This window comes from Eriocheir sinensis, chromosome 23, assembly GCF_024679095.1.
Source record: "Eriocheir sinensis breed Jianghai 21 chromosome 23, ASM2467909v1, whole genome shotgun sequence".
Classification (NCBI taxonomy): domain Eukaryota; kingdom Metazoa; phylum Arthropoda; class Malacostraca; order Decapoda; family Varunidae; genus Eriocheir; species Eriocheir sinensis.
This window is the reverse complement of record NC_066531.1, coordinates 17,458,250-17,530,338: the sequence shown is the minus strand read 5'-3', so window position 1 is coordinate 17,530,338 and position 72,089 is coordinate 17,458,250. Positions and strand designations below refer to the sequence as shown.

The 72,089-nt window shown below is 43.8% G+C and overlaps 1 long non-coding RNA gene across 1 annotated transcript; it reads left to right on the top strand.

Annotated features, from left to right (window-relative positions):
* Positions 1-34,286: 34,286 nt before the first annotated feature.
* Positions 34,287-36,659, top strand: LOC127002521 (uncharacterized). The gene is made up of 3 exons (XR_007756311.1): positions 34,287-34,396; positions 35,987-36,177; positions 36,550-36,659. It is a non-coding gene; the product is annotated as an uncharacterized LOC127002521 (long non-coding RNA).
* Positions 36,660-72,089: the final 35,430 nt, after the last annotated feature.

Genomic DNA, 72,089 nt, shown 5'->3' with positions numbered 1-72,089 from the left:
CTCTTTCAAGAGGAGGGTATCAGGACACCTCTCCTCCCGTAATTGATCTTCCTTTCGGCCACCTCTTTTGTTTCTTTTTTAGGAGCAGCGAGTAGCGGGCTTTTTTTTATTATTGTTTTCTTTTTTTGTGTGCCCTTGAGCTGCCTCCTTTGTTGTAAAAAAAAAAAAAAAAGTATACACACACAAGTATACACACACACACACACACACACACACACACACACACACACACACACACACACACGCACACACACACAAGTATGCCGGGGCACACAGAGAGAGAGAGAGAGAGAGGTATACACACACATGTAGCAAGGCAATACACCATTATTAGGTGCGAGCGAAGAGCAAGGTCAGGCCAGGTCCCTTCACTTGTTGCGGTGTGAATGTGACTGGAGGGGTTGCCTGCTCGGTCAACTTTTTTTTATACCCTGTGCTACGGCACTTGGTCAGAGGGAGGAGCCTCGGGAGGATGCGCGGAATGGGACGAGTTTTGAGCCGACCGTGAGTTGACCTCCCTTTCTTTAGATCTTGACACCAGGTACCTATTTATCGACTATCCGGAAAGGAAGGATGAACAGCTGGGTGGGCTGCACGCCGACTGCCCAGGCCAGAATTCGAACCCAGGCCCGCAGATTCGTAATCAGGGACGCTAACCACTGAATCGTGGAGGCGAATAAAAAGAATGCAAAACAAAAATAAAATGATAGCGGAATAAAGTTCCTTCAGTGGTTTCTGTTAACTGAGGATTGTGAGGGTAGGTAGTTAGCGTACTTTACAGTTATTAAACACATCAGTAGCGAATACTATTGTCTTGAAACAGTGGAATGGAGCTGAGGGTGCTTGTATCGTCTGCGGGGATCAGCTGTTATGCAAAGGCACTTAAGTCAACGTCCTGCCTCCTTTCCGCTGGCTGCCTTTAACGAGACCCCTTTGTCACAGTTCTGAACCTGTGCCCAAATATACACCTGCCAACATGTAGCTACCTAAAAGTAGCTATCAGTTTACACTGTATAACGAATCCTGTTCTTATTATCACTCATTACGAATTGCTACTAAGCGTTTCAGAGGTCGCGATGCATCGTTTTTCGCAAATATCTTCTGAACAAATTATTGGAACAATATGGTATTTTGGCACAGCATTTTTGACACCCTGCCCTAATGTTAATTAAGGCGCTGACTCTTGACTCTAATGGCGAAGCCAGGCATGGCCATCTAGACATACGAGCAAGGGAAGCATGACGTTGCAGTGACGGGTATACGCACCCGCTACCTCCTCCAGGCACCCCTCCCTCATCCGTCTCCCCTGATCTCCCCTTCGCCTCTCTCTCTCTCTCTCTCTCTCTCTCTCTCTCTCTCTCTCTCTCTCTCTCTCTCTCTCTCTCCCAAACTGTGCTCAGACACACTTGCTCTAAGCAGTGTCGCCCTTCAGGCTAGGTACTCAAAGTTAGGTTCCCTGTGTCCCTTGGTTCTTTAGCTCGCCTTTTGTCACTTCCTGTCCCCGATAGGGTCACGGTAGTTATCCGTGACCATGTTATAGTAGGATATCAATGTATTATTTTTATTTAATATCACCACGAATTAGGCATACAATTGTCAATGGAAAAAACCCACGACAGATAGATCACGCCACCTTATAGGAATGTCGTCCGTCAGTGTTTACCGTCTCAGTTTTGTATACTTCGCACTCCGATGGTGCGTGGAGGTCACCTTGACGTACGTGACCAATTGTAACAATTATTTTCCAACCTGTAACTCGCCACTCCTTCACGAGAGTCCGACTGACACACAACGACAGTCGCTCTCGCTCCATCGCTTCTTGTACATAAAGGCTACGAATATAATTCGCCTTAAGGAAGCTGAAGTCTTAATCAACACCCTTTAAACGCCCCCCGACAAGCCCGTTCCATTTGGTGGCAGCGGTGGGATATCAATGTATTATTATTATTTAATATCCTACTATAACAACCACTAGTCGGTCCGCCCTCTCTCGTCACCCTCGGGGAGCCCGCACGGGGATCTCGAGCACCAACCGGTCCCCCTGGAGTGGCGTTAAAGGGTAGACCGAATCTTAGCTCACCCTCCATAATTCATCCCACTTGTGTCCCGCTCCCCTCCTAGGAGGAGTGTGTACCCCCATGGCCGAGGCCCCCTCCCCCCCCCGCCAGAGTGGGGGGGAACCCCACCTGACCGAACTACTGGACGACCGACGACGCGACGCCCCCTGGACCCTACTTATGCCTCATTTGTGACGCTGCACTCCCTCGACCCTGACCGGAAACATTCCTGCTCCAACCTTGGTTGAGTACGGACCTCCGCTCGCTCCTCCTGCATTCTACCTGTGGTTCAAGTCTTCGAGACTTCACACACAGCTGTTGTCTGCTGGAGTCTGAACTGTGCCAGCAAGCCCTTATTGCTTCACCCACCTTCTATCGAGGCATTGCCTGCCTCGATGGATAACTCCGAGTCAGGGGCTTCTACACTCGAGAATGACCTCGCCATGTCTGACGAGGACGACTCACCCGCAGTGAACCACTGGCCCGAGCTGCCGAACCTTGTCTCCCACCTGTCGTCGTCCACTCCCAGCCATGGTAAACCGATCACCACCAAACGGCCCGCAGACGACTCAGACGACTCACACGACGCAGCCACTGAGGACTGCCTCCGCCCTCTGGCCAAGACTGCAAAAAGTGCCCCCACGGGTGTTGACACGACTCCTCCTCTGCCTCCTCTGCCTCTTCCTGTTGCCTCGACCCCTGCCGCCTCCCGGACATCCGCCAACCTCCCAGCTTTCGCCCCACGAGACACGTATGTCAAGCTATCCTTCCCTGGCAACCCGTCCACCGACACGAAGCTCCGATGGTTGTCGGAGGTTACTAAAGCCTTCCACCTCCAGCGCGATATGGCCGAGGTCAAGATGGCTGCCGTCACCTCCAGGTTTGTTTATATCTCCCGGCAGCGAACTGACATCATCTCCCGCGTTCAGGCTGGGGAGTTCCTGTCGCTGCCTCTCACCCCAATGGACTCACCTGACAGGCCTCGCAAGTTCCCCAGCTACATCCTTACCCGTTACCCTGTTGACGTGGACCCGCGTCTTGCTGAGGGTCACCAAGGCGTTTACTCGGCAAGACGCTTCATCCAAAACGGCTCCCCCATTAACAGGATTGTTGTGGTGTGGAGCCTTCCTGACCCGCCTCCACCCACTATGGCCTTCGACTTCCTTCCGTGTCTGCCCCCCTGTGAGGTGCGTAAGCTCCAAAATGATCAGCCTTGGTGTTTTAGGTGCTGGGGCGTTGGCCATATCTCCAGGTACTGCTCTGCCTCACCGAAGTGTGCCTGGTGTGCTGCTGCTCACGACACGAGGACATGCCCGGTCAAGAACGAGTTCCCGTCCAGCGGCGTCCACCGCCGCCGCCCTGCAACCACCAAAGGATGTGTCCCTCTGGAAGTGCCCACGGTGCCTTCAGCCGGGGGTTAACGTGTGGCACGGCTGTGCTCGGCGCCAGGCCCAGCTTCGTACCTCCTCGACAGCGTCACCACCGCCACCTCTGCCACCGCTGTCTAATAAGACTGCTAACCCCACTGACTCTGCCTCTCCACAGGATGTGGCACTTCGCAAGGCCATTTCTTCCCTCCAGGCTCGTGTCACTACTATGGAGGACCGTTTCTCCGCCCTCGACGCCAGGATCAACGAGCTGGTTGCCGCCCAGGCAGCTACTGCCTCCAAGCTCAACACCATGGTCGAAGCTCAGGAGGCCGTCGTCACCGCAGTCTCCTCCCTCACAGAAAAAATGGATACCATCTGTGCTCGACTTGAGAAGCTCTACCAGACACCTCCTGCCTCTGCCATGTCTCCCTCAGGTTGCTCGTCTACCTCCACTCCTCACCGGTCTCACTTCTCAAAGGGTAAGATTCGACGCTAATTTCCAACTTGATATCATATCTTGGAATGTTTGTGGCATCACCAACCACGCCAAGCTTGCCCAGCTCAAGGCCTATGTGTATCAACACCATCCAAACGTCATTTTGCTACAGGAGGCATTTCCAGGTCGGCCGCTCCCCGCTGGGCAAGCTCCTCCTCTCACAGGGTACGTTCTGTACGTCCACATGGTAAGGAATGGCCTCCTGACGTACATTCATTGTTCCTTGCCTTACCGCCCTCTCCGCACATCTACAGATCCTGACACGACCTTTCAGCTCTTTGAAATCACGCTTGGGGGTGGCCTCCTTCAGATATGCAATGTGTACTCTGTCCCTGCTCACCTCAACCTTGCAGCTCTTCCACCTCCTACGGTGCGCGGTATGATATATCTCGGGGACTTCAACGCGAGGCATCCCGACTTAGGTGATCGATCTGATTGCACAAACTACCCTGGACTACGACTCCTATCTTACATCCGAAGGCATCATCTGACGCGCTGGGACACCGGGGGCGCCACTCACTCCCGGGGTGGTACGCTGGATCACGTCCTCACCTCTGGCCTGGTAACATCTCAGGTCCAATGTTCCTCTGTGCCGGCTTTATTTTCTGACCACGTTGCCCTTCGGTTTTGCTATTCTCTACCTTCTCTGTCAACCAATTCTGCCTCTCGACTACGAATCAATGTGCCCCCTAAGTATTGCCCGACATTTATCGCCTATATAACCCACGTGTTGCCTACCTTTAACGTTACTTCACCTGATCAGTTATATTCCGCTCTTGTCTCTGCCACCCATGACTTTCACAGGTTGTATATCTCACGGCCACACCTCCAGCGTCGCCCTGCTGCTCACCCCTGGACATTAGACTTGCGCATTCAAGAGGCAAGGGAAGAAGCTGAGCGTGCTGGTCTTCTGTTTCAAGCAAACCCTACTCCTGAGCTGCTCCGTCGATACCAAGAGTCAAGGGACGCTCTTGTGGCATTACACGAGTGCGTCATTACAGAGTCCTGGCGGAAGTTCACAGACAGCATTAACCAGCAGACGAGTGTGGCCTCCATGTGGCGCCTCATCCGTGGGGTGGTTAAGAAGACTCCCTCAACTGCCCTTCACCACACTCCCGCCGCCTACGCGCAGCAACTAGTAGACACATGGTCGGAACAGTCTAACCCTGCCAGCCTTCACGCCCACATACAAGACGCCCTCTCCTCCCGTGCTACTGTCCGACGGCTCCGTCTCATGTCAGTCTTATTGCACCCGGATGACGACGAGTCCGTGCCGATCACCGCCAGTTAGCTGCGCCGTGCTATCTCTAGAGGTAAAGCTTCGTCTCCTGGTGATGATGGTATAACTTACACAGTACTACGCCTGCTGCAACAGGTTCCCGGGAACCCTCTGCTTCTACTCTACAATTTTTGCCTTCGCGACGGTTGTGTACCACAAGCCTGGACCAGCAGCACCATCATACCCATCCCCAAGCCAAGTACAGCAAAGTTCAGACCTATTTCCCTTACTTCTTGTTTCTGCAAAGTTATGGAACGAATCTTACTTAACCGTCTTATGTACCGCCTCCAGGACCGCCTTTCGCCCCGACTGTTTGGCTTCCTTCCTCAGCGCAGCACACACCACTGTCTCGTCGACCTGTACTCTCGTTTCTCCCGGGACAGCGTGGTGGCTTTCGTTGACCTGAAGAATGCCTTTGATGTCGCTAACAGGGACATCATTTTGGACCAGCTCGTTGACTTTGGTATTAAGGGTAATCTCTTACGGTGGATCAGGGGCTACCTCAGTAACAGGACCTCCCGAGTGTTCTTCAGCGGTGCATACAATCACTCGATAAGTTTTCTCCTTGGTACGCCTCAAGGGGGTGTTCTAAGTCCGTTTTTGTTTAATATTTTAATGCATCGGCTACTCACTTCTCTACCTGACATTACGATTTCATGTTACGCTGACGACATATGTGTTCATTCTACCTCACCAAGGGACCTTCAACTTTTTCTTGCCTCCTTCTCCGTGTCGTGCTCTAACTGTGGTATTATTGTCTCTCCTGATAAGAGTAGAATAATCTCCTGCCGCCCTCCTGCCACTCTGCCAGACTTCTCCGTCGGTGGGACTGCCATTCCCTTGTGCTCCCAGTACTGCTACCTCGGCGCACCTGTCAAGATCTCGCCAGTCGTCCCCGCCGGGCGTCAAACCCATCCTCTCATTCGTGACTTGCTGGATCGCCTTCAGAGACGGCTTCAACCACTCCAGTGGCTCACAAACAACTCTTCGGGCATCTCCATTCCTGTGGCCAGGACCATATATATTACTTTTATTCGCTCTGTCGTTGATTACCTCTCCCCTGCCTTGGTACAACTTCCCCGAACGACTTTAGAGCCCTTGGAGAAATTTCAGAACAGAGCGCTGAGAGTTATTCTTGGGTGTCCCATGTCTACAAGGATTGTAAACATGCAATGCGAGTTAAGTCTTCCACCCTTGGTCGAGATAATTTATTCCAATGTTACTCGCCTCACTGTTAAGTGCCTCCATCTCCCACATCTCTCGCCCCACTACTCGCAGCTGATCAGGATGTCGCTTGGACCCGCTCGACCTGTTCCTCCTATCTTGCCCGCAGGTCGTACCCTTATTCGAGCTGTCTCTTCCTTGATTCGCAGTCTTGATTTGGATGTCCGTGCTGCTGACGTGCCCCCTGGCCCGCCCCCGTGGATGTTGCCAACGCCAGAGGTCAGCTTAACTCCTACATCCAAGTCGGACCCGCCTCCCCTACAGCTGCAGTTGACCCTGGAACACGTAGCGACAGTGACGTCCTCCATCGCAGCTCCACGCCGTCTCTACACTGACGGGTCACTGCAATCGGACGGTGCAGCTGGTTGTGCGGTTTTCTCACCTGACTTGGAGCCGCCTCCTGGGGGTTGGGTTGGCCGTCGCCTCCATGACCACTCCAGCTCCACATTATGTGAGCTGTATGCCATACTAGATGCTGTCAGTCTCGTTTGTAAAAGGGGAGTAAATGCTGCTATTATTTGTGATTCAAAGCCTGCCCTTCAGTCCCTGTCTGCTGTCCATCCCACCCACCCTCAAGTCGTTCAACACGTCAAATTTTTATGGGTGCCATCTCATGTGGGTTTATGCCATAATGCCACAGCTGACCGCCTTGCCAAGGAAGCCTGCTGCCTACCTCCACGTGGTGATGCCCGTCCTCTCTCCCTGCCCTGCAACCTCTCCAGAGTCCGCTCCGCCGCCTTTCTTCCTGCACGGCGTCGTAGAGATACAGAGAAGCCTCACAGCATCCTCATCAACCACTATGAGGCCGTCTGCCGCCACAAGTACTCGTACCGTCGCCGGGGCCTCATGGTTCGGAGACACAATGTTGTTTCCGCACGTCTGCGGTTAGGCTACCGTCCACCGTGGCAGGTCGCCGGAGTGGAGGGGGAGCCTGTGTTCACCGAATGTCGCCTGTGCCGCTCACCGCTGTCAAACACCATCGAACACTACTGCCTGGCCTGCCCCACTGTTCGTGGATTGCTACCCCAGGGACAGCCGCTGGATGCTGTCTGCCGCCACCTCCTGAACCACGACTCTCTTGATGTAATCCTGGTGCGCCACCCTCGATTTGGGGGGTTTTCATAGGTGTGTGTGTGTGTGTGTGTGTGTGTGTGTGTGTGTGTGTGTGTGTGTCCATTGGTTTAGTTAAAATCCGCCCTTGATCACAATTGTATTCAGCTGATCTTGTACATAATGTCTGAGGCTATTGCCTAATAAATTTATCAAACAACAACCTGCATTCAAGTCAAATCACTGTTGAAACTTAAAACTTTCCACGACATCCCAATCGAGGCTTCGATACCTGTATCGTTGAACTCGTGCAAGGGTGTGCTGTACGATCCTTGTGTCCTCTTCGACCCTGATGAGGAAATCCTGGATGGTTTAGCCAGGTTCCATGTTTTCGACATTAGTCATTTCACTAAAGTGGTCAATGGCGAGAAAACGAAAACTGGAGCTTTAGTTGCAACATTCGGCGTTTCAGTTTTTCCAGCTGATGTCAAATATGGATATGAACATGTCAAGGTCAGACCCTACGTTCCGAACCCTCTGCGCTGTTTCAAATGACACCATTTTGGGCACCATGGCAACACTTGTCGGGCTTTTAGCAGGTATTGCAGTAAGTGTGCGGCGGAGGGCCACGATACTGAGTCATGCATGTCACTGGTTCAGAAGTGCCGAAACTGTGAGGATGCTCACCCCTCCCTCTCACGGGACTGCCCCGTGTGGAAACAGGAGAAAGAGGTCTGCACCGTCACGGCAAATAAGGGAATCACTTACTTTGAGGCGAAGAAGCTGGTGAAGGAGCAACAGGCTGAACTTGTTACTCCCGCCCTAAGCACTTCCTGCGCCGCAATGGTGAACCCGAAGCCGGAGACAGCTACGATTGCAGTACAGACTGACCCCTTGCCTGTCACGCCTAGTGCTCAACTTGCCTCACCTGCTTCTCAAAGCTCTGCTTCTACCACTACATCCTCTACATCTACTACTTCTACTACTTTTTTTTTCTTTTTTACGTCGTTGCCTGTTGCGCCGGTAGGCATCTTCCTGGTTGGGCCTGATGGTCGGCCCAAGGCTTCTTCCAGGTGGGGCCTGCTGGTCGGCCCAGCCCGTTCTGGCGCAGGCGAGTGTTTATAGTGGCGCCATCTTGCATTGGCTCATGCTGCCCCCCGGAACTCGTTCTTGATTCGCTTGGACGGCTTCCTCTAGAGTCCGGGTTGATGGGTGGTCTTCAGGACAGCATGTGGGTAGTTTTAAGCCACTTGGCGGTGACTGAAAAATCCGAGTGGTAGCGTGGGGATTCGAACCCGCGTCGTCCATCATGCGGTGAATGTGGGCCCAGTACGCTACCAGTTCGGCCACCGCCTACCCTTATGTTGCTACTGCTGCTAATAACACTACTCTCGCTACTCCTACTCCACCCAGCTTTTCTACTGCTGTTATTAACCCGCCTCGTGAAGAAACCTGACAAGGATGCATTGAACCTAACGGCCGTACCATTAGGCAGCCTCTAAACCTTCCTCTTCCTCTTCCCTTAAACAGTGCCCCCTTTCTGCCGGACACTATAACGTGATATCGGCCCCTCCCTTCGCTAGAGCTTCTTCCGAGTTGGGTTGGTAGTTTCTGTAAGCATCTCTACACGGAAATATTGATATTTGAAGCATTTTACATATATTAGTGTAATCATATATGTTTTTCAATGTATAATTACGAACAAAATGGTTGAATGAAAGGCAAATATAGGTATAATTGGGAAAATAGCGTGAGTGATAGGGTTGGCATCCCTGCTCGGCCTGTGTTTCCACCTCTCCACGCACTCGGCCAGGGAGTCCACACGTGCCTGCCGCTATCACTCCTCTGCCCCTCGCTACCATCCCGTCAAGCAAGGAGCCGTTAGAAAAGTGATCGAGCCCCATCGGAGCTGTAGCAAAAGACTACCTGCTTGAGTTAATCAAGGAGGCTGTTGACCCGGCAAGGGTTAAATATCATGATACAACCCTAAAGTCTTAAACAACATTTTAAATAATTTATTTAAAAAACTTTTGCCGACTCATATTAGATCAAATACATTTTATTATAATTCCTGGATCCTTAACTACTATATTAATGAACGAAATGCAGAACTGACGCAAAAAATATGCGAAGGGGCTGACGAAGATGTGCCTATCTCGAAATAATTTCGCCCTTCAACACCTTCCATTCCGCTCCGGAGGAAACCCTTTGAGTTTTATGGAAGGAGAAAATGGCCGAAAAGGTTCCACAGTCGAAGAGGTTGCCTTATGGTACGGCCGTAACCTCCCTCCCTAAGTGTTCTCTCGGCAACGCCACCCTCGCCTCGTCGCGGGAGGGCGGCCGTGCACCCTCTCCCTCGACGGATTCGAGGGAGTCATTGGAGATCTCCTCTGCCAAGCACCGGGAGAGGTCCCCCGGTAACTCTTCTGCCGATGACTCGTCGGCCAAGAAGAAGAATATATATAAGACCAACGGCCGCCCCCGTAACTCTTAAACCATCATGTTCAATACTATTCAGTGGAATTGTATAAGTCTTGGTAATAAAGAACACTTTTTATCGTTGTTGATAAACTCACACAGGCCGTTAGTCGTTTGTCTATAGGAGACGAGGCTTGAGGATCAGCCAGATTATCCTGCCCTAAAACTCTACCACTTGTAAATTTCCTCCCTCTACTTTCCGTCTCGCGTTCCCCTTGGTGATGACACAATGCTATCACCTTATTCTCAGCTCCCTGGGAATAAAGTGGTGCTGGGTGATGACTTCAACGCCCATCATCATCAGTGGGGTAGCATGAGGTGCGATGCTCGTGGAGAGCAAATAACAAACCTTTTGATGCAGACAAACCTCTGTCTTCTGAACGACGGTAGTGCGACTCGCGTAGACGATCGAACCGGTAGCGCATCAGCTATTGTCCTGTCTATCTCATCCGCAAATATCTCACCAGACTTCTCTTAGGAAGCCATCGATGATTCGTATGGCAGCGACCATTTACCTATCTGCATTTCTTATGCACGCGACCTCATGCACACGGGCCCCTGCTTGCCCTAGATTTAGTTTCAAAAAAGCAGACTGGAATTCCTTCAGAAGGATCATCGACTTGGACATCTCTGGGAAAGATATAGACACTAAGGTTGATAACATGCAACGCTCCATATTACACGCCGCCGAGGTCACCATTCCCAAGACTTCTTCAGTTGCCACAAAGCATAGAGTTCCATGGTGGACAACAGATTGCCGACAGGCAAAATAGACGATAGAGGCATTTTAGCAAGCAGCCCAGTCCGATAAAGTACATCGCATATAAAAAGGCAAGGGTTCAGGCAAGGAAAGTCATCAAAACCGCCAAGCGCAATAATTGCCGAGAATTTACCTCTCTAGTCAACCGCACCACACCCCTCATTCAGGTGTGGAACACAATAAACATATTAAACAATAAGGGGACCTACAACCCATTCACAATACTTAACGTAGGCAATACCACAATATATGTCATCAATAAATTTCGATATCGTGGATTTCAGTCCTGATTCTAGGTCAATAATATATATGATAAGGATAATGGGTTCAAGCACTGACCCTTAAGGCACTCCACTAATGACTGGAAGCCAATCGGAAGGCTGTCCGTTGATTAGCACTCGTTGTTTTCTGTCGGTGAGACAATCTCTTATCCACGTGATCGGATTGGCTCCAATGCCCGCCGTGTGCAGTCTCTTAAGGAGTCACGCGTGCGGTACCATTTCGAAGGCTTTCTAAAAGTCCAGGTATAAAACATCACTTGGGGTGTGGGCATCCCAGTTCTTATATATACCTTGGAAGAACTCTAATAAATTCGTTATGCAGGAGCGCTTGTTTCTGAAGCCATGCTGGGTGTCGGAGATTATATTATTGTCTTATAGAAACTTGACAAGTTTGTCTCTAATAATCTTTTCGAGTATTTTCCTCCCACTGATGTCAAACTGTAGTTTAATGCAACGCTTCTATCTCCAATTGGCCATGTGGCCCACTTGTTTTACCATCGAGTTTTTCAAAAAGGTGACGTAGTGACAGCTCATTGCCATGGACCTGACAGATGAACCAATGAACTGGGTGGGCAAGGCTTTTCTCCATTTAACAAATCACCCCAGATTTATTCCCGGTATTTACAGTAGTCCATCACATCCAATCGCCAGTACGTTTTCCATGGAAATTCCTTTCTCTATTAGCAAACTGTTTTAGCCCTGTGGCAATACTTTTTGCAGAACCAGTGGCAGGTGAATACTGGCCTAGATATTCTGAACCTGGTTCAGCCACTATAGCAATATGCTCTTCAATTACCTTTCTCCTATAGTCTCTATTTCCAATCTTCTCCGTAGTAAGAGTTTCTTTCCTTCCATCAAAGTAGATGCTTGCAACTTGTACTTTCCCATGTGCTTCCTTTGTCAAATTTTGTCCGTTTGATTGCCTCGATCTCCCTACTTTGTTCCTATCTATGACTTTGGAAGGATCATCTTTTGTAATAACCCCTAAATCTTCAAGGATTGCACTAGGTAGTAATGCACCACCACGATCAGACAGTCCAACCCAGTCACAAACCTCATGGAAAGAAGAGAACAGACGTTTTTGTTTTCTACTTTTTTTTCTTTTTTCATTTCTACATTGTTGTCCCACAGCTCCTTCCTTCCTTCCTTTAAGATTAACCCCCATAAAAGGGGGACAGGGCCTTGGCCGAATGGCGGCCCTGTAAGGGGTGGGCGAGCAATGCAAGCTCGTTGCGGGTCTAGGGACACCTCCGCCGCCGCCACAGCCACGGGTAACAGCCGGCGAGCAGCGACGGAGGCACGGGCCCTCCGGACAGGCGCCCAGGGAGCAGCCCGTAGCGGTGCACGAGCGAGCAGCCCAGCAGTCGACTATAACCGCAGAGGGGTCACCCTCACCTCTGCAGAAGGGCCACCCGGCTGCTCGCCCGAGGAGTGCTGGCGATCCACTGCCCACAGCTCCATCTTCTTTTGGTTTTCTATGATGGAGCTGGTACTTGGAAGGGGTGTATTCATCTTCCGAGCCAGTCAAATTTGAGGACGAGGTATCATTTTGAACAAGACATCCTGATGCTTGTAACTGGCTGATGGTCTTGCAGCATATTGATTTCTTCTTTCTTCTCTTTTCCTAATGGCTTCAGTTGTTCGTTTGTCCACTCCTCCAATGAACATTTTACGTTCATTTATTTGGTCCTCTACAAATTCTTGTTCTATTTTGGGGACTTTTTTTCTGTCGAGGACAGGCACAGTACTGGAATTCAGGGCACCTGCAAGCTGTTGCTTCAAATAATCTAGCAGCATATCTGATGAACTCTTTAACTTTGTTATCATAACTTGGGCATTTATTTTTTTTACGGTCTTTGAAAGGTTTCAGCGAGTTCTTGTATTTGTTGTGATTGGCTTCTAATTTGTCAACAATGCATTTCTGACTGATTATGGGGATGTTTTCCTGGCTGTAAATGTGAACTATCTATTCTGCAACACACTTAGATATCATGTGAACTGAAGGACTCTTTTTTTTGATGATTCAAGCAGTTTATATTTATGCCACAGAAGTTGGTTTTCCGGGAGATCATCCACTTGCTTAAATATAGGACACATGTCTGCCTTGTCTAAACGAACACAGTGTCGTTTTTGTGTTTGACTTTGGCTGTTATGGGACATCATGTGGTACGTCAGTAGAGGCCGAGGAGCAATACATCCATCCTATACGTCTGCCAAAGAGAAGATGAGCTATCACCATACTTCAGGTGCCCCAGCAGCTTCTAAAAAGTGTTATATGCTCTTTTGAACTTGCTAACTGCATAGCTCTCCCCCTCCCGCGGTCCCGCTGCACACGAGTTTTTAATCAAGCTTATCCCTATACTGTCCAAATCCCTTATGCACGAGTTAACCAGCATCTCTACTCCTCCGTTCCTTACACTGGCAAATTCTGCAACAATCTTTCTTCATCTGTATTTCATCTGTATTGACTTCTTTTTTGGCCACTCTTCTAACTCTTTTTTTAGTTTTTAACTCATTGAATGCGGCGCCATATGACCCTGGCTGTTGCGGCGCCTAATTTAAATCAATCAATCAATCGATCCACTGCATGAATATTGCACACATGTGTCTTGTATTAACTGAAAATCACACAGTATGCGCTAACCACTCTTGCAGGAAGGCTGTTACAGTTGCGGATGACTCATTTCGAGGAATGAAGGAAGGAGGGAGGGAGGGAGGGGGCGGGAGAGCAATTAATTATCTTCTTTATTCTTTGTTCCATATCACATAATAGAAGGGTGTCGATCCAGTGCAGATGTAGCTAACAGATGTGGAGTAGAGGACCTGCATGGAAACAGTGCTCAGAAGGGACAGACTCCGATGGTTTGGACATGTAAAGAGAGCAGGGGAGGACACAGTGCTGGGAGTTGTGGAGAGAATGGTAAGATAGGGTGTCCGGTGCAGATGTAGCTTACAGATGTGGAGTAGAGGACCTGGAAACAGTTTCTTTTTTCCTTTTTTACATGTAACCCAAAGCGGCGGTAGGCTTTTTTTTATTAGGGGCCTGATGGTGGGCCCGAGCCCGTTATGGCGCAGACAATTGTTTATAGTGGCGCAATTATTATTGGCTCATGCTGCCCCCCGGAGATCATTCTTGATTTCACTTACATAGCATCTTCTTGAGTCTGTGTTGGTGGATAGTCTTCAGGACAGCATGTGGGTAGTCTTAGGCCCCTCGGCGGTGACTGAAAAATCCCAGGTGGTTAGCGGCGGATTCGAACCCTCATCATCATCAACGCTGCGAATGCGGGGCCGGCACGCTAACCACTCCGCCACCACCTCAGAAACATGGAAACATGAAAATGCAGGAAACAGAAAGCCTATTGGGTCATTACGAGGTTGCCCGCTTTGGTGATTTAATATGCTCGACAGCCACTTGGGGCTTGAGGAGCAGATGAAAGGACCTCGATATTGAGGAGCAGATGAAAGCACCTCGATATTGAGGAGCAGATGAAAGCACCTCGATATTGAGGAGCAGATGAAAGCACCTCAATATTCAGTTTACTCCCGACGCAGCGAAGTGACGGTCGATTCTATATTTGAAGTAGTTGATAGTTTTCGCATTTACTACTTCTGAAGAAAGATTGTTCCAGTGACGGATGACTCGGTTTGAAAAGAAACTCCTTCCGATGGGAAAGACTCCGATGGTTTGGACATGAGGAGAGCAGGGGAGGATACAGTGCTGGGAGGTTTGGAGAGATTGGCAAGACAGGGTGCGCAGTGCAGATGTAACTAACAGGTGTGGAGTAGAGGACCTGGAAACAGTGCTCACAAGGGAAATACTCCGATGGTTTGGACATGTGAAGGGAGCAGGGGAGGATACAGTGCTGGGAGGTTTGGAGAGATTGGTAAGACAGGGTGTCCAGTGCAGCTAGATGTGGCTAACAGATGTGGAGTAGAGACCCTGGAAACAGGGCTCAGAAGGGAGACTCCTATAGTTTAGACATGTGAAAAGCAGGGGAGGATACAGTGCTGGGAGTTTTGGAGAGATTGAAAGTAAAAGGAAGGAGACCAGTTGGTAGACCTAGGAAAACGTGGAGAAGGTGTATACAGGAAGACTTGGCAGTGATGGGATTGGATGAGCATCAAGCAGAAGGCAGAGCAGAATAGAGGAGACCCATAAAGCGTCCAACCGCTCAGGAAGAGTGAAAACGGACGTTAAACGAAATTATGATGATGATGATGATATCTAATAATAGAAGAAGAGAAGAAAAGAACAAAGAACATTAAGTGACCTGTGGAAAGGATTAAAGCACTTCTGCTACTCTCGTATCCGAGAGTAGCAGAAGTGCTTTCACTCCCGACGCAGTAAAGTTATTGTCAGTGGAAATGGAGTTGTTCGTTTCCGCACTGACTACTTCTGCGGGGAGGCTGTTCCAGTGGCGGACGACTCTGTTCGAGGAAGGAAGTATGGAGGAGGGAGGGATGGGAGCGAGAGTTTTTATTATTTTCGTTAATCTTTGTTCTCTCGTTCCATCTCATCCTTCCACATGCTCACTGCCACATATACTTCACTACTCAGTTACTTAACTTAAATTTAAATTTAAATTAATCAATCAATCGATCCACTGCATGAATATTGCACACATGTGTCTTGTATTAACTGAAAATCACACAGTATGCGCTAACCACTCTTGCAGGAAGGCTGTTACAGTTGCGGATGACTCATTTCGAGGAATGAAGGAAGGAGGGAGGGAGGGAGGGGGCGGGAGAGCAATTAATTATCTTCTTTATTCTTTGTTCCATATCACATAATAGAAGGGTGTCGATCCAGTGCAGATGTAGCTAACAGATGTGGAGTAGAGGACCTGCATGGAAACAGTGCTCAGAAGGGACAGACTCCGATGGTTTGGACATGTAAAGAGAGCAGGGGAGGACACAGTGCTGGGAGTTGTGGAGAGAATGGTAAGATAGGGTGTCCGGTGCAGATGTAGCTTACAGATGTGGAGAAGAGGACCTGGAAACAGTTTTTTTTTCCTTTTTTACATGTGACCTAAAGCGCCGGTAGGCTTTTTTTTAATAGGGTCCTGATGGTGGGCCCGAGCCCGTTATGACGCAGACTAATGTTTATTGTGGGGCAATTATTATTGGCTCATGCTGCATCCCGGAGATCATTCTTGATTTCACTTGCATAGCTTCTTCTAGAGTCCGGGTTGGTGGATAGTCTTCAGGACAGCATGTGGGTAGTCTTAGGTCCCTCGGCGGTGTCTGAAAAATCCCAGGTGGTTAGCGGCGGATTCGAACCCTCATCATCATCAACGCTGCGAAGGCGGGGCCGGCACGCTAACCACTCCACCACCACCTCAGAAGGGAAAGACTCCGATGATTTGGACATGTGAAGAGAGCAGGGGAGGATACAGTGCAGGGAAGTTTGGAGAGATTGGCAAGACAGGGTACCCAGTTCAGATGTAACTAACAGATGTGGAGTAGAGGACCTGGAAACAGTGATGAAAAGGGAAATACTCCGATGGTTTGGACATGTGAAGGGAGCAGGGGAGGATACAGTGCTGGGAGTTTTGGAGAGATTGAAAGTAAAAGGAAGGAGACCAGTTGGTAGACCTAGGAAAACGTGGGGAAGGTGTATACAGGAAGACCTGGCAGTGATGGGATTGGAAGAGCATCAGGCAGAAGACAGAGCAGAATAGAGGAGACCCATAAAGCGTCCAACCGCTCAGGAAGAGTGAAAACGGACGTTAAACGAAATTATGATGATGATGATGATATCTAATAATAGAAGAAGAGAAGAAAAGAACTAAGAACATTAAGTGACCTGTGGAAAGGAATAAAGCACTTCTGCTACTCTCGGATACGTTCAGTTCACTCCCGACGCAGTAAAGTGACTGTCAGTGGAAATGGAGTTGATCGTTTCCGCACTGACTACTTCTGCGGGGAGGCTGTTCCAGTGGCGGACGACTCTGTTCGAGGAAGGAAGTATGGAGGAGGGAGGGATGGGAGCGAGAGTTTTTATTCTTTTCGTTAATCTTTGTTCTCTCGTTCCATCTCATCCTTCCACATGCTCACTGCCACATATTCTTCACTACTGTTACTTAACTTAAATTGCTGATCATTTCACTTGACTTTCAGATTAAATAAGTTAACTTCCTCTGCATTGCGCACGTAGGGCTACAGCAGACGCTTTTAAAATTAGGAACAGCAGACGCTTTTAAAATTAGGAACAGCAGACGCTTTTAAAATTAGGAACAGCAGACGCTTTTAAAATTAGGAACAGCAGATGCATTATAAATTAGGAACAGCAGACGCATTATACATTAGGAACAGCAGACGCATTTAAAATTAGGATGAGTAATCACTTAAATTAACTTGAGAAACAAACAAAGATTAACATGATTCTGAGGGGAAGTAGGCACCCGTTTATTATATATATACACATGTCTGTACATCATCAAGACCCAAAGACCCAGACCAAGCATTCCTAAACGTATACTAGTCGCAGCACACGAGTCTGAGGTCTTCGTTATCGTGTTCTGGCAACTTGCCATTACACATGCACACACACATACAGCTACATAATCAGCGACCTTATTTTTTTTTTACAACAGAGGAGTGGCCGAAAGATAGAGAAGAGCTGTGTGGGTGGAGCCCCCCACACGTGCGATGCATACTCCATACGAGGGCGGACAAGGCCCTTGTATATGGATATCAGTGGTGCGGGGCAGAAGAACTGGAGGAGACGATACAGAACGCCCAACCTCGAGGAAGCTGATTTAGTGAGAGAAGAGATGAGAAGTTTCCAGTTAAGATTTTGAGTTAACCCTAGAACACTAAACCGAGTCCATATGGATTCAGGCTCCATGCGGTTTCTGGGAATTCTTTGTGTGGTGTCCACATAAATGACTAATTGGCAACTTTTATTGTTTACACCATTAGTCACTAGCCGGATGCCATAGAGAGTGCACGTGCTTCCCTCCCACGCCTTTGCAGTTTTCCATGGTAAGTAACAGTGTATCCATTTGGAACACGTTTATGTGTAATGTTAGTTTTAATGAGAAGAGAAATGATAATGTCTGACATGTGTACTGTTTACATGATGAGTTAGGAGAAGGTTTTAGAGGTGTTTTAGCTATAATAGATCACGAATATCATAAATATGACCCAGACGACACAAAGTAAGTGTTACAAATGTTTTTTCTTTTCTTTTCTTTCTGATAGGTTTAGCTGTAACCATGAAACGAAGCAGATCATTAGTGATGAGGTGTTGGAGCTACTAGTCAACTCCGACGATTTCCAGCATGACCTTGACAGTACCGCAGGCGAGGTCAGTGATGCCAACACTACCGTTGACGCCGTGCAAGGAGGTCACCCTACACAGGAGAACATGCCCCAAGGAGGTCACCCTACACAGGAGAACATGCCCGAGTCTTCATATAATCCTATGTCTCCTGGACCAACAGACATGGTCATAGAATGTACTGAAGAACCGAGTGGTACCCTCAGTGTGGTGGTAACACCTCAGAAGGAGCCTGCCACAGTGGTGGAAGCAATAGCAGGCCCGTCAACCTCCCAGGGGTCACGGCCTGTCAAACATAAATTGTTTACATCGACCCCAAAGCCCACAAAACAACGTCGTATTGTTGTATATGACGACGTTAGTGATTCAGACGACCCAGAATATGTGCTTGAATCTATGTCAGATGACAGTGACAGCGATGACCCCCCAGCTAGAATTGTAGCAACCCCCTCTCCCATGTCAGATGACAGTGACAGCGATGACCCCCCAGCTAGAAATGTAGCAACCCCCTCTCCCAGTCAACCACGACCATCAACCTCTCCAGTACCATCACCACCATTACCTTCCACCAGTTCTGCCTCGCAGCCTGCTCCGTCGTCCCCTGTCACCCCCTCTACCAGCCAGGGTGAGGATAGGCAGCAGCAGCACATATTTAATTTATCTCTTGCCCAAACTCGCACCAAAGATAAAACTGTATGGTCAAGGCAACCTTGCCAAAGAAGGCCCACAGCAACACAACCAACAATACCATACACCCAAGGCCTGACAGCTACGTCAAGGGATGCCACCTCTGCCAGGGATTTTTTTTTACTTTTCATGACAGAAGACATGCTTGATAATATTGTGACACACACTAACCAGCGCATTGACCTATTGGCCCCTAAGTATGCTAATCCAGGAACGGGGTCAGCTTCACACACCTGCGTTGAAGAAATTTTGGCCCTCATCGGCGTCCTTGTAGAGAGTGGGGCCGAACAGAACAATAAAAGGAATTCAAAGGAGATGTTCCACGTACTACATGGCCCAATGTTGTACCGTGCAGCGCTTAGCGAGGCACGCTTCTCCTTCCTATTGAGAGCTCTGAGATTCGACGACAACACCACTCGGGAGGAACGAAGACGAACAGACAAGATGGCAGCGTTCAGGGAGATGTGGGAAATGTTCACAAGGAATTGCCAAGCCAATTATGTTCCTGGAAAAAGATTGACAGTGGACGAACAGATGATGGGTTTTCGAGGACGCTGCCTGTTCAGATTCTACATAAGTAAGAAACCCCAGAAATACGGGCTGAAGGTTGTCATGGTCTGTGATAACGACAACAGCTATATGTTGAATGGTATTCTCGACTTAGGGAAGTACCGTGTGGAACACATACCCACCGGAAAAGTCGGCCATTTCTATACCATGAAGCTATGTGAACCATTCCTTGACAGCAACAGAAATGTCACATGCGACAATTGGTTCACATCCAAGCCACTAGCGGACGAACTAGCTCAGAGACAAACAACACTGGTCGGGACGCTGAGAAAAAAGGGATATGTGCCTGCTGATATGTATGAAGTGTCGAGGACGCGGCCAGTGAACACCAGCATCTTCCTGTACCACGACAATCTTACCATGCTGTCCTACAAACCAACTGCCTCGAAAGTAGTTATGTTGCTGTCATCGCTGCACAACACTCCAGACATCGATGACCAGGGCAAGGCTGAAATCATCGATTTCTACAACAAGACCAAAGGGGGCGTCGACGTCTTGGACAACATGTGCAACAGATACTCATGCAGTCGGAAGACTCGAAGATGGCCCCTTTGCCTTTTCTATGGTATGATCAACATAGCTGTGGTCAATGCTTTCGTCCTCTCCAAGATAAAAGGTGTTGGGAAAATTCGGCGCAAATTCATGCACACCCTGGCTGAAGAATTGGTGAAACCATGGGCTGAGAAGAGGATCCAGCAGAAGGGAATGAACCGGCGCCTCATCAATACCATCAGAGAAGGCTTCGGCATCGTGGATGAGAGTTCGGTGTTGGACTGCCCTGGCAGCTCTACTTCCCACCCCAAGAGACGCTGTTCGTTCTGCGGGTGGAAGAAGGCCAAGCAGACGAGGACAGTGTGCAGGAGCTGTGAGAAGTATGTCTGCCCAGATCACTCTGATGTCCTCTGCTTCGACTGCCAGGAATAAGTGGAATGTGAGTCGTAGAAAACCTAACCTAACCTAACCCTATATTATATAAGCAAAGTTTTCATTTTATAACAATCTTTTACACATACAAACACATTATAAAACCAAAAAAATAATAAGATACCATTTTTATATATTTTACAAAAAAATGCATTTAGAAAAATCGCCCTTTTTCATTCGTTCCAGGCAGCAAGATATGTATGCAGCTCGGGATTGGAAGGCACCTGGCAATATCGAGTGATGCATGTAGTATATATTTCTAGCTTTAGTTTTTAGTATCAGTTAATTTCATGATCTCAGGAACCAAAAAATTAAGTACTTTTTTTTCTTAAGATACTTTTTTTTATAATTATTCTGGAAATTCATTTTTGTTTATATTTCATTCATTTTTGTGTTTGCAGGCATCTACGAGCCTTATACTTTCAGTTTAGCATTATTTGGTTTAAATAAAATAAGTTTGTATATATATTTTTTTTTTTCCTAAAATGATTCCAATTGGATACCGTTTAGTGAAGTCGTCACAAAAAGGTAGGTTTAGTGTTTAGACCGAGGATATTTAGTTATGAAGAATTATAAGGTGACAGCTGAGTGTAGTTGAAGAATAGGAGATAGGTGTTTGGAAGATTGTGTCGAGTTGAAAGGTGGATAAATTGGGTTTTTAAGGCACTGAAGGACACAAAAACCCAAAGTTTCCTTTTATCCCAATCGGAGATGATAGCAAGGTCTGAGGTTAAGGATTCTGCAGCCTCAGTCTTATAAACTAAAACAGATTTTTACGACAATTTCAATAATATGATTAATACTGACAAATGTGCCCTATGCGTAGACTATCATATAACATCGTAGACGCCATGATACCATGATAATTCACACCTCAGTCTCGGGTGCCGCGACGAAAGCCAAGGCTGTTACACAGAGACGGCCTTGGCACAGCACCACTATAACTCTTCCTCTTCATCTCTCTCCTTTCCCTTCCCTCCTCTTCCTCCTCACTCAGGTTTAGTGATGCGGAAGACGAAGACGAGACCCTCCTTGTCACAGAAATAGTTTGGGACGATGCGCCGCTCCACCTGAAGGAATTATGACCATCATTTCAAATACGTGACCTTCTCCCCCTGGCCAGCTGCTGACCATCTCCTTATACCAGAGTGTCGTGGCAGGCGCCCATACAGTGAACAGCCCCGCCAGACAGAAACCTCGATTAGAGTAAATGTTTTCTTGTACCAATGTTGCCAGATAGTTGTATTCAGCCTCTTATATTTACCAACTTCCGACCCCAAAACTGTCTCCTGGGGCTCAATAACTAGATTCATTTATATCTATCGTTAAAATAGTGAATTCCTGATGTTTCTTGGCAATAGTTAGGTGTCAAAAAACGATAATCTGGCAACGGTGCTCCCTACCTTCTTCCACTTCCCGTCCGCCTCCAGCTGGTCCATGTAAGGCTCCAGCTTGTCCTTGTAGGAAGGCACGGTCTGTAGGAACTCCTGGCGCATCACGATGCTCACGAAGCCTCCTGGAGTGCCGGAGAGGAGGAAATCAGTTAATCATTGGGGCATACGCTAGGGGGCGCGTCGTCTAGCCCACCATAGGGAGACCGCCTCAACGTTTACTCCAGGCAAATCTGAAGTCTCTATGTAGGCTCTTTCCCATCCTAAACGGCGCCTAAGTTCGCCTGTTTGAAAAGCCTCTCGCAAAAGTTGCTGGGATTACCATGAACTGTTTTGCGATCCTATAGTAGGAGTAGGTAGGAAGACACCTACCGAACGGGTGTGACCTACTCCCGGTGAGGATATATGGGAAGCGAGGAGGGTGCTGAAGCCCTTCAAAGACCCTTCCCATGTCCTCACTAACCGTTTCCCTTTTGTCTCATCAACACCAGAGAGCAGTTCAGCATGCTCTCTAAAGATAGTTCCTCTCTCTTTCTACACCACCCTACATTCACACAACACACACACATTTTCCCAAAATTCAAAATTCAAAATGTCGAAAAATAACAATGCCTCGGAGTCCCCGCCTGGGGGGGGACCATAAATTCCCCTTCTGGCTGCCGACTTGAGAGGTGTCCTGATAACTCCTCGAACCTCCTCCTTATCAATTTCTGCAACATTCGCGGTCTTTGTTTTAATTTCCATTCTGTGGAACACCATATCTCCTCCTCTAAACCTGACCTCTTCTTCCTCATCGAAACACATGTTTCTGAGGCTACTGACAGTAATCTCTACTCTGTTCTCTCCTACTATATCCTAAATTTTAATCCAAAGCTGGATGTTGCGCCTACGTGCGCAACGACATCACTTGCTCTCGTGCCCACAACCTTGACTCTTCTGAATTTTCCACCATCTGGCTAAGACTTCATTGTCATTCTATTACTAAATACATCTGTGCTGTTTATCTCTCACCTAACTCTACTAACTATGTAAAATTCTTTGACTATTTGAATTATAAAGTGGAGCACATCTTGACTCACTCTCCCTTCGCTGAAATCTCCATCACGGGAGATTTCAATGTTCACCACCAGCTTTGGCTCTCATCCTCTTTCACAGACCATTCAAGCCTACAACTTTGCTCTCCTCAACGACCTAGAGCAGTTGGTTCAGCACCCTACACGTATTCCCGACCGTTTTGGAGACAGGCCCAACATTCTAGACCTCTTCCTTACCTCTAATCCTTTTGCTTACTCTGTCAAACTGTTCTCTCCGTTGGGTTCCTCCGACCATAACCTTATTTCTGTTTCCTGTCCTATCGCTCCAGTACATCCTCTGGACCCACCGAAGAGGCGATGCTTCTGGCATTTTGCTCCAGCTCGGTGGGACGACCTTGTTATAGTAATTGTAGTATATCAATGGAAAAAAAAACACGACAGATAGATCACACCACCTTGTAGGAATGTCAGCTGTCAGTGTTTACCATATCAGTTTGTATACAAAGCATTTCATCAAGCTTAGAGGTCACCTTGACATACGTGACCAATTGTAACTTCATTATTTTCCACTCTGTAACTCGTCACTCCTTCGAGAGAGCTCGCACGACACACACCTAGCGTCTCGTCTCTCTCACCCACGCTACGCTGTATCTTAGGTTAAGAATATATTTCTTCTAAGACAGCAAGAGTTTCCCTTCACGCCCACAAGTCCCCGCAACGAAGCGTTACACCGTTACAACCTGAGGATGTACTTTTCCGATTTCCCGTGGAATGATTACTGCCTCCAGGAGAGAGACCCCTCTGTGTGTGCCCAGCGCATCTCAAAGGTGATTGTCTCTGGAATGGAGGCATACATTCCACGTTCTTTTTTTACTCCTCATACTAAAAATCCTTGGTTTAATCGTGGTTGTTCTCGTGCTATTAAAGATAGAGAGGCAGCTCACAAAAAGTTCCAGATCCTTCGAACTCCCGCCAACTATGGCTTTTAAATTTCAGCCCGGAATCGGGCCAAATCTATTCTCTGACTTACCAAAACTGCTTTAATCAATAGAAAATGTCAACACCTTGCTTCTTCTAATTCTTCTCGTGACTTCTGGCATCTAGCCAAAAATGTCTCCTCCAATTTCACTTCTTACTCTTTCCCTCCTTTCCTTAACCCTGACGGCAGCACTGCCGTCTCATCTGTCTCTAAGGCTCAAACTTTCTGTATGAACTCCACCCTGGCCGATTCTGGGCATATTCCTCCTACTCACCCCCCTTCTGACACATTTATGCCCGTTATTAAGATTCTTCCAAATTATGTTTTCTATGCCCTCTCTGGCCTCAACTCTCAGAAGGCTTATGAACCTGATGGAGTGCCTCTTATTGTCCTTAAAAACTATGCTTCCGTGCTGACACCCTGCCTGGTCAAACTCTTTCGTCTCTGCCTATCAATATCTACCTATCCTTCCTGCTGGAAGTATGCCTTTGTACAGCCTGTGCCTAAGAAGGGTGACCGTTCCTATCCCTCAAACTACCGCCCTATAGCTTTACTTTTATGTATATCTAAAGGTTTTGAATCAATCCTTAACCGGAAGATTCAAAAGCACCTTTCCACTTCCAACCCTCTATCTGATCGCCAGTATGGGTTCCGCAATGGGCGTTCTACTAGCGATCTTCTTGCTCTCTTAACTGACTCTTGGTCATCCTCTTTTAGCCATTTCGGTGAAACTTTCTCAGTTGCGCTAGACATATCGAAAGCCTTCAATAGAGTCTGGCACAAGTCTTTGCTTTCTAAACTGCCCTCTTTCAGATTCTATCCCTCTCTCTGTTCCTTTATCTCCAGTTTCCTTTCCGGCCGTTGTATCTCTGCGGTGGTAGACGGTCACTGTTATTCCCCTAAACCTATCAACAGTTGTGTTCCACAGGGCTCTGTCCTATCAGCCACTCTCTTCTTGTTATTCATCAATGATCTTCTTTCAATAACAAACTGTCCTGTCCACTCATACGCCGACGACTCTACTCTGCATTATTCAACTTCTTTCAATAGAAGCCCATCCCAACAGGAAGTACACGACTCCAGACTGGAGGCTGCAGAACGCTTAACCTCACACCTTGCAATCATTTCTGATTGGGGTAGAAGAAATCTTGTGTCCTTCAATGCCTCAAAAACTCAATTTCCCCACCTATCAACTCGACACAATCTTCCAAACACCTATCCGCTATTCTTCAACAACACTCAGCTGTCACCTTCTTCAACACTAAATATCCTCGGTCTATTCTTAACTCAAAATCTCAACTGGAAACCTCATATTTCCACTCTCGCTAAATCAGCTTCCTCGAGGTTGGGCGTTCTGTATCGTCTCCTCCAGTTCTTCTCTCCCGCACAGTTGCTGTCCATATACAGGGGCCTTGTCCGCCCTCGTATGGAGTATGCATCTCACATGTGGGAGGGAGGGTGCTCCACTCACACAGCTTTTCTGGACAGCGTGAAGTCTAAGGCTCTTCGTCTCATCAGCTCTCCTCTCCCAACTGATAGTTTTCTACCTCTTAAATTCCGTCGCGATGTTGCCTCTCTTTTTATCTTCTATCGCTATTTTCACGCTGACTGCTCTTCTGAACTCGCTAACTGCATGCCTCCTTCCCTCCCGCGGCCCTGCTGCACACGACTTTCTACTCATGCTCATCCCTATACTGTCCAAACCCCTTGTGCAAGATTAAACCAGCATCTTCACTCTTTCATCCCTCACGCTATTAAACTCTGGAACAATTTTCCTTCATCTGTATTTCCTCCTGCCTACGACTTGAACTCTTTCAAGAGGAGAGTATCAGGACACCTCTCCTCCAGAAATTGACCTCTCTTTCGGCCACCTCTTTTGATTTTCTTTTTCTCAGGAGCAGCGAGTAGCGGGCTTTTTTTTATATTATTGTTTCTTTTTTTTGTGCCATTGAGCTGTCTCCTTTTTTGTAAAAACACTTTCACACTCACACTCACTCACGCACGCACGCACGCAGGCACGCATGCTCACTTACTCACTCACCGTTCTTTGCGACGCGCACAACGTCGTCGAGGCCACTGTGTGAGATGTGACCTTCGCCCATACCGCCGGAGGTGACCACCAAGTCGTATGTGTCTGAGAGAGAGAGAGAGAGAGAGAGAGAGAGAGAGAGAGAGAGAGAGAGAGAGAGAGAGAGAGAGAGAATGTAAAAGAAAAATACGTATATTAATCTTTACATATGAAACAACAACAATAACAATAATTCCACTCACACAGCTCTCCTGGACAGAGTGGAGTCTAAGGCTCCTCGTCTCATCAGCTCTCTTCCTCTTACTGACAACCTTCTACCTCTTAATTAAATTCCGCCGTTATGTTGCCTCTTTTTCTATCTTCTTTCGATATCTTCATGATGACTGCTCTTCTGAACTTGCTAACTGCATGCCTCCCTCCCTCCCGCGGCCCCGCTGCACACGACTTTCTACTCATGCTCATCCCTATACTATCCAAAACCCTTATGCAAGAGGTAAACTCTGGAACAACCTTCCTTCGTCTGTATTTCCCCCTGTCTATGACTTGACTTATTTCAAGAAGAGTATATCAAGACACCTCTGCTCTCGAAATTGACCTCTATTTTGGCTACTCTTTACTTTTATCTTTTATGGGAGCGGCGAGTAGCAGGCTTTTTTTTATACTCTTTTTGTTGCCCTTGAGCCGTGTCCTTTGATGTAAAAAAAAAAAACTACTAATACCTTTGGGCACGGTGGAGTGTCCGCTGCCGATAAACTCCAGGAAGTCGTTGGTATAGATGCCAGTCTCCCGCTGCTTCATCATGCCCTCCGACGGGTCCAAAGCGTCTATGAGCCTCAGGGTTGGAAAAAACCCGGGTTTTAAAAAAAAAAAACACAACCCACTGGGGTTTTTTGGGTTTTTTTGGGTTATTTTGGGTTTTATTGGGTTATTTTGGGTTTATTGTTTTTTTTTTATTATTCATATTTATATGTAAATCAGTTTAAATAAGCATTTAAAAAAGTAATCTAAAGTGAAATAAAAGGTTTGAAGTGTTATCTGAAGGCCAGACACTTGGTTGATACAAGTTGAACTTGTACTGTACTGGTACCGGTAACGGGTAAGTGGTAACTGGACAGGAACTGAACAGGTCAGGCTTGGCTACTGCTGACTCAGTAGCCTACTCCTCACTCCTCAGAGGCTCAGTGTTGTTTCCATTATACAGACAGAAGAGGAATCAGAGGACCACAGCAGTTAGCAAAAATGCCTGCTGATAGTGGGAGAAAAAAGGCAGCTGAGTGGAATGAAGTTGACATTTTAGAAAATGAAAAACACAAAGCAGCCTGTAAATACTGCAGCCAAATAATTAGTGCAAAAATTGAAAGAGTGAGAACTCACATCCAAAAATGTCCCAAGAGGAGAGATCATTATAGGGAAAAGGCAGGTGAGTTACTGAAAATTGTGAGGATTTTGTTTCGTTTAATACTTGAAGCTTGCAATAGTAATGTGTGGTAAACTAATAATGTTACTGATTCACACTGTAATACAGTATCATTAATATTTTACTCAAGGCAATTTTGATGCACATGTGAAATGATTGTACATACTAGAATAAAAGATGGTGAGAGTAAAATGTTGTCAGAGAAAAAGGAAGTTTTGGAGAGATGGAAAGATTATTTTAGAGAGCTTATGACACCAGATGACACCAGGGAGAGCTTATGACACCAGATGACACTAGGCCCTAGGGAGGCACAGATCTCGTACTGGGGAATGGATAAACGATAAAGGGAGTGGTCAAGTAAAAGAACAGATAGATATATCAAGGAAAGAAATTAAAAGAGTGGTAGGTAAGACTAAGCTGAAATTAGGTAAAGCTCCAGGAGTTGATGGAATAAGAGCAAAAATGTTAAAGCGAGGCATCATAGATAAGCTAAGATATAATATCATTAGGCTGTTTGTATGGTTCCAGGAACAAGTAAAGATGGGAGTGCAAGTAAGGGACTTGATTTACCAAGATCCCTAAACACTGAAAAAGGTTCTGAGGACGAGGATGACCTTGAATCTGTGGCATCAGGCAACTCAGGCTCAACCGGGTCAACCCACAAATCAGTAAAAAGACAAAGATCAATGGATGCCTTTGCAGTAAGGACAAGTGCAGATCAGAAAGCACGAATTGACATGCAAGTTGCTCGCTTCTTTTTTGGATCTAATCTGCCATTTCGTGTTGTGGAAAATAACGAGTTTTCAAAACTGGTGGAGCTTCTACGTCCGGGTTATCAACCACCAAATAGGAAAGCACTTGCAGGAGACCTACTGGATACAGTCCATGAAGAAGTTATTAAGTCCATGAAAGCTGAAATAACAGATGACCGGAGTACTTTAACCATAATACAAGATGGGTGGAGCAATGTAAAAAATGATGCCATTATTGCTCACTGTGTACACAATGGCACGAAGGCTTATTTACTGAATATAACAGACCCAGGTTCAACAAAGAAGACAGCAGAATACTGCGCCGAGTTGACAGAAAAAGTTATTACTGAAGTCTCTGATCATTTTGATAAAGAAGTAAGTTGCCCCTCACCTTCACTATCAGTTACCATAGTGATTCATATTATTAATTTCGTGCTGCCAAACAGACAAGATAAAATAAAGTCTAAAGAACTATATAATTAAATAAAATCAAAGAACTTACAGCAAACTAGACATCAGCATTTCCTTCTTGCTATTATACTGCAATATTATATAATTTCATCTGAAATAGAATAATAGAATAATTTTTTTCTTCTGTAGGTTTTTGCTGTGTGTACTGACAATGAAAACAAAATGGTAAAAATGAAGGAACTGCTAGAAAACAAGTACCCAAGGCTAATAACATATGGCTGCTCATCACATCATATGAATTTGCTGGAAAAAGTAGTTACCCCCAATTCAGTCCTGAAACATATAGTGGAAGTAAACAAATTTTTCAGGAATCACCACCAGCCTCATGTAAGTAAATTATTTATTTATTTGTTTTTATTATGGAATACTGTACCTGAAAATTGATATAAAGAGTTTTGGTTTACACGTGACTTTACTGACTGTTAAGATGTAACCTAACAAATTCAAATAAAGGAAGGCTTACGCTTTTCTATTTAACAGGGATGGTTGAAAGAGAAGGGGGGGAAAATGCCACAGCTACCAAATGAAACCCGTTGGAATTCCCAGGTTGACTGCGTTGAGTCCTATGTTGCAAACTACAATATCTATCTCGAAATAAGGGGGCAACAAGATCAGAGCTTCCTGCAAACATTGGCCAGATTATTGACAATGTTGGCATATATCGGGAAGCTCAGCATCTCATGACCCAACTAAAGCACTTTGGAACTGCTCTAGACAAGGTATTGTATTAATACTAGCAATATTGATAATAACAGCACTGACAGTCTGCCAATAATCATAATATAATCAAATATCAATAAAATAAATACAGTACTGGTACTATTACATGATTAATTTGTGTTAATTTTTGTTTTTTACCCAGCTCCAAGCTGACAGTACAAGGCTAGCAGATGCTGTCCACATCTGGCTATCTTTGCTCAATAATTCTGACTTGCAGCATCATCATCAAAGTATCAAGGATAGGTTTGAGAAAGCCATGAAGCCTGTTCATTACTTGGCTTACATGACTGATCCTCGTTACTTAGGTAAGAAGTTGTAATTCTGCTGATTTAGTATTTCTGAAGAATTATTTGCAGAAAGCAATTTTTACAAAGTGAACCTGAAAGTAGAATGTTGCCAATGTCTTAATGCCACATGTCACAGTTTTAATTTGCTATATTTAAAATTACAGGAGAAAATCTAGGGACGGAAGCTGAAGAGCAAGCTGAGAAGTGGCTCACTGAAATCCACCCTGAATATGCAGTTGGATTGTATGAATTTCAGCTCAGGGATACTCAAATTTTCCCAGGCAATATGTTTTCTGAATCTGTTTCATCCAGCCTTTCCTCAGATAAGTGGTGGCAAGTAATGAACATGAAACAGAACAAAAAAAAAGTGGGAAGAAATTGCCAGATGGATTTTGTTCATTTTTAGGGTCCATACATTCATGTCCAGCTAGTTCAGCTCCAATTGAAAGGTTGTTTTCCTCATTTGGACTATTATGGAATAAAATGATAAATAGATTGGGTAGTGAAAAAGCTGAAAAACAAGTGAAAATCTATAAATACCTGAACGTGAAAGGAGAACAAGATACAGAATGGTGAAGAGTACTGAACTGATGCTGATGTGAGTGATGCCTGATACTAAAAGATAATTAAGAAGAGTTCTTTTGTCATTAACTGAAGTTTCTCTTTAGTTTTTTCCCTAAATAATTGTAGGAAAGTGTTTATTCAAGGGAGAATATGAAAAAAATTTCTTTAGTTCTGACTTAGGTGTGTGTTACTTCAATATTTTGTGAGGGAGAGAGGGTCATTAATTGAAGTTTGTTTATTTTTTCCCTAAATAACATTAGGAAAAGTTTTTATTTAAAGCAGAATCTGGTAAGATTTCTTTAGTTCAGACTAGTGTGTGTGTGTGTTTCATTTTTCTTAAGTTCATTGAGAAAAGAAAATGAACAGTTACTGTAATGTGTGACACTGGATGACATTGAAGATGTAAGAATTAAAGAGTTTGGCCAGATTGAAATTCATTGTGTTGTTTCCTTATCCTTTATATCAAAGTAACAGCGAGAACATAAGCAAATGAGACCAGGAACTTAATCTCAAGATTAAAAAAAAAACCCTGTTTGATGTTATTTATAATTTCTTTTTTATGTTAAATGCATTTTTAAAAAAAACAAAAAAACCCACTTGGACCGGGTTTTTTTGAGTGTTTTTTTGGGGGGGGTTTTTTTGGGTGGGTTTTTTTGGGTGGGTTTTTTCAATGCCAACCCTGATGTGCCTGTGGGAGTGGCTGTAGTAGTTGTAGTAGTAGCAGTAGTAGAAGTTATAGCATTAGTAGTAGTTGTTGGGAATCAGTAAATTTACCCTACCCAACAGTTGGGTCACTCGCAAAGTGAATAACACACCCGTCAGACAATCCCAAACAAACAAGTGCTTACCAGCTTTTAGGTGGTGAAGGTATCCAACAAGCAACTCCAGACAGTCGAACAAATAATAATCCTACCGGATCCGTGTAGTAAAAATGTGTCTCAAATAACTGCTGAGGGCACTTAGCTGAGAAGCGGGTTTCAAAAGATATTGTTGTCTCTGAAGTCTCGTTGCCGGGTGTAGTATCCCTCAGGCAGTTAATAGAAGGTACACTGCGTCCGAGTTAATGGGTGGGCTGCAGTGCCTTGGTCTTTACTTTGTGAAGGCCGGTGGTGGAGTGAGAGAAAACCAACCACGTGGGTCTGAAGCGATATTTTTAATTTCTCTCGCCAGATGGCGTGGCTTTCCTCTCTGTTTCCATAGGTTAAAATATCCTTGCTCTTTATTTTAATTCAGCAAGAACAATTAGTAATTATTTCATGAAAGGAAACGCTTCACTATTGTTATTCCTTTCATGGTAAATGTGGTTAGTCTTCAGGCAGTGAATAAGTTAATTCTGTCTCGGTTTGGGAGCCGATGACCGAAATATTCAAGTACCATCCAAGGCTTATTTGAGCTCAGACGATACTCATATTTGGCTTGAACTCTCGGCCCCAGACTAGTTCCATAAGGGAAATAGTTAATTTGTCTAGTCCCCCGGTTAACTGGCCTAATTCCTAACATAGTATAGCCTATCGATTTTAGCTTGAGCCCTTGGGCGCGACACAAGGATTCCCCACGAGACCGCGCTGGTGCCACATCACTCCATTACTCTCCTCAGAGAGGGTGGCTATCTCTCTCTCTCTCTCTCTCTCTCTCTCTCTCTCTCTCTCTCTCTCTCTGCATGGCTGCGCAGGGCGCAAGAGTGAGATCTACTTCATTTGTCCATTGTGGCGTAACGTTGAATGGTGCGGCCTGGCGCCTGTTGCCAAGTTCCGTCACGCGGCAACGTTGCATGAGCCACGTTGCCAAGTGATATGGAAGGTTTACTGAGTCGTTGTCTTTCCCTCTAATCCCAGGTCGAGTGCCCCAGTCTGCGGGATCTGCGAGAGCAGTACCTCTCCCGGTGTCGTGATGTACATGGGAATTTTTCCTTTCCCTAATGCTGGGTGAAAAGGCGTTCACCCCTGGACATGACGTCATGGGTATCTGCAGGAGATGGGCATCCTCCATCTCTTGTAGGGTCTCTTCATAGAAAGTTCTTTGTATTTCACTAATGCATTTTTAATAAACATTTTATTATATTTTAAACTAGTGCTATATCTGAATGGACCATTTCAAAACTATCTTCCTAATAACTTTTATCACCCTTAGATTATTTTAATTATTTGCCTTCCATTTTATTACTCCGGTGCCATATGACCAAGATGTTGCGGCGCCATGAAAGAAACTCTATATCAATCAATCAATCAATCCCTCTAATCCCAAGCCATTCATAACACCACGCAGTCGTATTATGAATGTATGTAAATTCCATAAATAGATAACGTACAGACTAACAGTGAGACAAAACGTCATGCGCAGGTCATCGCTAGATCTATAAACAATGGGGGTTTCCCCGGGCCAAGTCACAGGGCTCAATTTTAAATTAGAGTTGATGGACTATAGTAATGCCGCTCCTGCCCGCTCCCAGTTCCCACCCAGCGGCCCTGCCTCTACACAAGCAGCTGTAATTTCCAACACATCATCTTCATCTCTTGGCGTTAGACTCGTGTTGAGGCTGAGGCACTAGCAGGCAGGAGGGACTGGAGGATATTTAAGTATGGTGACCGGACATCCCCTGTCTGCGGCCCTGCGGCACCCACCTGAAGCCTTCCCGGTGGAGTTCGCGGCCCACGCAGCCCGTCCCAGCGGCCACGTCCAGCACCCTGGCCTTAGCTCGCCGCTCCAGGGGTACCCAACGCAGCGCCTCCTCCAGCGTGATGGCGGGGCCACGGTACCCACCTTTCCAGATCATCTAAGGGGACGGGGAAGCGGGTGATTACAGGTGGGTACCCCAGGGGCCTCATCACTTCACTCCCGGACCTCAAGGAGTAGTCGCCGGTTTAACGCAAAATCATTCCAGCGATACCCATGATTCTGCGTAGGCACTTGGTACCGAAGGCATCTCTCTCTCTCTCTCTCTCTCTCTCTCTCTCTCTCACCATCTCCTCGTAGTTCTCGGACCACTCGTTGTAGCCGACCACCATCTCCTCCGGCGTGACCCCCGGCCTGTAGACTTTCGCGATCACCCTCATTGCCACGTCGCCCCGACTGCCGCCCTCAGACATTATCCTGCAGCAGGGAAGAGACAGAAGAATCACAGGCAGGGCATGACTACAGTACAGTACAATTCCTTTATACATCCTTTATATATTTACAATGGTAGGTACAGTTGTCTAGCCCCGCGCCGCACTCCTCGCTGATTTGCCGGCTGGCTCTCAAACTCCGCCCACCTCCATGGCAAGTGTGGCCCGCCTCTCTCTCTCTCTCTCTCTCTCTCTCTCTCTCTCTCTCTCTCTCTCTCTCTCTCTCTCTCTCTCTCTCTAAGCAATCACATAGTTAGTGCAGCGACGGTAGCTTGGTTTGAGTAGACTGGATAGCTACATGGACGAGGATGACAGGTGATAGTGAGGTGTGGGTGCAGTAAGGCACTCCGGCTTATTGCACGGCCAGCTGAAGTTGCTCTCTCTCTCTCTCTCTCTCTCTCTCTCTCTCTCTCTCTCTCTCTCTCTCTCTCTCTCTGTGTGTGTGTGTGTGTGTGTGAGAGAGAGAGAGAGAGAGAGAGAGAGAGAGAGAGAGAGAGAGACTGTGATCAGGGTGTGATGAACTACACACACACACACACACACACACACACACACACACACACACACACACTCCCAGGCTTCACGGTCTGACAGGGCGGCAGTTTGAGCCCGCTCAGGCCGGATTCTTTCCGTTGACTAGGAGTGGTTACTATCCCCCCTTGAGCAAAGGGGATGGTGTGTGTGGTGTGTGAGGTCCTGGCAGTACCCATAGATCGACGATAAAGAGCACTTGCTCATGTCGGGAGGGTACCTGCTGCTGGCGATTACGACCAACGCGTGATCAGGTCGTGGTGAATTACACACACACACACACACACACACACACACACACACACACACACTTTACACGTGGCAATTCCTGGCCGGCAATACAGCCGCGACGATCTAGCGGCTAGACCTGTAGTGTCCGTCCGTGCCCCCCTGTATTTGAGAGGTCCCGCGCGCTGTGCGCATGCCCAGAAGCTGGTGTTTGTAAACAAAGGATTGTTTATCAACACAGCTATCCGTCCGCGCCCCCAGCATGTCAAAACTCACTGAAATGTCTTTGGAGGAGAGGCTACGGCAGTGCAGGGATGAAATATGCCCTGTGCAATATTTATTGCTAAATGGCCACTATCCTCCAGAACTAACGCGCAATCAGATAAAAAATGTGAGGAGACAGAAGGCAGTATATATGATGAAAGGTAAGTGCCCTTGTTAAGCCTTCAGAAAGTTATATTAACATGTTGTGGGTCATCCTAGGACAGCCAACAACAAACACGTTGTGGGACATCCTATATAAAACATTTGTTCATAACAGTTATGTAGTTAAGTATATTCTTATGAAGATATTTAGAGCCAAAAGAAGAATCGCCCAACATATGTATAAACAATAAGAAACCCTCTTCCTTTGGAATATACCACTGTTTGATTAGTTAAACATAAATAGATTTGGTTAATAATCTTGTGAGAGGTTCAATGACCCTCCCTTATAGACTTAGTTAATTATCGTGAGAGGGAGACAAGGTTATGTTATATTTGGTTTATGATCACCTGGGTTGGTTAGTAGCTGTCCCTTTATAGGTTAGGTCAGTGATCATGTGACAGTGTTGAGGGGGAGCAAACCCACCTGTTAGGTTAAGTTAGGTGTATTAGACCATTCAGTGCACATTGTTAATTTATTATATTAATTTATTTCACTTAACATGTATTGCTAAAACCTTCACATTTTCAAATATCAGCAACATTTTGTACGCCACCTGGCATTTTCCTCAGTTATAATGGTAACTGTAAATCTGAGTAATAGTGGTTTCCCTATATTCCTTTATCATCCTGCCTCAGCCCCAGCAAACTTGGGGACATGATGGGAAAGGGGTTTTAGGGCGGGGGAAGCCAGAGAATAGCAGAGATTTGTCAAGATAAAAAAGTCAGGTGAAAAAAACTTTTTACGAAAAAATCACTTTTAAAGGAAATTGAAGGTTTGACAGTGATTATGTAGGGTCACTGTGAGACCTTCAGTGCCATATACATAACCTTCATGAAGAAAACAGGAAGAAAAAGTAGGTTTTCTATAGAAAAAAGGACTTAGAATTTCTGAGGTAGGAGTAAAGAACAGAGAGCCTGCTGAAGTAATCATGCATGACCCTTAACACAACCACAACATACGTATTTCTACAACTGCGGGTACTTATACAAATGCAAAATTACTTGGTTTTGTTATAAGCTATTACTCAGATTATTCATTGTGGATAATGAGAAAGCGAGACAAAGCCCACCCTGTTAGGTTAGTTATAGAGCATGTGCTACAGCCGCTTGAGCCTTTGAAGATGGGGTAATTACAGTAGAACAGGTAGTGAGAGAACACCACCACAGGGTCACAAGCACACTTTCATAGGGTATATAGTGTACTTTTACCGCAAGATAACTCCTAAACACATCTGAATTTATCTAGTGTGAGAAATAAGTTTTCACTCTGTTTTGTCCAGAACTAAAACCCAGACTTCCAAACCTTACCTAAGCTATCTTAATCCTTATGATGCTACTGTACTCATGGAATACCCTGTATTTTTTATGAATACATACAAACAATAGTACAGTTTACAGTAATATTTCCAGTAGTAATTGGGTTACATAAAGAGTTATTAGTTATCCACAGTATCCAGTGTAGTAGGGTTTATACAACTGATCACTTGAATCAATAAAATTAATTCTAAGTATATATTTTCTATGCCTTCATTCACATTCCATATTGCTTTTCTACCTATATTTACATGTAGTTTTTCATTGTCTTACAGAGAACAAGTTACATAAATTCCAGAAAAGAAGAAATGTCTGGGTACAAGTTATCACTACCCCTGGTGAAGTCCATGAAATTCTAAAGATGTACCATGTAGTAAGTGGATGTCACCGGGGGGTAGTGAAAACAAAAGCTGCCATTGGTGACTTGTACTTCTGGAAAGACATGACTAAAGACATTGAGAATTATGTAAGTTAACAACACCTCCAAGCATATTAAGGTTATGAAATTTTATTAAATATACTTGCTAACATGACTCTACAACACTGATCGTAAAATTAAAAGCATTCTTAGAGTGAAAGATTATTTCCCTTCATAAAGCTGCTCCTGGATACACAGCTAATACACTTGTATTGCAATAACCATTCATTTCTAGTAGTTTTAATGTACTTAAACACAGTACCTACCATAGAATTCTCATGTTAGTTTATAGTTTGATATCATCGGTGCATGCCAATTCAAGTTTAGTGGCTGATCTTGGCAATGTGTCTCAGAAGTGGTTATGTCTTTGTGTGATCATACTCATCACGTACATTATTTTATTTACTTTTTCTCATTTAGATATCATCATGTCCAACTTGCCAGACTTTTGAGCCAATAAAAACCCAAGCCCCTACCCTGAAGCAAATCAAGGTATCTCTCCCAATGGAAGTTGTGGGAATGGACCTTATTGGTAAGATATTTTCATAGTTTTCTGCAAAATGTACTAAGTTAAATGCAAAGCCTATATATATATATATATATATATATATATATATATATATATATATATACATATATATATATATATATATATATATATATATATATATATATATATATATATATATATATATATATATATTGTGTGTGTGTGCCTGAGTGTGTGTGTGTGTGTGTGTGTGTGTGTGTGTGTGTGTGTGTGTGTGCATGCGTGCAAGCTAGCGTGCGTGCTAGCGTGCGTGCATGCATCTGTGCGTGCGTGTGTGTGTATTTACCTAGTAGTTTTACAGGGCCTGGGCTTATGCTTGTGTAGCCCCGTCTCTGTATCTGTATTTATCTGACTTTTCTTTAAAACTGTGTAGGCTACACACTTTGTCAACACTACTTCATCACTTACATTGTTCCACACTTCTATACTTCTTTGCAGGAAGCTATATTTCTTTACATCATTCAAACATCTTCCTTTCCTCAATTTTTTACTATGGTGTCTTGTATTCCTGATGTTAGTCTCTTTCGTTAGTAATTAATAGCTCCTCATTGTCTACTTCATATCTTTTGTTCACTAATATATAAATTTGGATTAGATCTCCCCTTTCTCTTCTTTTTTCTAGTGTTGGTAAATTTATTTCCTTTAATCTTTATTCGTAGGCCATACCTCCCAATTCTGGTACTATTTTAGTTGCCGTCCTTTGAATTCTCTAATTTCCTTAAGTCCTTTTTTTTGTGAGGAGACCAAACTGTCTCTGCATACTCCAATTTTGGTCTGATCATGGTTGCAATTAATTTCCTCATCATATCTTTATCCATGTAGTGTAATGCTGATCTTATATTCCTTACCATGTTGTACGTTTCACCAAATACTTAATTTATGTGACACTCTGGTTGTTTATTGTCTTGCATTATCTCTCCCAGATCTTTCTCTTTACGTGCTTTCTTTAATATAGCAGCATTCCTTATTTTATACATCCACCTTGTTCTTCTTTCACTTTTTCCCATTTCCATAACATGGCACTTGCTTATATTGAATTCCATCTCCCATTTCATGCTTCACCTCCAAATTTTATTTAGGTCTTCCTGAAGGGTTTAACAGTCTTTGTCCTTTCTTATATGTCTGTGTGTGTGTGTAGGAGTGTGTATTTACCTATTTGTACTTTACAGGGCCTGATATAAGCTCCTACTGTCCCATCGCCATACCTACATTCATCCAATCTAGACTTCATCTGATGAACACACTTTGTCTCCACCATTGACTCTTCCAGTTTGTTCCCCTTCAACATTTATATAAAGGAAGCTTTATTTCTTAACATCTCTTTAGCAAATTTGTTTTGCAGATTTTTTTCTATGTCCACCACTGCCTTTCCAGGGTAATTTTTATTAAGTCATCTCTATCTAGCACATCTATCTGGCTGACTATTTGATATATATTAATCAAATCTCTCTTGCTTATCTCCTCCTAGGTTGGCAACTTAATTTCTTTATTCTGTCTTCTTATGTCATGTATCTCAGTTCAGGCATAATATTTTGGTTGTTAGTTTTTTAAGTTTAATCTCTCTTCATAGGTCAACTTAATCAACTCCGGAACCATCTTAGTGACTGCTCTTTGTACTCTTTCTAATTTTATAATATTCCTCTTTATATGAGAAGACCACACCACTGCTGCATATTCCAATCTTGGTCTTATCATGGAAATCAATAACTTTTTTGTATAATTCCTTCATCTAAATATGAGAATGCCATTCTTATTCTTTTTAACAAATTCATCGTCTCTCCATTAATTTTATCAATGTGTCTGTCTGGAGTCAAATTTTCAGTAACTGTTACTCCCAATGTGTGTGTGTGTGTGTGTGTGTGTGTGTGTGTGTGTGTGTGTGTGTGTGTATTTACCTAGTTGTTTTTTTTAATGGGAGTGGAGCTACACTCATGCTGTCCTGTTTTTATATCTACAATTGTCTGACTTGTACATATGGAGATAGGACAGCATGAGCAGAGCTCCACTCCCATAAAGCATAACAAGGTAGTAATTAAACACACACAGAGCTTACCTTGGGTCCTGTAAATCACAAATAAGTAAATGTGTTTTTTTTTTTTTTTTTTTTTTTTGCGTGTGTGTGTGTGTGTGTGTGTGTGTGTGTGTGTGTGTGTGTGTGTGTGTGTGTTTGCATCCTTGCAGGTAACATTATGCTAAAGGGAGAAACACTGGAACAGGTACTAAAGTTTTGTTATAGTATAATTATTGATGTTAACTCTGGAGCCTTCATAAAGGGAGAGGTGAGTCATAGACAAAATGAGAATGTATGAGGGAATAGTTGCTCCTGCTTCGTACAGATGTGAAGTATGGGCCATAAATGCTTATGCTTGGAAGAGGATAAAGTAAGGAGCATACACAGTGGCAGTGCTTGGTGGAGTGCTCATCCCTGAGTCTGGCTATTAAGCCAGTGGTGGGTATGAACCTGCTTGCCTGGTGCACAAGGACACTGTGACACAGTTCCCACAGCTTTACTGTTCCCAGATTTCCTCAGATCCCCAAAGGGAAGAATGAAAACCTTGGTGGATGAGGCCTCCCTCATGGCCTGCCCTCAAATGCTCCAATAATATGAGTGCTGTGGGCGATGGTGAGTGTGCAGTCTTGAAATAATGTTTAGGGGTGAGTGACATTCAAAGGGCCCCAGAATTTGTCTTGTAATATGGCGGTCACACCCTATGGGAGGGGATTGAGGTGGTCAAAGGGATCACCTGAAGATCCGCCACCCCAGCCGCGCTCGGGTTGGCGGATCTTCAGGTGAGAAAATCTGGGGTGGCAGATCTTCAGTTTATAGATGCTGCCACTCTTCTTCCCATTGTATCTAAAGTGGTTCGACCAGAGTCTATTATTCACAGTGACGAGTGGAGAACTTATCGTAATAACCTAACCTAACCTAACCTAACCTAACCTAACTTAACCTAACCTAACTTAACCCAACCTTACTTAACCTAACTTAACCTAACCTTACTTAACCTAACCTAACCTAACCTAACTTGACCTAACGTAACCTACCCTAACCTAACCTAACCTAACTTAACCTAACCTAACCTAACCTATCACCTGAATGTCAGGCTGATCTTCAAGTGAAAGAATATGGGGGTGGCGGATCTTCAGGTGAGACAATCTGGGGTGGCGGATCTTCAGGTGAGACAATCTGGGGTGGCGGATCTTCAGGTGAGACACTTTGGGGTGGCGGATCTTCAGGTGGTCCCTGTGGGGTGGCGGATCTTCAGGTGATCCAGTCAAAGCCCCCCCCCATCATTAGGAAGTTACATGGTCTTTAATTAATGAACTTAATGGGGGGGAGTCGATTGGGGGAGTGCTAGGAAAGAGGACATAATTAATTTGTTGGGGCTGGGGGGTGGATGAGAGAGGGACAGCCCTTAACGGAATCGTATAATATTTACATACAAGTAACTCACATTACTTAACTCATTTATTATAGCTTTGTTAGGCATACACATGTTTTCACACATACTATGGAAGGGGGGTCGAAAGTGAAGCTCCTCCATTAGATTATATGGGGTCTGTTTAATAAACCTTAGGTTGGGGGTCGATGGGGGGTTCATCAGGTAAGAGAACATAATTAGTCTGTGAAGGCTAGGTGGATGAGAAAGGAATATAGGGGGACCCACTATTGCTAAATTATACCCTACGTTTTACCAAGAGTAAAGTTTTCCTGTTGTATTAGTAAAGACGTACAACACTTGTACGACACTCTAGGATAAGCGACCAGCCTTACCTTTCCTGATAGTAATGTTTTCCTATTATATAAATTGAGAAAACATGTGAGACACTAGGATAGGCAGCCACCCAAGCACACATATCTCCACTCATCTTCTTTACTGGTAGTAGCGTTTTCCCTGTTACATAAATTAAGAAAACATGTAGGGACACTCGGACAGGCGACCAGCTAAATATATGCATCTCCCTTCACTTTTATTAAAAACAGTGTGCATCCCTGTATTTCCGTGGTCGGCTTTGTTTACAAACGAATCAGGGACCTCTCAAATATAGGGGGGCACGGACGGACACTACACCGTGTATTTCCGTGGTCGGCTTTGTTTACAAACAAATCGGGGACCGCTCAAATATAGGGGGGCACGGACGGACACTACACCGGCTGGATGCTCTCGGGAGAAAGTACCTTCACACGTGGGAGGAGCCGCCGGGAGCATCAAGACGTAAACTGCTAGTAAATGCAAGGGCATGAATTCACCCCAGACACCCCAAAAGGCTACTACCATATCTTAAAACCACAATGACTTTGGTCCATCAGCCTAATATTGTAGAAATACTTTAAGTAAACGAGTTTTATCATAAGTAGTATTCATTGATTGATTGATTGTTTATTGTTGCATTTAACAACAAAGGAGAAGGGAGGAACATGCCATCCCAACCCCCAGGCATTACATAGTGTGATTATATAATACACGAAAATAACCGTTCCTTATACCTCCTTCGATATCTCGCAAAGAGATAAACATTTCCCGCAATGTTGCTGCCACTCTCTCAAAAGTTGTTTTGCGCAGACTCTGCTTCTTGTAGAGCTTATCTTGTGTGTCCCACAAGTGTCGATGCTGTCTCACTTCCTCTAGCAATGCCACCTCGGCCTCCCGGCTCCAAATCTTGTTATCTGCATCTGTCATTTCTTGTTTTATTGGCGCGGACATGTTGTTTACCTGGCCGCCAGTCGGCAATACAAGACGGACACGCTCAGCTGCAGAGAACTTGCCGCGAGAAGAGCTCCCAGACCCAGACCCATACCAAAAATGCTGCCGCGCCTGTATTTCCAGCCGCGAATTCCCAAGTGTAAAGCCGCCTTTAGAGGTGAGGTTCGTGATTTAAATGAGAAGAGATCGCAAGAACAGAAAAGGGAGTTTTTTTGGAGAGTAATGGATATGAAAGTGAGAAAATAGTTCATAGGGTCGAGAGGAAGAAGGGAATAAAACTACAGAAAAGGAGAAAGGGTGGAAAGTGACATATACGAGTATTAATGGAATAGTTTCATCGTGGATAGAATTAACGACTATTTGAGAGACAAAGAACCTGATATTGTGGGGCTGACGGAAACTAAGTTGTGACTCAATTGAGGTGGTGGGGATTGGAGAAGATGCAAACAACATATGTAGGAGAGACAGAAAGATAAAACAGGGAGGAGGTGTGATGTTGATGGTTAAAAAAGGCATTAGGGTGGAGGAGGTAATTGAGGGTGAAGACTTGACAGAGGTGTTGAAAGTGAAAATTGTGGGTGCTAAAGGGAGGAGGATGCATTATGTAGTAGGGTATGTGCCCCCATGAACAAGCGTATGGGGTTGCGGGAATATAAACAAATGATACAAGAGACGGTGAGTTGCAAGGATGAAATATTGAGGGCGTGTGAGATAATACTTATAATGGGTGATTTCAACTGCATGGAGGTGGAATGGGAGGATTGGGAGACGCAGGGAGCAGACGAGTCGTGGGGAGGAAGACTCCTGCAACTGGCAGTGGAACATGTGCTGACTCAGTGGATCAAGGAACATACCAGATTCGGGAAAGAAGGCGAGGCATCAAGACTAGACCTGGTATATATTTAGTAAGGCGCCGGAAATAATAGAAAATCTTAATGTAGATTGTCCAATAGCGAAGAGTGACCATGAGGTTGTGGAATTTGAAGTATCAGAAAAGAAAACGATTGACCGAAAAGAAAATCACAAAATTGGGAGAAGCAACTACTGTGACTTTGTTAGCATGATAACCTTTTTTGAAAGTGCAAATTGGAGTGGGCTGTTCAAAGCCAAGAGTACACAGGATAAGTGGGAGGCGTTTTTAAAGCTATACAAGGAAACCGAAAATAGATATGTCCCCAAGGTAAGCAAAAAGGATGTTGGTAAAAAGGAGTGGTTTAACAAGAGATCCGAGATAATTAGAAAGAGAAAAGAGGAAGCTTGGAAGGGATGGAGGAGACGAAGAAGAATCAACTCGTGGAACGATTTCAAACAAGCAAGGAATGAATATACAAAGATTAGAAGAGAAGAAAAAAGGAAATATGAAAAAGATATAATCGACAAGTGAAAAGACCTACCCAAACTATTTTATAGACGTGTGAACGGCAAATTAAAGAATAGAGAAAAAATCGATAAACTGAAAATGGATGAAACCACATATGAGGACCCAGCAAAGATGGCAGAGGTGATGAATAACAGCTTCCATAGAATTTTACAAAAGAAGAATTTGTACAACCCCCGGGCCAGGAAAAAGGAAGGGTTATGCAAGAGATTCAGTTAACGGTGCAGGAGGTCAAAGAAAGTTTGAACAAATTGGATGTAAGAAAGGCGACGGGGCCGGATGGAGTATCAGGGTGGATCTTGAAAGAATGTAGTGATCAACTTGCAGAGAAACTGCACTCCATAATGAGTGCCTTTCTGAGTGAAGAAAAGGTACCACAAGATTGGAAGAGAGAAAACATAGTACTGTACCGATGTTTAAGGGAGGCAAGAGAGCGGACCCATTAAATTACAGACCGGTATCACTCACTAGTGTGGTTGCGAAGGTATGTGAGAGGCTGGTTAAAAAAAGGTGGCCGGATTTCTTAGAAAGTGAGAAAATTATATCGGATTTCCATCGAGAGAGAAAGAGAAAGAGAGAGAGAGAGAGAGAGAGAGAGAGAGAGAGAGAGAGAGAGAGAGAGAGAGAGAGTGCACACGTTCACACGTGAATGCTGATCAAGGAGCGGAACATCAAAGTCTCGACTCTAGATAATACGCCTCGTCTTCTCTCTGGTGTTATTATTTTGTAGTGATATCTTGGTTTAACATGTGTTACATACACATGCTACATTTATTTTCACCTCTTAATTATGGATAAAGCCTCCCTTACACTTCCTGAACAGCAGTGAACCTCTCCGCCACTCACAGCCGAACACGACGAACATCGTTTATTCACAACAACACTTGAGTAGCACTACTGCGACGTTGCCGGTTGGAGGGAAGGCTTACCACAGTGGGTACAGGAACTCATTTCCGCAAATGTACCAGGAACATCAACAGCTCTCTCCTCCTGAATTTTGCAAAATCCAGAAAGTTGATAATTGCGGGTTCCTGGTACCAGAGACCAGAGCTTTTTTTTTTTTTTTTTTTTTTTTACATTGCGGCCTATTGCGCCGGTAGGCTTCTCCCCGGTGGATCCTGATGGTCGGTCCAAGGCTTCTTTCCGGTGGGTCCTGATGGTCGGCCCAGCCCGTTCTGGCGCAGGCGAGTGTTTATAGTGGCGCCATCTTGCATTGGCTCATGCCGCCCTCCCAGAGCTCATCTTTGATCCTAGAATCTAGAGTCCGGGATGATAGGTGGTCTTCTGGACAGCATGTGGGTAGTTTTAAGCCACTCGGCGGCGGCTGATAAATCCCAGCTTGGTGGCACCGGGCGGCGATTGAACTCGCGTCCTCCTGAACACGGAGCCGTTACTCTGACGACTCAGTCACCGCTGGACTTGATATAGCGATGCCGGAGGTGTAGCTAAGGAGATAGACCACATTCTCGTAAATACTCGTTGGAGGATCCTTCAGAACTGCTGGGTTTACCGGAGTGTTGCGTTCTTTGCAACTGACCATAGGCTTGTTGTTGCAACACTCAAGCTTCATGTTAGGTCAAAAAGAATCTCGAGATGGAACACTACTGTGTTCCATCTCGAGAGGCTGAAGGACCTGGCGTGTGCGCCCGAGATCTAGGAGTGCCTTTGCCTCGGTGGAAACGTTGGATAATATTGAGGAGAGTCGCGCTGCCAGACTTGCTGGGAAGCGGGACCAATACAGGGCTCTGTCGCGTAGGACTAGAGCTCTCCTGAGGAGAGACAAGGAGAGGTATGTCAGGAGTCTCGCTGAGGAAGTCGAGGGCCATTTAAATGCGAATGACCCCTGACCTGCTTATCGAGCCGTGAAGATGCTCCGCTCCAAGTCTCCCTCTTATTAGGTGAACACTATCCGAACAGCTGACGGCTGCCTCGTGTCTTACATGAATGGGCAGAGGGCACGTTGGGCTGAAAACTTTGAGCAGCTGTACATGGTGGACTCTCCACGTCGGCAGCTTCCAGTTGCTAGGTTACAAGTGGTGGATGCTGACCCACCCACTGACGAAAATTCATCCTCTCTGGTTGAGGTCAAAGAGGCTGTGGCTAAGTTGAGGGGTGGGAAGGCACTTGGCATGCTGTCCGGATCTTCAATCAACCTTAACTTCAGCAACTTCGGTCAAGAGGAGCACCGGGAGGCAGCATGGGCCAAGCAAGTCATACATCACGCCAGCCACCATAAATAAAATTAGCTTGCGCCACTAACAGGCTGGGGCCGTCTATAACGCCCCTCAAAAAACCCTACCGGCGCTACAGACAGCACAAAAAAGTGTAGCAAATCTGAGGCATTCCAGTGGAAAACAAGTTCGCGGTCCTCGGCCTGTGTTTCTGGAGTGACGGGAGGAAATGTTGTGGGCAGCCCGGCGTGGCGATAAATCTCATCAATGTATTTTAGTCTATCCGATCCTGATCTGCGCATGCGCAGAACCCAATGTTTACTATCACAGAGTGTTGATATTAGTTTGTCCAGGCAAGATGGCGGCAATACAGCATGCTAGTTTTTATGAGAGAATGGCCAAATTCCAGGATGACATTCAAGGGTTATCACATTTATCACATTTACCGACATACAAGAGGTATAGGTTATCACATTTATTACATTTACCGACATACAAGGGGTATAGGTTATTACATTTATTACATTTACCGACATACAAGGGGTATAGGTTATCACATTTATCACATTTACCGACGTACAAGGGGTGCAGGTTATCTCACCAATCACATTTACCGACGTACAAGGGGTGCAGGTTATCTCACTTATCACATTTACCGACATGGGGGAAGGTGGGGCAAAACGGCACCCTTAAGGTTTCACTCCAGATTTTGCATCAATTTTGTAGTATATTCAGAGATAGCTGGTGTTTTTGCAATCTTTATTCATCATTAAACAAAATAAACTCTCTTTGGAAGAACTACTTTGGATCCTTTACTCATGAATTAAAAGAATAAAATAGCCACAAGTGGACCATTTTGTACAACGGTCGGGGCAAAACGGACCTCACGTATGGGGCAAAATGGCCCTCATATGGAAATGCTTGATAACATGCCAAACATACGTTTTGACAGATAATCACATTAGAAAGATTACTTAACAAAACTAAAATAATCTAGTTCTTATTCCATTAGAAAACAATTGCTCTTAGGCTCAGTAGCATGAACAACAATGAATTCCAAATGAAAAGTGATATTACCTTCCTGAACATCAAGGTCTTATTCCATTACAAAAATAAATGATCTGTGGCTCAATAGCATGAACACCAATGAACTCCCATGAAACTATTCACAAGTGAAAGTGAAATTACCTTTCTGAACATAAAAGTTCTTCATGCATTACAAAAATAATTGTTATTTTGCTCAATAGCATGAACAACATGAACTCACGAACGAAAAGTGACATTACCTTCCTGAACATAAAATTAATATTCATATAATAGAAACAGAGAACACTTTGTCCTTATCTTTGTTCACTGAAGTTGTGAGTTAGTTAGCAGCAAAAAATAATTATTATTGTTAAGTGGGCCGTTTTGCCCCAAGGGCAATGAAAATGTTAACAACAATCTCAGCGGAACAATGGCGGTGCAGGAAAATGTTTCAGTAGTCAGACTCATGCACAGAGTAATACCAAAGAATAATGCAATAACACATGAAATTAGGAGTCACAGTACTCCTATAAACACGAATTTATCAGACCCTTACCAATAGATCAGCTGGTGATAAAATATTCTGGGATTTTTCACACACAAACAAACGACGGCGTCCAAACTTGCCCCTACAAGTGGTGCAGGTTATCTTATTTATCACATTTACCGACATACAAGGGGTGCAGGTTATCTCATTTATCACATTTGCTGACATACAAGAGGTGCAGGAATCAACTTTCATATTTCACGCATTTTCCAAATTCAAAACATACGTCATCATTTACTTTCATAAAAAACAAATATAAACTCGGGTGGGACAGATCACAATAAGTAAGCGAGAAAAGACATGGTACCGTGCCGAAAATAATCCGCCCTGTGTATGTAAACAAAGTCCGCGCATACGCAGATCAGGATGGGATGTTCACCCATAGCGGATCGTTGGCAACACTGCTTACATCACAATGGCCGCTTCCCCGCTCCAACCAAAACAAATGTAGGCTATGCCTTTTCACTGGTGTTCTAATGCGATTCTCTTGATTTCTCGACCTCATTTGAAATGCATATTAGTCGATTTCATGCTCCCCCACCCAAAAACCCCGTGTTCCCACAGGTCCCCCAAGATCGTTTAGGGAAGGGGATAGGCATAACTTGAAAAGAGGCATAACTCGAAAAGTAGACATTTGCGACGGAAATGAGGAACAAAATCACGGAATTCTCAACATCTATCACCAGAAAAACATGAACCACGTGAGAAAATCGTTGGTTGGGTGAAACCGTAAATTGACCAAAAAAAGTTACTGTAAAATAATAGCAGTTTTCTTAAATGCATAATAATAACTTAGTATTCGTAAATGCAAAGTAATGGCTTAGTTTCATAAATGCAAACGAATCGCTTAGTATTCTTAAATGCAAAATAATAGGTTTGTAATTCAATTCAATTCACAATAGCCTACTAGTTTCCTAAATGCGCCGGCTGGCATGGTTGATGACGTCATTACATAACATTGTCAAGCGAGAGTTAAATGGTTTCATCATTATATATTTTTAGATCATATCAGAATATTTGTGCAAGTTATCAATGTTTTCTTCGTATTTTCTTAGGGAGGACGTTGCAGGAATGAATACAACATTTATTCAAATGCATAATAGCGTTTAAACAACAGTAGCTGTCCTTGACTAAATTTGAACGAAATGTAAAAAGAGACATTTTCCTCCACAAATTACAAACTTGTTATCAGTGTGCACAACTGACAAATTCATATATAATAAATTATGGAGAGTGTATATGTAGTGACATATCTGAACATTAGCCTCTTTCCATGCGGTGTATATATTTTAAAGTCGGGGCCGGTGAACGAAACTCAGTGGACAGTGTGTCAACACTTGTGTCCCACGATTGTACAACAGTAGTTTTCCTGGGTTATTGGTCATGGAGATCCCTGACTTTAGGCACTGTAAAGCCAAAGACAGGGAGGGGATGGTAGCTGGGGTAGTGCTAATTGCCAGTTGAGCAACGTAAAAAAGCAACGAAAAAGGGGGTGGGGTGGGGGGGGTGAAAAGGGGCAGTGTACACGATTTGCCGCTTCTGTTGTAACCGACGGTGGAATTTACGAGCTCACATAACTATACACGGAAGGAAGTACTCTTGTAGATGATACAATCCTTTCACTTTCTTATTCCAGAAACATCAGTACAAACCTCTTGTGCTGCTACGAGGCAACCCACGGAAGTACTTACCAGGAATCGGTGTTCTCCGTCGCTGCGTCAATCTAGGTTACACGCGACACAACAACTGGTCACATGCGTTCGGAAGAGTATTTAGGAGCCTCAAAGGGTACGTAATGGTTACACTTACGACAGGGCACGCGCCACTACCGCCGGACTCCTCATATGTAAGCTCCGTCACCTCAGGCAGCCGTGCGCCACCCTGCAGTGTTGTCACCGGCCGTTGGGGTTGATTCCCTGGGACAAGGTTACCCGAGGTCTCCTTAGAATAGTATACTCAGTATGACTTGATTAACGATGAGTGAAGGGTATTTGCTTTGGAGACTATTTGAGAAAATATCACCCGCTAAGAGTTAAAAAGTAAAGTTGATTATGGCGGAATCTGAAAACTTTCCATCGCCTATAGATGACTGAACTTCTGTTGGAGAAACAAGCAATGAAACCTACTCGTCCCCGGATCCGATGCGCGTTAACAAACAACGTCGTTGTCTGAGAATTACAATGCATTTCTTATACATTTTTATTTTCTTGAAAATGAAGTTTACGAGGATTCAAAACAATTACTTCCTTAAAACGCTGAGCTGCATACACAAAACAAAGCAAATATTACAAATTAAGTGCTTGCTTCGTACCTACGTGTGGAGCGCTGCCACCACTAGTGGAGGGGTACAGTGGAAGTGATGCAACATCTTGTCAGGATGACACGACAGTGTAGCGCAAGTCATATGCAACCCTTACCTCCCATAATGGAGGCTCGTTACTCTTCATAAATTATTATACCTACCGTTCGTGATTTCCCTGTTTAGTGAGGACATACAGGTCAGTAGACGGATGATTTGCTTTCTCTCTCTCTCTCTCTCTCTCTCTCTCTCTCTCTCTCTCCACTGCCCACCCCACACGTCAGGCCCGTCGGGTTATCAATTTTTTTTCCCGTCCGCTGCTGATTGTTAATAAAAAAACTTGACTTTGGAAATAAGCGAGATACGGTCATTTTTAATTTAGATATGTTTGCTTGAATTACACTGTACGTGTGTATGTGTATGTGTGTGTGTGTGTGTGTGTGTGTGTGTGTGTGTGTGTGTGTGTAAGACTGAGGACTGAATATATTTTTTGGCTCGGAGCTCCTAGTTAGGGGGAAGTGGGGTAAGATGAACCACTTTTTAGATTTTTCGACCTGGGGTCTTCCCTGGTAACGTGACCCTGTCTCTGTCAGTGTTCATTTGAGCAGCTGTCATTTACCTTTAGCCATAAACAAAATTGATATTCTTCTGATAAGGCTTTCACCTTTTTAAAGCCTTTAAAAAAATGAATAGTACACATTTTTTATGTATCAATAGTACATATACATCCTTTTAAAATAATAAAAAATCGTTTTGAAAATTTAGCAAAATGCACTTATGTCCATCAACAGGCCTACGAGAGATTGAATCTTCCCAAGTCACGTGGTAACACAAACTGGTTCGACTTTCGCAGACTACCAGACAAGTTTTTCGGAGCTGGTAGTGTCACCGAAATATCTTTTTTATCGAATGATGCTTCATCATTGTGGTCGATTATGAAGGCCTATTTGCTTTCAATGGGCCTGTGTCCCGGAATTCTCTTCATGAAAACTCCCTCGATTTCATCACCGTCGATTACGTCGACTCTTGCGACATATCTTTGTGTGGTTCCCTTCATGCTATGAATGTTCACTACCACGAAACCGCCTTCCATTAACTCGTCATCCGATATATCGTCATCAGAGTCTTGTGTAAGTGAATCCATGGTCTCGCATACATCGTCCTCACTATCATCATCCGAAGTGGCATTATAGATGCTGTCTGTCTTGACTTATGTCTCTTACCAAACAAATTCTTCACAATTTCTTTATTCGCCTTGGCGGCCTATTTTTCTTCTCTCTCTGCTGCTACTTCATCCCGGACTGGCGTATCAGTCAGTATTTTTGTGGCCCTTTTCTTTTCTTTCTTTCTTCTTTTTTCCATCGTGGAATGCAGCGGAGGCCCTTTTCATCACATCGAGGGGTACAGGGGCCCGGCCCGTTTTTCTGATGTACTTTCGCGGCATCTGATATCAAACAGATTACAATGAGGATTAAAAATAATCATTCACACATGATGGGTAAGATGAACTGATGGTTCATCTTACCCCAAACTTAAAGGTTCATCTTACCCCTCCGCGGCCATTTTGAATGAATCGTTTGTAAATATGTTAATACAAACCGTTACCATCGAAAACATGGACAGAAGAATTATTATCAAATACTAAACTAATCACCAACAATTTGCAACAAAAGTAAGACTAATACATACCAGAGTAATTGACGATATTCTCGGCTTCCAATATTTTACTTTTCAATGGAAGAAACATTTTTTGCTGTAAATTTTTTTCATGTAACATGAAACTTTCGTGGCGGTCGTGACCAACTGTCAAAAGTCGCGTGGTGGACGCAGACATGTCCCCGAACGGCCAAGAACAGGCAAGAAAGATGCCGAACTTGTTCGCGACACTGGATGACTTGCATATTCGCGCACATTCGTGAGCCAAAATTCGGCAGTGTATTTGGGGCTAAAGTTTCATGTTGCATGAAAAATTCGCGGCCGTTCGCCGAATGTGCACGAATGCAAAATGGACGCCGAATTGTCGCCGACATGTTGCAGACAATTCGGCGTCCGATTCGCGGTGTTCGGCGAATTGTCGCCGAATTTAGACCGTTGAATTTTAAATTTTATTGGCAAATTTGTCGCCGACATGTCGCCGACTATTCGGGGACACGTCTCCGACATGTCGCCGAATGACCAAGACTATTCGGGGACATGTCCCCGAATATTCGGCGAATAAATCACGACATGGCAAACGGGTCGCGGTGGGAGGTGTACACGGGGGTCTATCTATCTATCTATCTATTTATTGTTTTTCTCTCTCTCTCTCTCTCTCTCTCTCTCTCTCTCTCTCTCTCTCTCTCTCTCTCTCTCTCTCTCTCTCTCTCTCTCTCTCTCTCTTTATATATATATATATATATATATATATATATATATATATATATATATATATATATATATATATATATATATATATATATATACAATAATACTATAATAATAAAAAGTAAACAAGAAAATATGAAAAACAAGAAGAATCATGAATATATAAAATAGGTATGGAACTAACATTTTCATTTATTTCATAATTAATTTACTATTTATTACTTTATTTATTTCTTAATATCATTATTCTGCCATTATTTAACCTTTGTTTCATTTTCAGTTATCTAGATTTATTTCTTCTTTCAGTTACTGGTTTGTTTACTGATATTACGTAAACATTCATTCATTCAAAAATATTTGTAGGTGAGTAAAACAAAAACAAGTCACATTTATACATTTTATTACACATACTATCATACATATTACTACACATATTACCACACATGGTATTTACTCGCCCACAATTCTGTCCTGTCAGGCCACTGCTCCCCGGGTGTTGTAGTAGTCCATGAGGTAGGCGCGAATTCCCGTGCTCTTGTATGCCACATGGGCATCTGATGATCAGCTGTCAGAAATCTTGGCACTGTCGGAGAATTGTCCCTGACATGTCGCCGACACTTCGGGGACATGCGAAGACAATTCGGAGACTTGTCGCCAGTTATTCCGCGACAAAAAAAAACGTTAACATTTCAGATTTTGAGCTCGGCGACTTGGACGCCGAATAGTCGGCGACATGTCTCCGAACTGTCCCCGAATTGTCTTGAGCATTCGCCGACATGTCGCCGAATGGTCACGAACTGTTAGAATCTTGGTCATGTCGGCGAACCGGTCGCCGAATTTTTTCACGAACTGATTCGGCGTCAAGTTCGTGGCCAAAATTCGGCAGTGTATTTGGGGCTTAAGGCGTCTCCTAGAAGTGATAATCAAGACTAAATCAAATGACAGAGCAGTAGCAGAAAGACGTCGCACTGCTATTGCCCATAGTATAATATCTGCTGTCAGACCTCGTTCATTCATATCACCAATTTTGCTAGGAATATCTGTGTATATTAATAGAAAACTGGAGTCACGTGAACTCATTGATCTTCTCGGTAGTTTATCTTTTGCAGATAACTACAGGGAGGTTCAAAGACTATATGATGCCCTTTTACCAAAAGGAGAGCAGTTTTTTTTACCTTTCTGGAGATCTAGTCAATTTTATTTTTGACAATGTAGATATAAATGTTCGCACTCTAACATGTCATGGCACGTGGCATACCAAGGGTGGCATTGCATGTGTAACCCCAGCAGCAACAGATCAGGTTTCATCTCTGCTACAAAGGTCCACCAGTATCAGATCTGTAGTGCAGATGGGACAGTTCAGTCATGTGCCCATAAAGCCATACAAAAAACCTAAATCTGCAGGACTGAAGTCAGTTATAATTGACCCACCTGAACCCCTTCAACCACTCCCAGCCCTGTTGAACCTGGCTAAATATCTGGATAGTATATAGTTTGCTTGTTTTTCCCAATCTATTCCTGCAGCAGAGTGTCCTTCCTGGAGTGGATTCATGCAGGTGGCAGTCACAGGGGACAATAATCATAAAAGCAAGATAGAAATTCTTCCATTCACCAACCAAGCTCCATCTCAGCCATCAAGCATTTTTGGGAAAGTGTCTTGTGACATTTGACCAGCCACTGTATATCAAAGCTGTTAAGGCCTCCCCTGAGCTCAAGAACACAATAGTCAGGCTTGGTGGGTTTCACCTTCTGATGTCATTCATGGGATCTATTGGCTACATAATGGGCGGTAGTGGTTTGGAGAGTCTGTGGCAGACAGTCTATGCGCCAAACACAGTGAATCATATGGTGAAAGGGAATGCATATGCAAGAGCTCTTCGTGCCCATTTACTCACAGCAGCTGCTCTTGTGAGGATCTTACTACAGACACCAGGTTGTCTGATTGGGATGGATATCAGTCAGTTTTGCTCTGTTCAAATAATGCTCCTTGCCAGGGAGTGTGACATGAGTAGCATTATGAATGAAGAGGTAGTTCAGCAGCTGACTCACATTTTACATGATCTCATGGCAGATGCTGCTAGACAAAGTCGTACAGGCAAGTTATGGATCCAGTATTTAAAGCAGGTGCAAGTAATTATGCTCTTTATCAGAGCAGAGCGCACAGAAGACTGGCATTTGCATCTTCATGCTGTGAGTAAATGATCCCGATATTCCATGCAGCAGGCCATACTGCTTATGCTAAATCATCACGTTTGTATCTTGACTCAATGAAGAAGCTACCTGAAATCATGGGTGAAACTGAATTTCTAAATTTCCCCAAGCATGGTTACTTCACAATACGGAGAAGTGATACATTTTGGAGTGGGAATTTTACAGACCAAATAATTGAGCAAGAACTCATGAGATTATAGAAGACATCTGGTGAACTGGCTCGTGGTAGGGGAATAACTGATAGCACTGTGACCACATGGGTCTTTGTAACTCCAAAATGTGTTCCTATCTGCAATGCACTGGAAAACTTCTGTGGTGTTCATAACAGCACATCAGACCAGCATGCTGATTTACGTCCATCCGGAACAGCACGTGACAGTCAGGATTGTGAAACTTTCATTAATTGGCTTTCTACACATTCCCCGTTCTCATATCAAGGGTATGAATCTCTTGTCTGTATTTCTACTGGTGAAGTTGCTAATACTGCAGCAAATGCTGATGAATCCTACACAGTGGGGAAAGCTGGAGCAGAAGCAATGACAGGACACAACTATGCTGATTAGAAAATTAAGCGAAAAGACAGGGTTTTGTCAATCAGCAGCGCTAGGTCTCAAGTTTCTATAAGAGGACAGAGTTTGGAAGTCAACGCAGCCGTTCTTTTCATGCGTGTGACATGTATTATGAAGCATCATAATGAAATGCGGGATTTCCTTTGTTATGAATTTGGGACCCACCCTCCCTCCCTTTTTCATCATGGGATGATGCGCAAAAACATCAAAAGTGTCCTTGCCATTATGCTGAAGTCAAAGGTGAATGGCCAGTTACAGATTCCCGATAACTTACAATTCATTATTGATGGTGGCCACCTCTTACACAGTGTAACTTGGTCATGTGACGCTACATATGGAAAGGTGTGTGACACCTATGTGACACATGTTCTTAATCATTATGGAAGGGGCTCAGCAATCATATTTGATGGATACGATTGCACCATATCAACAAAAACACTAGAACAACACAGGAGAGCAGTCCAGAATGCATCTGCAGGTATTATATTTGAGGTGGACATGGTGCCTACCACCTCCCAAACGTCATACCTGGCAAACAGTAAGAACAAGCAGCGGTTGATTGGTATACTCATGAAAAAATTAAGTCTAATGGTGTGAACTGTTAGCAGAGCACTGCAGATGCAGATCATCTCGTTGTAGCCACATCACTGACTGCAGCAGCTGGTGACCATGAACGACCAGTTGTAGTTGTTGGGAAGGATACTGATTTGCTGGTGATGCTCACTGCCCAGGCAACTAGAGATATGAACATTTTCATGATGTTTGAACGTGATCCATCAGTTTACAGCATACATCCTATTCAACAGGCCATCAGTCCCAACCTTAAAACCAATCTCTTGTTCCTACATGCTATAACAGGCTGTGATACTGTTTCAGCCTTATACGATGTAGGTAAGATGAAGGCAGTGTCCATTATTGAAGGCAGGAACGAATGGGGAATGTTGGATGTGTTTCATCAGCCTTCATCAAGTCATGAAGAGGTGGCAAGAGTTGGAGAACAATTTTTGCTAAAACTGTATGGGGCAGTTCAGTCCACCTCTCTGGATATGCTTCGGTATGTACTGTACATGAGACAGGTTGGTAGAAAATCTGTGTACTCAAGTGGAGTCAACTTAGAGAGCCTGCCACCAACATCAGCTGCCACCAAATATCATTCATATCGGGCCTACTTAGCAGTGCAGCAGTGGTCCGGAAATGAGCTGGCACCTACTGAATGGGGATGGAAAGTACAAGATGGAAGGTTGCTTCCAGTTGCAACAGACCAACCTGTGCCACCTGATCGGGTGTTGCGAATGATCTCATGTGGGTGCATAATAGGATGTGGAAAAAATGCAGTTGTTACAGAGCTGGGCTATTTTACACTGAGATGTGTTCCTCGTGTATTGGGAGGACATGTAACAACAGCCAATCCATAGATTCAGATGAGGGTTGAAACTTGAATTGTGTTGTAAATATTATGACATAAATGTACTCTCATTTGGTACCTGCCAGACTGGATCAATGGTTTCTTTGTTGTATTATTTGCTTATTGATATATATGCTGTATGGATATGCCTTTCTATGTATTGTATGTTTCACAGTTTGTAGCGGTTAGCATCCTACTGAAATTGGATTTCGTTAATTTAATCTTGTGCCCTTTTTGTGAACCAGATTACTTATGGTAGTTCTGCAATTTGGCAGAATAATTTCTTGAGACAGCACATGGTTATTTTGAAAGTAATGCTTGTATTGAATTTCGAACGGTATATTTACACTCCTTGCCCACAAAAACATGGGGTTAGACCCCAAAATAATCTCTCTCTGATGAATAGTAACAAAGTTATTACATTTTTAGTGTCTTTCTGGTGTCTGGTCGACTCATCAGCGGTCATCTTGGATTGTGAATTTTCCACAGCCTGGATGTTAGGGGACTTTGTACCATGTTACTAGATAGATTTCCTGAAAAAATCAGCTTTCTACATTTTTTTCCCGGTTCAACACTATTGCTCCTGGGCTATTATAAATCTAGGCTATTTTGCATTTAGGAATACTAAGCTATTATTTTGCATTTAGGAATCAAGGCTATTATTTTGCATTTAGGAATACTAAACTATTATTTTCCATTTAGGAAAACTAGGCTATTTTTTTGCATTTACGAATACTAAGCGATTATTTTGCATTTATAAAACTAGGTTATAATGTTGCATTTACGAATACTAAGTTATTATTTTGCATTTAAGAATACTAGGCTTATTTTGCAGTAACTTTTTTCTTAAGCGAAGTAATTCTCTCTCTCTCTCTCTCTCTCTCTCTCTCTCTCTCTCTCTCTCTCTCTCTCTCTCTCTCTCTCTCTCCACTTCAGGAATTCCACCTACAACACTGGTTTCCTCACATCCTTAAAAAAAATACCACCATGAGATCATGTAAAATGTGAGTCAGCTGCTGAACTACCTCTTCATTCATAATGCTACTCATGTCACACTCCCTGGCAAGGAGCATTATTTGAACAGAGCAAAACTGACTGATATCCATCCCAATCAGACAACCTGGTGTCTGTAGTAAGATCCTCACAAGAGCAGCTGCTGTGAGTAAATGGGCACGAAGAGCTCTTGCATATGCATGCCCTGTCATCATATGATTCACTGTGTTTGGCGCATAGACTGTCTGCCACAGACTCTCCAAACCACTACCGCCCATTATGTAGCCAATAGATCACATGAATGACATCAGAAGGTGAAACCCACCAAGCCTGACTATTGTGTTCTTGAGCTCAGGGGAGGCCTTAACAGCTTTGATATACAGTGGCTGGTCAAATGTCAAGACACTTTCCCAAAAATGGTTGATGGCTGAGATGGAGCTTGGTTGATGAATGGAAGAATTTCTATCTTGCGTTTATGATTATTGTCCCCTGTGACTGCCACCTGAATGAATCCACTCCAGGAAGGACACTCTGCTGCAGGAATAGCTTTGGAAAAACTAGCAAACTATATACTATCCAGAGATTTAGCCAGGTTCAACAGGGCTGGGAGTGGTTGAGAGGGTTCAGGTGGGTCAGTTATGACTGACTTCAGTCCTGCAGATTTAGGTTTTTTGTATGGCTTTATGGGCACATGACTGAACTGTCCCATCTGAACTACAGATCTGATACTGATGGACCTTTGTAGCAGAGATGAAACCTGATATGTTGCTGCTGGGGTTACACATGCAATGCCACCCATGGTATGCCACGTGGCATGACTTGTTAGAGTGCGAACATTTATATCTACATTGTCAAAAATAAAATTGACTAGATCTCCAGAAAGGTAAAAAAACTGTTCTCCTTTTGGTAAAAGGGCATCATATAGTCTTTGAACCTCCCTGTAGTTATCTGCAAAAGATAAACTACCGAGAAGATCAATGAGTTCACGTGACTCCAGTTTTCTATTAATATACACAGATATTCCTAGCAAAATTGGTGATATGAATGAACGAGGTCTGACAGCAGATATTATACTATGGGCAATAGCAGTGCGACGTCTTTCTGCTACTGCTCTGTCATTTGATTAAGTCTTGATTATCACTTCTAGGAGACGCCTTAAGCCCCAAATACACTGCCGAATTTTGGCCACGAACTTGACGCCGAATCGGTTCGTGAAAAAATTCGGCGACCGGTTCGCCGACATGACCAAGATTCTTACAGTTCGTGACCATTTGGCGACATGTCGGCGAATGCTCAAGACAATTCGGGGACAGTTCGGAGACATGTCGCCGACTATTCGGCGTCCAAGTTGCCGAGCTCAAAATCTGAAATGTTATTTATTTATTTATTTTTTTTTTTGTCGCGGAATAACTGACGACAAGTCTCCGAATTGTCTTCGCATGTCCCCGAAGTGTCGGCGACATGTCGGGGACAGTTCTACGACAGTGCCAAGATTTCTGACAGCTGATCATCTGATGCCCATGTGGCATACAAGAGCACGGGAATCCGCGCCTACCTCATGGACTACTACAACACCCGGGGAGCAGTGGCCTGGCAGGACAGAATTGTGGGCGAGTAAATACCATGTGTGGTAATATGTGTAGTAATATGTATGATAGTATGTGTAATAAAATGTATAAATGTGACGTGTTTTTGTTTTACTCTCCTACAAATATTTTAGAATGAATGAATGTTTACGTAATATCAGTAAACAAACCAGTAACTGAAAGAAGAAATAAATCTAAATAACTGAAAATGAAACAAAGGTTAAATAACGGCAGAATAATGATATTAAGAAATAAATAAATAAAGAAATAGTAAATTAATTATGAAATAAATGAAAATGTTAGTTCCATACCTATTTTATATATTCATGATTCTTCTTGTTTTCATATTTTCTTGTTTACTTTTATTATAGTATTATTTTATTCCGTATATATATATATATATATATATATATATATATATATATATATATATATATATATATATATATATATATATATATAAAGAGAGAGAGAGAGAGAGAGAGAGAGAGAGAGAGAGAGAGAGAGAGAGAGAGAGAGATAATGCATAAATAGATATATAGATAGATAGACCCCCGTGTACACCTCCCACCGCGACCCGTTTGCCGTGTCGTGATTTATTCGCCGAATATTCGGGGACATGTCCCCGAATAGTCTTGGCCATTCGGCGACATGTCCAGCATACAACAAGGCCAGCATACAACAAGGCCAACATTATGCTCGGGTTCATAGCGAGGAACTTCGAGTGTAAAACACCAGACGTGATGCTATCCTTGTATAATTCCATGGTAAGACCGCACCGAGTATGCAGTGCAGTTCTGGTCTCCCAATTACAGAAAGGACATTGCTTTACTGGAAAGGATTCAACGACGCGCCACAAAGATGATTCCAACCTTCAGGGCTCAACCGTACGAGGAACGACTCAAGCGACTCAATCTCTTTACATTGGAGAAAAGACGCCTACGAGGGGATATGATTCAAGTCTTCAAGTATCTAAAAAAGTTCAATAACGTCGATTACTCCAAATTCTTTGAACTGCAAACCAACTCAAGAACTAGAAATAACGGTTTACCCATTCAGTTGAGTCGATGTAACACAGACATTGGAAGGAGTTTCTTTTCAAACCGAGTCATCCGCCACTGGAACAATCTTCCCTCAGAAGTAGTAAATGAGAATACCATCAACTCCTTCAAATATAGAATCGACCGTCATTTCGCTGCGTCGGGAGTAAACTGAATAACGAGGGGCTTCCATCTGCTCCTCAATATCGAGGTGCTTTCATCTGCTCACCAAGTCCCAAGTGGCGGTCGAGCAGATTAAATCACCCAAGCGGGCGACCTCGTAATGAGCCAATAGGCTTTCTGTTGCCTGTATTTCCATGTTTCCATGTTTCCACCCACTCCTTCCCCTTCTCTTCATTCATCCCCTTCCTTGCCTTACCCATCTTCCCATTCACTCTCGTCCATCCATCCCCGTCCTTTGCAACTGCACCCATGAGGAACTAAATCAAAGATGTGTTGTTCGTCATATGCACTTTAAGGAAAAATTCTGAATAAAATGAAAAAGGGAAGAACCTACAATTGAAGGAACACCTCGGGAATGGGCATGGCTTCACTTAGATTACTGAAGACAAACTTATTTGAAAACTGCTTGTTTCGAGGGTAGAGCCAAGATTATAGAAGTAAATGGTGGTTTTACAGCACATGTCGGCCCTAATTTTGACCCGAGCTCTGCCTGCGGGTGAGGAAGCTAGAGTGATGTGGCCTTGAAAAGGGGGGTAGGTTATCTCCCCCGCGCGTCGTGCGGCTGTGTCAGATACCTCTGTAATACGAGTATGGGAAAGTGGGGTAAGATGAACCGTAGGGTAAGATGAACCACCCCTTGCGATCACGTGATCACATATTGCATCAAGCTCTAATGCTGCACAACCAAACCAGTAGTCACCACGTGTCTCTGGTAGCAGCGAGACGTTCCTGTGGAGAGTCTGTCAGTTTTTACAGCAAAAAATGTTTCTTCCATTGAAAAGTAAAATATTGGAAGCCGAGAATATCGTCAATTACTCTGGTATGTATTAGTCTTACTTTTGTTGCAAATTGCTGGTGATTAGTTTAGTATTTGATAATTCTTCTGTCCATGTTTTCGATGGTAACGGTTTGTATTAACATATTTACAAATGATTTATTCAAAATGGCCGCGGAGGGGTAAGATGAACCTTTAAGTTTGGGGACAGATGAACCATCAGTTCATCTTACCCATCATGTGTGAATGATTATTTTTAATCCTCATTGTAATCTATTTGATATCAGATGCCGCGAAAGTACGTCAGAAAAACGGGCCGGGCCCCTGTACCCCTCGATGTGATGAAAAGGGCCTCCGCTGCATTCGACGATGGAAAAAAGAAGAAAGAAAGAAAAGAAAAGGGCCACAAAAATACTGACTGATACGCCAGTCCGGGATGAAGTAGCAGCAGAGAGAGAAGAAAAATAGGCCACCAAGGCGAATAAAGAAATTGTGAAGAATTTGTTTGGTAAGAGACAGAAGTCAAGACAGACAGCATCTATAATGCCACTTCGGATGATGATAGTGAGGACGATGCATGCGAGACCATGGATTCACTTACACAAGACTCTGATGACGATATATCGGATGACGAGTTAATGGAAGGCGGTTTCGTGGTAGTGAACATTCATAGCATGAAGGGAACCACACAAAGATATGTCGCAAGAGTCGACGTAATCGACGGTGATGAAATCGAGGGAGTTTTCATGGAGAGAATCCCGGGACACAGGCCCATTGAAAGCAAATAGGCCTTCATAATCGACCACAATGATGAAGCATCATTCGATAAAAAAGATATTTCGGTGACACTACCAGCTCCGAAAAACTTGTCTGGTAGTCTGCGAAAGTCGAGCCAGTTTGTGTTCCCATGTGACTTGGGAAGATTCAATCTCTCGTAGGCCTGTTGATGGACATAAGTGCATTTTGCTAAATTTTCAAAAGGATGTATATGTACTATTGATACATAAAAAAATGTGTACTATCCTCTTTTTTAAAGGCTTTAAAAAGGTGAAAGCCTTATCAGGAGAATATCAATTTTGTTTATGGTTAAAGGTAAATGACAGCTGCTCAAATGAACACTGACAGAGACAGGGTCACGTTACCAGGGAAGACCCCAGGTCGAAAAATCTAAAAAGTGGTTCATCTTACCCCACTTTACCCTAACTAGGAGCTCCGAGCCAAAAAATATATTCAGTCCTCAGTCACACACACACACACACACACACACACACACACACACACACACACACACGTACAGGGTAATTCAAGCAAACATATCTAAATTGAAAATGCTCGTATCTCGCTTATTTCCAAAGTCAAGTTTTTTATTAACAATCGGCAGCGGACGGGAAAAAAAATTGATAACCCGACGGGCCTGACGTGTGGGATGGGCAGTGGAGAGAGAGAGAGAGAGAGAGAGAGAGAGAGAGAGAGAGAGAGAGAGAGAGAGAGAGAGAGAGAGAGAGAGAGAGAGAGCAAATCATCCGTCTACTGACCTGTATGTCCTCACTAAACTGGGGGAAATCACGAAGGGTAGGTATAATAATTTATGAAGACTGTCGTGCCATCCTGACAAGATGTTGCATCACTTCCACTGGACCCCTCCACTAGTGGTGGCAGCGCTCCACACGTAGGCACGAAGCAAGCACTTCACGGGCATGAGTAAATCTTGTGTTTACACTTGTAATATTTGCTTTGTTTTGCGTATGCAGCTCAGCGTTTAAGGAAGTAATTGTTTTGAATCCTCGTAATCTTCATTTTCAAGAAAATAAAAATGTATAAGAAATTAATTGTAATTCTCAGACAACGACGTTGTTTGTTAACGCGCATCGGATCCGGGGACGAGTAGGTTTCATTGCTTGTTTCTCCAACAGAAGTTCAGTCATCTATAGGCGATGGAAAGTTTTCAAATTCCGCCATAATCAACTTTACTTTTTAACTCTTAGTGGGTGATATTTTCTCAAATAGTCTCTAAAGCAAATACCCTTCACTCATCGTTAATCAAGTCATACTGAGTATACTATTCTGAGTAGACCTCGGGTAACCTTGTCCCAGGGAATCTACCCCAACGGCCAAAAATGCCAAAAATGGCATTTTTTGCCATAAATTTAACATTTTTCGAAAATATGCCTTTTTTCTTTGGCAGTAGTATAATGGTGCCATAAAAATGCCAATCTTTGTCGCAGAGTTGCCATGAAATGCCAAAAATTACAATTGCGTGTATATGACTGGAACCAAAAATCATACCCGTATCGCGTCATTCGCGTATAGTACATGTATGAGCCCCAGGAGAGGAGGGTTGACTGACTCGATCTACTCAGTTTCTTATTGGATGTCAAGGCTTTCCTACGGCTGTGTCACTGTTGATCATCGGTATGCCGAAAACGAAACCTTTATCAGGGTACTGGATGAAAGAATTTCAAGGTAAGATATCAGAAGCTACTGAAGAGGAACAATATTCCTCGTGATTTGTGTGTCAGGTTAATTAAGGAACTTTTGTAGATTGCTTGAAGCATGACGAACCAGCTAAAACACCTACGTCTGAAAGTGTAATAAATTATTGTAAATTGTGCCCACAAATCGGTTTGTCCACATGTTGAATATGTTACAGTGACTGTGTTGACTGTACCTATGAAAACTATTACGTAAAGATTTCCTTATACCAAGTAACCATTGTTTCAGGATGGTTAACACAATCTCCACTTGATGATTCAGATGACCTGTGGTGTAAGGTATGCAAGACTAAGGTCAAAAATAAAAAGTACAACGCTGAAATGCATGCCAAATCTCATAAGCACCAGAGAGCAGCAGATCAACTCAAAAGTTCTCCAAGTGTTTCATCATATTTCACTTGTGGTCCTAGAGAAATGAAATTTTTTGATATTAGATGGAGTGTTGCCATTGCCTGTCATGCAGCTATCAGAGCAACAGATCACTTAGGATAAATTATTAATGAATCTTCAAGGAAGACAGACTTTTTACATGGCATGAAACACCACAGAACAAAATGTTCCAGTATTCTTACTAATGTTGTACACCCTTGCCTTCATGACTCTGTAATCAAAGATATACAACAGACTTCATTTTCACTCATCATTGATGAGTCGACAGATGTTTCAGTTACAAAGCACTTGTGCATGTGTGTAAGATATTTCAAGGAGGATATACCATCAGTTGTAACAAAATTCTTAACATTACTTCCTGTCATCTCATGTACAGCATCATCTCTATTCTCAGACATCAAGTTATACTTTGATGCACACAGTGTTCCAATGAGTCATATTATTGGATTAGGTACTGATGGTGCATCCAATTTGTGTGGAGCTCATAACTCTGTGTATACTAAGATAAAAGAACACGCTCCTCATTGTGTTTTAGTTAAATGTATTTGCCACAGCTTAAGTTTGTGTGGAAAAGATGCATTTAGTGAACTGCCTTCTAACCTTTCTTTTTTGCTGAGTGAAGTTGCAAAGTGGTTTAAATTTAGCTCTCTTAGAAGAAGTGATTATGATGAATTGTTTCATGTCATGAATGAAAACATTCCCAATTTGCACCCCACAAAATTCATAAGTCCGTCAGAGACAAGATGGTTAGTGACTGGGAAAGTTATTAATTCAGTTATCACACAATGGCATGAACTCACAGGATATTTCAGCTGCATTAAATATACAAAAAACTATAGTTGCAAGTCACTGCTGGAAATGCTAAATGACAGATCAAATTACTTATACCTAGTATTTGCTGCTCCCCTCACAAATGAGTTTGAACAAATTAATGCTTCTTTTCAACACACAAATGCTGACCAGTGTCGTTTATTCAAGGATTTGGATGTTTTTTACATGTCACTGAGAAGTAGAATATGTAAAAATGAGTATGTACAAAAATATGAAAAAATTCAAGATGCACATCTCAAACCAATAAAAGACATTCAGTTTGGAGCTAAATTTTATCAGGAGCTGTCAGAGTCAAAACTTTCCAGTGAACAGGTACTAAACATAAAGTATCGATGCCTCAATTTTTTGAAGACAGCAGTAGATAAAGTATCCATGAGGCTGCCAGAGAAATTTAAGTTTTTGGAGACACTGCAAGCTTTTCACCCTGATGTTCTTCTCTCCCAGACTAGATTTGTTCCATTTCAAAAGCTGAACCTCACAGAATTTTGTAAAAGTGATGAAAATCTTGATGACTTGGAAAGACAGTACATGAACATCAGATTGTGTGATTGGACAAATCTTGGGATTGACATTAAAGATCAGACAAATTTTTGGTGTAATGTTTATAACTTTAAGAATGCAACAGGTACGTGCTGCTTCAGAACTTTGGCAAAATTAGTCTTAGATAAGTTATGCCTACCTATTTCAAATGCATATGTTGAGAGAGTTTTTAGTCAGGCTACCCTTGCAAAGACTAAGGTAAGAAATAAGATGGGGCACAAGTTATTAAAAAGCATTTTGATGATTAGATCACACCTGATGTTGAATAATTTTTGTTGCAAGGATTTTGTTGTAACAGAAGAGATGGTAAATAGATTCAATTCAAGTATGTATGCACATGATACAAATGAAGATGATGCTGATACATTTGATGATGTTGAATTAATTTCTGAAATTTTGCAGGAATAAGTGTGTGTGTGTGTGTGTGTGTGTGTGTGTGTGTGTGTGTGTGTGTGTGTGTGTGTGTGTGTGTGTTAATATCAGCCCAAAACAGTAGCATTATTTTCAATAAAGGATTATCGCTTTTAAACAGGTAAAGTTTTTTTTTTATAATTTGAAAAGATTTAATATTTATTTTAAATAAAGGATTGTAATTTTTTATTTTAATTTTCTCTTTCCCTTGATAAGTGCCATAAACTCTGCCATTTTCGAAAAAAAAATTGCCATAAAATGCCAAAAATCATGAGCACAGCAGCCAATGAAATATTGCGGGACCTGGCAACCCTGCTGCAGGGTGGCGCACGGCTGCCTGAGGTGACGGAGCTCACATATGAGGAGTCCGGCGGTAGTGGCGCATGCCCTGTTATAAGTGTAACCATCACGTACCCTTTGAGGCTCCTAAATACTCTTCCGAACGCATGTGACCAGTTGTTGTGTCGCGTGTAACCTAGACTGACGCAGCGACGGAGGGGCAGCCTGAGGGACCGAACACCGATTCCTGGTAAGTACTTCCGTGGGTTGCCTCGTAGCAGCACAAGAGGTTTGTACTGATGTTTCTGGAATAAGAAAGTGAAAGGATTGTATCACCTACAAGAGTACTTCCTTCCGTGTATAGTTATGTGAGCTCGTAAATTCCACCGTCGGTTACAACAGAAACGGCAAATCGTGTATACTGCCCCTTTCCACCCCCCCCCACCCCCCACCCCCTTTTCGTTGCTTTTTTACATAGCTCAAATGGCAATTAGCACTACCCCAACTACCATCCCCTCCCTGTTTTTGGCTTTACAGTGCCTAAAGTCAGGGATCTCCATGACCAATAACCCAGGAAAACTACTGTTGTACAATCGTGGTACACAAGTGTTGACACACTGTCCACTGAGTTTCGTTCACCGGCCCCGACTTTAAAATATATACACCGCATGGAAAGAGGCTAATGTTCAGATACGTCACCACATATACACTCTCCATAATTTATTATATATGAATTTGTCAGTTGTGCACACTGATAACAAGTTTGTAATTTGTGGAGGAAAATGTCTCTTTTTACATTTCGTTCAAATTTAGTCAAGGACAGCTAAAGTTGTTTACAAGGCTATTATGCATATGAATAAATTTTGTATTCATTCCTGCAACGTCCTCCCTAAGAAAATACGAAGAAAACATTGATTACTTGCACAAATATTCTGATATGATCTAAAAATATATAATGATGAAACCATTTAACTCTCGCTTGACAATGTTATGTAATGACGTCATCGACCATGCCAGCCGGCGCATTTAGGAAACTAGTAGGCTATTGTGAATTGAACTGAATTACAAAGGTATTATTTTGCATTTAAGAATACTAAGCGATTCGTTTGCATTTATGAAACTAAGCCATTACTTTGCATTTACGAATACTAAGTTATTATTATGCATTTAAGAAAACTGCTATTATTTTGCAGTAACTTTTTTTGGTCAATTTACGGTTTCACCCAACCAACGATTTTCTCACGTGGTTCATGTTTTTCTAGTGATAGATGTAGAGAATTCCGTGATTTTGTTCCTCATTTCCGTCGCAAATGTCTACTTTTCGAGTTATGCCTCTTTTCAAGTTATGCCTATCCCCTTCCCTAAACGATCTTGGGGGACCTGTGGGAACACGGGGTTTTTGGGTGGGGGAGCATGAAATCGACTAATATGCATTTTAAATGAGGTCGAGAAATCAACAGAATCGCATTAGAACACCAGTGAAAAGGCATAGCCTACATTTGTTTTAGTTGGAGCGGGGAAGCGGCCATTGTGATGTAAGCAGTGTTGCCAACGATCCGCTATGGGTGAACATCCCATCCTGATCTGCGCATGCGCGGACTTTGTTTACATACACAGGGCGGATTATTTTCGGCACGGTACCGTGTCTTTTCTCGCTTACTTATTGTGATCTGTCCCACCCGAGTTTATATTTGTTTTTTATGAAAGTAAATGATGACGTATGTTTTGAATTTGGAAAATGCGTGAAATATGAAAGTTGATTCCTGCACCTCTTGTATGTCAGCAAATGTGATAAATGAGATAACCTGCACCCCTTGTATGTCGGTAAATGTGATAAATAAGATAACCTGCACCACTTGTAGGGGGAGGTGGGGCAAAATGGCATGGGTGGGTAATATGGACCACCCCGTTTTCTGTGTTTTTAGCTTCTGCCAGCTATTGATAATGATATGGACTTACTCCTCGGCTCATTAGTCAGCTGTGACATCGGGGCAAGTTTGGACGCCGTCGTTTGTTTGTGTGTGAAAAATCCCAGAATATTTTATCACCAGCTGATCTATTGGTAAGGGTCTGATAAAATCGTGTTTATAGGAGTACTGTGACTCATAATTTCATGTGTTATTGCATGATTCTTTGGTATTACTCTGTGCATGAGTCTGACTACTGAAACATTTTTCTGCACCGCCATTGTTCCGCTGAGATTGTTGTTAACATTTTCATTGCCCTTGGGGCAAAACGGCCCACTTAACAATAATAATTATTTTTTTGCTGCTAACTAACTCACAACTTCAGTGAACAAAGATAAGGACAAAGTGTTCTCTGTTTCTTTTATATGAATATTAATTTTATGTTCAGGAAGGTAATGTCACTTTTCGTTTGTGAGTTCATGTTGTTCATGCTATTGAGCAAAATAACAATTATTTTTGTAATGCATTAAGAACTTTTATGTTGAGAAAGGTAATTTCACTTTAACTTGTGAGTAGTTTCATGAGAGTTCATTGGTGTTCATGCTATTGAGCCACAGATCATTTATTTTTGTAATGGAATAAGAACTTGATGTTCAGGAAGGTAATATCACTTTTCATTTGGAATTCATTGTTGTTCATGCTACTGAGCTTAAGAGCAATTGTTTTCTAATGGAATAAGAACTAGATTATTTTAGTTTTGTTAAGTAATCTTTCTAATGTGATTATCTGTCAAAACGTATGTTTGGCATGTTACCAAGCATTTCCATATGAGGTCCATTTTGCCCCATAAGTGAGGTCCGTTTTGCCCCGACCGTTGTACAAAATGGTCCACTTGTGGCTATTTTATTTTTTTAATTCATGAGTAAAGGATCCAAAGTAGTTCTTCCAAAGAGAGTTTATTTTGTTTAATGATGAATAAAGATTGCAAAAACACCAGCTATCTCTGAATATACTACAAAATTGATGCAAAATCTGGAGTGAAACCTTAAGGGTGCCGTTTTGCCCCACCCTCCCCTATGTCGGTAAATGTGATAAGTGAGATAACCTGCACCCCTTGTACGTCGGTAAATGTGATTGGTGAGATAACCTGCACCCCCTGTACGTCGGTAAATGTGATAAATGTGATAACCTATTCCCCTTGTATGTCGGTAAATGTAATAAATGTAATAACCTATACCCCTTGTATGTCGGTAAATGTAATAAATGTGATAACCTATACCCCTTGTATGTCGGTAAATGTGATAAATGTGATAACCCTTGAATGTCATCCTGGAATTTGGCCATTCTCTCATAAAAACTAGCATGCTGTATTGCCGCCATCTTGCCTGGACAAACTAATATCAACACTCTGTGATAGTAAACATTGGGTTCTGCGCATGCGCAGATCAGGATCGGATAGACTAAAATACATTGATGAGATTTATCGCCACGCCGGGCTGCCCACAACATTTCCTCCCGTCACTCCAGAAACACAGGCCGAGGACCGCGAACTTGTTTTCCACTGGAATACCTCAGATTTCCTACACTTTTTTGTGCTGTCTGTAGCGCCGGTAGGGTTTTTTGAGGGGCGTTATAGACGGCCCCAGCCTGTTAGTGGCGCAAGCTAATTTTATTTATGGTGGCTGGCGTGATGTATGACTTACTTGGCCCATGATGCCTCCCGGTGCTCCTCTTGACCGAAGTTGCTGAAGTTAAGGTTGATTGAAGATCCGGACAGCATGCCAAGTGCCTTCCCACCCCTCAACTTAACCACAGCCTCTTTGACCTCAACCAGAGAGGATGAACTTTCGTCAATGGGTGGGTCAGCATCCACCACTTGTAACCCAGCAACTGAAGCTGCCGACGTGGAGAGTCCACCATGTACAGCTGCTCAAAGTTCTCAGCCCAACGTGCCCTCTGCCCATTCACGTAAGACACGAGGCAGCCGTCAGCTGTTCGGATAGTGCTCACCTAATAAGAGGGAGACTTGGAGCGGAGCATCTTCACGGCTCGATAAGCAGGTCGGGGGTCATTCGCATTGATATGGCCCTTGACATCCTCAGCCAGACTCCTAACATACCTCTCTTTGTCTCTCCTGAGAAAAGCTCTAGTCTTACATGACAGAGCCCTTTATTGGTCCCAATTCCCAGCAAGCCTGGCAGCACGACTCTCCTCAATATTATCCAACGTCTCCACCGAGGCAAAGGCACTCCTAGATCTCGGGCGCTCTCCAGTGCACTCCTCGGCATCTTGCAGAGTCTTACGTTTGAAGGTATTCCACAGTTCTACAGGGTCTTCCAGGGTGCTGAGCACATCGAACCGATTTGAGACCGTCACTGCATACTCCTGAGCACATGCCAGGTCCTTCAGCCTCTCGAGATGGAACACAGTAGTGTTGCATCTCGAGATTCTTTTTGACCTAACATGAAGCTTGAGTGTTGCAACAACAAGCCTATGGTCAGTTGCAAAGAACGCAGCACTCCGGTAAACCCTGCAGTTCTGAAGGATCCTCCAACGAGTATTTACGAGAATGTGGTCGATCTCCTTAGCTACACTTCCGGCATCGCTATATCAAGTCCAGCGGTGCAGCTCTGGTCTCTGGTACCAGGAACCCGCAATTCTCAACTTTCTGGATTTTGCAAAATTCAGGAGGAGAGAGCTGTTGATGTTCCTGGTACATTTGCGGAAACGAGTTCCTCTTCCTGTTCCTGTGGTAAGCCTTCCCTCCAACCGGCAACGTCGCAGTAGTGCTACTCAAGTGTTGTTGTGAATAAACGATGTTCGTCGTGTTCGGCTGTGAGTAGCGGAGAGGTTCACTGCTATTCAGGAAGTGTAAGGGAGGCTTTATCCATAATTAAGAGGTGGAAATAAATGTAGCATGTGTATGTAACACATATTAAACCACTACAAAATAATAACACCAGAGAGAAGACGAGGCGTATTATCAAGAGTCGAGACTTTGATGTTCCGCTCCTTCATCAGCATTCACGTGTAAACGTGTGCACACTCTCTCTCTCTCTCGATGGAAATCCGATATAATTTTCTCACTTTCTAAGAAATCCGGCCACCTGTTATTAACCAGTCTCTCACATACCTTCGCAACCACACTAGTGAGTGATACCGGTCTGTAATTTAATGGGTCCGCTCTCTTGCCTCCCTTAAAAATCGGTACCGTACTATGTTTGCTCTCTTCCAATCTTGTGGTACCTTTTTTTCACTCAGAGAGGCACTCATTATGGAGTGCAGGTTCTCTGCAAGTTGATCACTACATTCTTTCAAGATCCACCCTGATACTCCATCCGGCCCCGTCGCCTTTCTTACATCCAATTTGTTCAAACTTTCTTTGACCTCCTGCACCGTTAACTGAATCTCTTGCATAACCTTTCCTTTTTCTTGGCCCGGGGGTTGTACAAATTCTTCTTTTGTGAACATTCTATGGAAGCTGTTATTCATCACCTCTGCCATCTTTGCTGGGTCCTCATATGTGGTTTCATCCATTTTCAGTTTATCGATTTTTTCTCTATTCTTTAATTTGCCGTTCACACGTCTATAAAATAGTTTGGGTAGGTCTTTTCACTTGTCGATTATATCTTTTTCATATTTCCTTTTTTCTTCTCTTCTAATCTTTGTATATTCATTCCTTGCTTGTTTGAAATCGTTCAACGAGTTAATTCTTCTTCGTCTCCTCCATCCTTTCCAAGCTTCCTCTTTTCTCTTTCTAATTATCTCGGATCTCTTGTTAAACCACTCCTTTTTACCAACATCCTTTTTGGTTACCTTGGGGACATATCTATTTTCGGCTTCCTTGTATAGCTTTAAAAACGCCTCCCACTTATCTTGTGTACTCTTGGCTTTGAACAGCCCACTCCAATTTGCATTTTCAAAAAAGGTTCTCATGCTAACAAAGTCACAGTTGTTGCTTCTCCGAATTTTGTGATTTTTTTTTCGGTCAATCGTTTTATTTTCTGATACTTCAAAGTCCACAACCTCATGGTCACTCTTCGCTATTGGACAATCTACGTTAAGATTTTCTATTATTTCCGGCGCCTTACTAAATATATACCAGGTCTAGTCTTGATGCCTCGCCTTCTTTCCCGAATCTGGTATGTTCCTTGATCCACTGAGTCAGCACATGTTCCACTGCCAGTCGCAGGAGTCTTCCTCCCCACGACTCGTCTGCTCCCTGCGTCTCCCAATCCTCCCATTCCACCTCCATGCAGTTGAAATCATCCATTATAAGTATTCTCTCACACGCCCTCAACATTTCATCCTTGCAACTCACCGTCTCTTGTATCATTTGTTTATATTCCCGCAACCCCATACGCTTGTTCATGGGGGCACATACCCTACTACATAATGGCTCATTCTTCCTTCAGCAACCACAATTTTCACTTTAAAGACCTCTGTCAAGCCTTCACCCTCAATTACCTCCTCCACCCTAATGCCTTTTTTAACCATTAACATCATACCTCCTCCCTGTTTTATCTTTCTGTCTCTCCTCCATATGTTGTTTGCACCTTCTCCAATCCCCACCACCTCAATTGAGTCACAACTTAGTTTCCGTCAGCCCCACAATATCAGGTTCTTCGTCTCTCAAATAGTCGTTAATTCTATCTACGATGAAACTATTCCATTAATATTCGTATATGTCACTTTCCACCCTTTCTCCTTTTCTGTTAGTTTTATTCCCTTCTTCCTCTCGACCCTATGAACTACTTTCTCACTTTCATATCCATTACTCTCCAAAAAAACTCCCTCTTCTCTTCTTGCGATCTCTTCTCATTTAAATCACGAACCTCACCTCTAAAGGTGGCTTTACACCTGGCAATTCGCGGCTGGCAATACAGGCGCGGCAGCATTTTTGGTCTGGGTCTGGGAGCTCTTCTCGCGGCAAGTTCTCTGCAGCTGAGCGTGTCCGTCTTGTATTGCCGACTGGCGGCCAGGTAAACAACATGTCGGCGCCAATAAAACAAGAAATGACAGATGCAGATAACAAGATTTGGAGCCGGGAGGCCGAGGTGGCATTGCCAGAGGAAGTGAGACAGCATCGACCCTTGTGGGACCCACAAGATAAGCTCTACAAGAAGCAGAGTCTGCGCAAAACAACTTTTGATGGAGTGGCAGCAACATTGCGGGAAATGTTTATCTCTTTGCGAGATATCGAAGGAGGTATAAGGAACGGTTATTTTCGTGTATTATATAATCACACTATGTAATGCCTGGGAGTTGGGATGGCATGTTCCTCCCTTCTCCTTTGTTGTTAAATGC